Source organism: Microcaecilia unicolor, chromosome 6 (genome assembly GCF_901765095.1).
Source record: "Microcaecilia unicolor chromosome 6, aMicUni1.1, whole genome shotgun sequence".
Lineage (NCBI taxonomy): Eukaryota > Metazoa > Chordata > Amphibia > Gymnophiona > Siphonopidae > Microcaecilia > Microcaecilia unicolor.
Genome location: NC_044036.1, coordinates 178,408,979 through 178,478,533, shown reverse-complemented (window position 1 = coordinate 178,478,533; position 69,555 = coordinate 178,408,979). Strand labels below are relative to the sequence as shown.

Below are 69,555 nucleotides of genomic sequence, written 5' to 3'. Positions count from 1 at the left end.
TGAGATGAGAATTCTTGTAATTATGCCCAACGGGACTGGTTCTGGGATGGAAATATTTTTTAATTATCCTAAGAAATGTATGATTACATTTAAAGGATGAGAATGAGAATATGTACTTTTGGAACCAGCTGATCTCCTGGATCTAATCCAAAGCCAAGAAGAACTACAAGTTACATTCAGGTACACTACGTATTTCTTTGTCCCCAGAGAGCTTACAGTGTAAACTGGTACCTGAAGTAATGGAAGGATACATTTGACTTGCCTAACGTCACAAGTTGTGTCAGTGGGATTTGAAGCACGGCTTTTCTGGTTCTCAGCCCGTTGCTGTAACCACTAGGCTACTTCTCATGCCACTCTATACCTGATGACTTCAAAACAACTGAACAGGAACAGCGAAGTACATCATAGGATCTTAACAAATATGAAGAATGTTCTTTCTGTGAACAGTCACAGGATTTACTTGCCAACATTCACTACATAAGATGAATTTGTTTTCATGGTAATACCTATCATCCATCACATGTGATTTATGTGATTATCTGCGTCATCCTCTTAAGGCACTTTTCATTCTATTAAAAGCTGATTAATAAAGTTGAGTCAATACTCATAAATAGTCAAGCTCCTATGGTTTCAATTGCATGGAAGCGGTTCACTTCTTTCTCAATTAAAATGATGCATTTTGGAACAGTTTTGGCATCCTGGCATGGCGGTGATCAAATTTCTCCTTCAAATTGTAAAGATACATTATCTAATATCAGAATATCCATGTGGGATGAATACTAGTAATTGAATGGTCTTTTTTGTCTATGTGGGGTTATGTTAATGATATCGATACCATTCTTTTGACATCATTTGCAGTTGTGTCCATTGGAAATGATTTCTCCCCTTTAGATATTTTGAGCATCAGAGTGTTCAGACTGTAATGCAGCTTGGTAATGGGTTCTTCTAGAAGCCAGAAGAAATATTGTTTGCCACTTACACTCTTGTTTGCTTCTTTCAGGCTTGAAATTATTCAAGAAAAGTGTATGGATTCCCTGTAGTAGCTGACTGTTGCATGGAAGTTGCTGATAAGCAATAACATTCCCTGAAAAGAACTATTTTTCAAAACACTGCTGCTGTTCCCCTTTTCTTTTTCTCCTATCCTGTTTTATATTGTATTTTCTTTCCTAATTCCCTAGATTGTCAACCGCCAAGAAGGTATTCCATTGGTGTGGTATTTCAAAAACTTTTTAAAACAAAGTTGGAAACATGGAAAATAGAGAAGCAATATAGGAGCATAATAATAATAATAAAACTTTATTTATAACCCACTATATCTTGAAAAGTCTAAGTGGGGAACAAATCACATATAAAATATAAAAAAGCAAAGCAATAAAAATAATTCTCTTACACAACAAACTATACAAAAAAAAAATCTACAATTCAGACATACAGCAGATTAAAATTTACATGTATTAAAATAATGTATACATCAGAGGAACCAAAAGCCTGAAGACATAAATGAGTTTTCAATATTTTTTTAAACTGGTTCATATTTTGTATTGAATGAAGTTCAATGGGCAAAGCATTCCATAATTTTGGACCTTTGATGTAGAAAATATAATTATCTGCATTCTTCTAAATAAACCTGATGAAATGAAGGCACATCAAGTAGCTGTTTCTGAGATGATCTCAGAGAGCGAGTAGGTTGATAACATCTTAGAGTGGCACTAAGAGTTGGTGCAATATTACCATTCAATATTTTGAAAACTAGCAATAAGATTTTAAATTCAATGCAAAATTTTACAGGGAGCCAATGCAGTGATTTCAAAATTGGAGTAACATGATCATAGCGAGAGCCTCCTTTAATCACTTGGGTTATAGCGTTCTGAACTACTTGCAGCACCTTCAGCATGTTACCGGTAATCCCCATTAGCAAATCATTTCAGTAATTTAACAGTGGACAAACTATAGACTGAACAATTTGTAGGACTGTGAACCAACAATTACTTTTTTTTAAGAGGAAGCCATAATGATACAAAATAGTATTGGCTACTCTTGTATAGGAAGGTCCATTTTGTCAATTTATTAATGATTACTATGTTGGAGATTTATTGTTGCTATTTATTTGCAAACACAAGACAGTGGAGATGACCAAAAGAACCAGAGTGCAGCCCAAAGTGCTTTCAAACAAGTTCTTTTATGGTATCAGTTCACGTGGATATGATAAAAAGGGGGGAGGGGGACTCAGGAATAATGTCAGGAAATATTTTTTCACCAAGAGGTTGGTAGATACCAGGAATGCCCTTCTGAGGGAGGTGGTGGAAATGAAAACAGTAATGGAATTCAAAAATTCATGGGATAAACACAGGAATCCAGTTTAGAAGGAATGGATCCAAAGAAGCTTAGCAGAGATTAGATGGCAACACCAGTAATTGGGAAGCAAAGCCAGTACTAGACAGACTTCTGTGGTCTGTGCCCTGATCATGGCTGAATAGATTTGGATGGGCTGGAGTGGAGCTTCTCAGGGGCTTCAACTACAACTCAGAAGTTTTAGAACAAGGACAGTGCCAGGCAGACTTCTACAGTCTATGCCCTGAAATGGCAGGGACGATTCAAGATCGGGTGTGCACCATACGTTATGTAATGGTTTGTCTTGGTGGGATTCATCCCTTTGGAGATTCCTGAAGAATCAAGAACTGTGATCACTTTTAACTTGAACTACGTCTCCTATTGTGGGTTTCTGGATGATGGGGAAAATAAAGGCTAAAATCAAGGAGTCAAAGGTATTGGCAGTTCAAGGACTGGTATCTGTAAGGAAAATGATTGTTCCACTTCAGGTGCTTTAGGAGGAATTGCTCATCTCCTCCTTCACCTGTAATAGCTTGGCTGTCTTTATCTGCTGTCAATCTAGTATATTATGTCATGTTAGTACAAAATCACTTGATGGGCTTGTATAAAAATAACATGGAGGGCTCAACATGGGCCTTGTTCTGGCTACATTAACTGCATCAGGGGTCGTAACACAATCTACATAAGTACATAAGCACTGCCACGCTGGGAAAAGACCAAGTCCATCAAGCCCAGCACTCTGTTCTCGGACAGCGGCCAATCCAGCCCCAAGGAACCTGGCAAAAACCCCAAATTTATTAACGATCAATGGACTTTTCCTTCAGGAATCTGTCCAGACTCCCTTAAACTCAGCAAGGCCAGCTGCCTTCACTACCTTCTCCGGCAATGAGTTCCAGAGTCTATACCACAAGCTGAGTAAAGAAAAACGTTCTCCAAATTGTTTTAAACCTACCACATTCTAATTTCATCTTGTGTCCCCTAGTTCTATTATTGTAGAAAGCGTAAACAAACGCTTCACATCTGTCTGCTCTACCCCACTCATTATTTTGTAGACCTCTATCATATCACCGCTCAGCCGCCTTTTCTCCAGGCTAAAGAGTCCTAGCCGTCTTAGCCTCTCCTCATAAGGTAGTCGTCCCATCCCTTTTATCATTTTCGTCGCCCTTCTCTGCACCTTCTCCAATTCCTTTATATCTTTTTTGAGATGAGGCGACCAGAACTGAACACAATACTTCAGGTGCGGTCGCACCATGGAGCGATATAACGGCATTATAACATCCTCATGCTTGTTTTCCATCCCTTTTCTAATAATACTCAACATTCTGTTCGCCTTCTTAGCTCCCGCAGCATATTGAGCGGAAGATTTCAACGTTCTATCCACGATGACTCCCAGATCCCTTTCTCGGTCCGTAACTCCTAAAGCGGAACCTTGCATGACATAGCCGTAATTCGAGTTCCTCCTTCCCACGTGCATCACTTTGCACTTGTCAACGTTGAACTTCATCTGCCATTTGGACGCCCAATCCCCCAGTCTCACGAGGTCCTCTTATAATCTTTCACACTCCTCCCGCGACGAGACGACCCTGGATAACTTTGTGTAATCTAAACAAATACAATAATAAAAATGCTGAAAGTAAATGTCATGAATATAATCATAAATAAGAGACACACATAAAAGATAAAACTCAATGTATGAAAGACATGTATATGATAAGAGATGACATATACAGGTACCATATATTAAGAATCGGTTTGCAGCCCTGAATGTAGAAGAGCTGAAAACATCCCAAGAACAGGAGGAAACTATGATCAAAAATCCCAAAGCTGCTGGATCAGTGGCCAATAAGAAAAGAAAGGTAGTGGTAGGTGGTGATTCTCTTCTGAGGGGTACTGAAGCACCCATCTGCTGACCAGACGTTGTCTAGGGAGGTGTGTTGTCTGCCTGGTGCCAAGATTCGACATGTAACGGAATGTTTGCTGAGACTCATCAAGCCTAATGACCACTATCCTATGCTGCTCATCCATGTTGGCACAAATGATACTGCTAGGTATTGTACTGAACATATCAAGCAGGAATTTCATGGCTCAGGGTCAGAAGGTAAAGCACCTAGGTGCGGAGGCAGTGTTCTCATCGATCCTGTTGAAGGTAAAGGCCAGATGAGGGAAGCTCACATCCTGGAGCTGAATGTGTGGCTGCCTGGCTGGTGCCAACGTGAACACTTTGGCTTCCTGGACCATGGGATGATTTTCCAAGAGCTACTGAGCGGTGATGGTGGCCATTTATCAAGGAAGGCCCAAAGTGTCTTTAGTAATAGACCGGCTAAAATACCATAGAGGGCTTTAAACTATATTGACTGAGGAAGTGTGAGAGAAGCCCCAAAGTCATTAATAACCCTCAGAAGGGCAAGACATCAAATACCTTTAAAGAACAGGGAAAAAAAAGAGTAAAATCTGGAGAGCCTTATATACCAATGCACGTAGCAGGGGAAACAGATTTCTAGATCTAGAGGCTGGAATGATAGAAGCCAATTTGGATTTAGTGGCAGTCACAGAGATGTGGCTCACAGAGAACCATGACTGGGACATAGTTATACCTGGCTATAATCTACTCAGGAGGGGCAGGGTAGGAAAAAAAGGTGTAGTGGCATTATATGTTAAGAATAACATTAAAGTGACATAATTGCAGGACATATGGAGTAAGGAAGAAGCTCTGTGGGTTAAACTGGTAAGAGGGAAAGGAAAATGTATTTACATTGGTGTAATATAGAAGTCACCCTCACAGATGAAATGGACAGAGATTTAATTGAAGACATTCACAAGATAGCTTTGAAAGGGGAGGTACTATTAATAGGTGACCTTAATATGCCGGACGTCGATTTGGAGTGTCCCTGCTGCGGGGTCATCTAGAAGTGAAGGGATCTTAGATTCTCCACAGGAAGAATTGTTCTAGGAGTGGGTGATGGAACCGACGCGGGATGGAACAATTCTAAACCAGATGCTTACAAATGTGGAGAATGTTTCTGATGTTATTTATTTATTTATTCATGACATTTATACCCCACATTAGCCCAAAATAGACTCAAATTCAATGTGGCTTACAAATAATAAAGTGAAGAAAATATAATAATGTACAGAATATAACACAAATTATAATAAGTTCAAGAAGCAAATTAATACATGTACAGTAAGTAACCAGGGATTTAGACTATCTCAAGGACAAATAAATAATCAAGGATGGGTAGGTGAGAGCATAATTAGGCAGAACTAGATGGGAAATGAGATTAAGAAAAGGGTGTGGGTAAAATTCAAATAGAGTTGTTTGTATTCAGAAAGGCCAGACTGAAGAAATATGTTTTTAAAAGAATTAGCTGGTCACCAAACAAGAGAGGGTCCAAAAGTACATAGAGTAAACCAGCACAAAAGGGCTTCCAGAACTGGAACAATGGTACAATCTTTAATAAAATGGACCTGGCATGGATTTGGTTTCCTTTCTCATTCACTCATTCACAAACACACTCTGTTTATTGGCAGTATGATCATATGCATGATATTTGTTCTCTGTCTTAATTTTAAAAGTATTTGTATGTATTTTATTTGGACATTTCATTCATACATCTTTTATATGTCGAATATATATGTCACCTTTGGATATTATGACTTTGTATAGACTTTGTACTTATTATGTATTTTTATTTTTAAACCTCTGAGGCAAGTGCTGTTGAGTGCCGAAACACGGCCCGTGTCAGGTCCATTTTATTAACAATTGTTCCAGTTCTGGAGACCCTTTTGTGCTTTTTTGTGCTGGTTTAGAAGACTTAGAACATAAGAATATAAGAGTAGCTATACTGGGTCAGACCAATGGTCCATCTAGTCCAATATTCTGTTTTCCAAACAGTGACCAAGCCGGGGCCAAAGTGTCTTTAGTAATAGACGGGCTAAAATACCATAGAGGGCTTTAAACTAAATTGACTGGGGAAGGGTGAGAGAAGCCCCAAAGTCATTAATAACCCTCAGAAGGGCAAGACATCAAATACCTTTAAAGAACAGGGGAAAAAATGCACGTAGCATGGGAAACAGATTTCTAGATCTAGAGGCTGGAATGATAGAAGCCAATTTGGATTTAGTGGCAGTCACAGAGATGTGGATCACAGAGAACCATGACTGGGACATAGTTATACCTGGCTATAATCTACTCAGGAGGGACAGGGTAGGAAAAAAAGGTGTAGTGGCATTATATGTTAAGAATAAAATTGTGGCAACACTCCATATTACAAATCCCAGGGCAAGCAGTTGCTTCCCAAGTCTGCCTCAATAACAGACTATGGACTTTTCCTCCATGATTTTGGCCAAACCTTTTTTTAAACCCAAATACGCTAACCGCTGTTACCACCTCCTCCGGCAAAGAGTTCCAGAGTGTAACTATTCGTTGAGTGAAAAAATATTTTCTCCTATTTTAAAAGTATTTCCATGTAATTTCCTTGAGTATCCCTAGTCTTTGTACTTTTGGAACGAGTAAAAAATCAATTTATTTCTACTCGTTCTACACCACTCAGGATTTTGTAGACCTCAATCATATCTCCCCTCATCCATCTCTTTTCCAAGCTGCAGAGCCCTAACCTCTTTAGCCTTTCCTCATATGAGAGGAGTTCCATCTCCTTTATCATTCTAGTCGCTCTTCTTTGAACCTTTTCTAATTCTACTATCAGGCTTATTTTCGAAAGAGAAGGACGCCCATCTTTCGACACAAATCGGGAGATGGGCGTCCTTCTCCCAGGGTCGCCCAAATCAGCATAATCGAACTGGGCGCCCAAGTTTTGCTGAGGACGTCCTTAGAGATGGTCGTCCCCGGTTTTCAGCGATGAAACCAAGGGCGCACATCTCAGAAACGACCAAATCCAAGCCATTTGGTCTTGGGAGGAGCCAGCATTCGTAGTGCACTGGTCCCCCTCACATGCCAGGACACCAACCGGGCACCCTAGGGGGCACTGCAGTGGACTTCACAAATTGCTCCCAGGTGCATAGCTCCCTAACTTTGGGTGCTGAGCCCCACATAACTCCCCCAAAACCCACTCTCCACAACTGTACAACACTGCCATAGCTCTGAGGGGTGAAGGGGGGCACCTACATGTGGGTACAGTGGGTTTCTGGTGGGTTTTGAAGGGCTCACATTTACCACCACAAGTGTAACAGGTAGGGGGATGGGCCTGCCTGAAGTGCACTGCACCCACTAAAACTGCTCCAGGGACCTGCATACTGCTGTCATGGAGTTGTGTATGACATTTGAGGCTGGCAAAAAATATTTAAAAAGTTTTTTTTAGGGGGGGGGGGGGTTAGTGACCACTGGGGGAGTAAGGGGAGGTGATCCCCGATTCCCTCCGGTGGTGATCTGGTCAGTTCGGGCATCTTTTTGAGGCTTGGTCGCAAGAATAAATGGACCAAGTAAAGTCGGCAAAGTGCTCGTCAGGGATGCCCTTCTTTTTTCCATTATCGGCCGAGGATGCCCATGTGTTAAGCACGCCCCAGTCCCGCCTTCGCTATGCTTCCGACATGCCCCTGTGAACTTTGGTTGTCCCGCGACGGAAAGGGTGAACAAACATGTGGATAAAGGTGAGCCGGTTGATATTGTATATCTGGAATTTCAAAAGGCGTTTCACAAAGTACTTCATGAAAGACTCCAGAGGAAATTGGAGAGTCATGGCATAGGAGGTAGTGTTCTATTGTGGATTAAAAACTGGTTAAAAGATAGAAAACAGAGAGTAGGGTTAAATGGCCAGTATTCTCATTGGAGAAGGGTAGATAGTGGGGTTCCCCAGGGGTCTGTGCTGGGACCACTGCTTTTTAACATATTTATAAATGATCTAGAGATGGGAGTAAGTAGTGAGGTAATCAAATTTGTTGACGACACAAAGTTATTCAAAGTTGTTAAATTGCAAGAGGATTGTGAAAAATTACAAGCGGACCTTACGAGACTGGGAGACTAGGCGTCTAAATGGCAGGTGATGTTTAATGTGAGCAAGTGCAAAGGGATGCATGTGGGAAAGAGGAACCCGAATTATAGCTGTGTAATGCAAGGTTCCACGTTAGGAGTCACCTACTAGGAAAAAGATCTAGGAGTCATCGTTGATGATACTTTGAAACCCTCTGCTCAGTGTGCTGCAACAGCAAAGAAAGCAAATAGAATGTTAGGTATTAGGAATGGAAAGCAAAAATGAGGATGTTATAATGCCTTTGTATCACTCCATGGTGCGACCGCACCTTGAATACTGTGTGCAATTCTGGTCACCGCATCTCAAAAAAGATATAGTGGAATTAGAAAAGGTACAGAGAAGGGCAACGAAAATGATAAAGGGGATGGGACAACTTCCCTATGAGGAAAAGCTGAAACTGCTTTGACTCTTCAGCTTGGAGAAAAGATGGCTGAGGGGAGATATGATAGAGCTATATAAAATACTGAATGGAGTGGAATAGGTACTACTACTACTACTTATCATTTCTATAGCGCTACTAGACGTACGCAGCGCTGTACACTTGAACATGAAGAGACAGTCCCTGCTCGACAGAGCTTGCAATCTAATTAGGACAGACAAACAGGACAAAAAAGAGATAACGGAATATTAAAGTGAGGATGGTAAAATAAGGGTTCTCAACAAGTGAACAAGAGATAGGAGTTAAAAGCAGCATCAAAAAGGTGGGCTTTTAGCTTAGATTTGAAGACGGCCAGAGATGGCGCTTGACGTACCGGCTCAGGAAGTCTATTCCAGGCATAAGGTGCAGCAAGATAAAAGGAACGGAGTCTGGAGTTAGCAGTGGAGGAGAAGGGTGCAGGTAAGACAGATTTACCCAGTGAACGGAGTTCCCGGGGAGGAATGTAGGGAGAGATGAGAGTGGAGAGGTACTGAGGAGCTGCATTGGAATAGGTGGACGTGAATTGCTTGTTTACTCTTTCTGAAAATACTAGGACTAGGGGGCACGCGATCAAGCTACAAAGTAGTACATTTAAAATGAATCAGAGAAAATATTTCTTCACTCAACGTGTAGTTAAACTCTGGAATTTGTTGCCAGAGAATGTAGTAAAAGCAGTTAGCAGAGTTTAAAAAAGGTTTAGATAACGTCCTAAAAGTAAAGTCCATAAGCCATTATAAAAATGGACTGGGAAAATCCCCTGTTACTTCTTGGATAAGCAGCATAAGAAGTATTGTACTTTTTTGGGATCTTGCCAGGTACTTGTGACCTGGATTGGCAACTGTTGGAAACAGGATACTGGACTTGATGGACCTTCAGTCTGTCCCAGTATAGCAACACTTATGTACTTATGAGGTATTCACGTGGGATAGTTGAATAGGAGTCCAATAAAGCCTGTGAAGTAAACAAAATTGAACTTGTCTATAATTAGTAACCAGAGAACAATGATCTACATATCTACAAATCCTTTCCCATGTCTCCCTCTCCAAACCATGCCCTAACCAGTGTTCCCACGCTTGTTGGAGAAGAGTCCCACAATGATGTTCCTGTAAAGAGCCATAAAGGCAAGATAAAATCCCTTTTTTACAAGGGTGTTTAAAAAGTACCATTTCAAGAATAGAGGGAGTTCTATGAAAATTTAACTTAGCATCCCTTCCCAGCAATAAATCCTGAAGCTGAAAAAAAACTGAAAAAAGGGATTTAAAGAGATAAACTCCTGCAGCTGAGCATGAGAGATAATCGACCCCTAATGAAATAGATCAGAACAAAATTACTACCCGATTTGTGCCAAACCCTTCTGTAGTGGACCAAAATATGAAGTTGATGTATTTTTGAAACTCTCAAATGCTCAAAATACTCAAAAATAGTTTAAGAGTGCAAAGCTGTATTTTCATGCCAAACCCAATGTACCTGATAATTTTCCACATAAAATTCTCTAAGGGCTTTTAATACAGCTGCCCTATAATACTGGCATAAATTAGGGAAACCCATACCCTCTTTCAATTTCGGCAGGGCTAAAGCAGGAAGGGACTCTTGTTCGCTTACCCTTCCAAATGACGAATTGAAACATATGCTCCCAGGACTTAAACTAGGAACTAGGAATCCAATTCGTCAAGTGGGGAAAAAGAAATAAGAATCTAGGTAATATCTTCATTTGTATCGCAGCTGCCCAACTCCACCAGGTTGAATATAAAGAATCCCATTTGTTAAGAAGAGATTTAACCCGCACAGTAAGTTTACCATAATTAAGATTAAACAATGTTTCCAACTTATCAGTAACAATACCCAGGTAGTGAATCCCACTATGTGCTATTTTAAAGGAAACAGATTGTTGTTCATGTGGAGCAAGATTAAAACACAATGCCTCTGTTTTATCAAAGTTAACCTTGAAACCAGAAACAACCCGGTGTGGTAAGTTTCTCTAATAAGTAGGGGAGGGAAGCAATTGGGTCTTCCATAAACACCAAAGTGTCATCCGCATACAAAAGGATCTTCTTATTTATGTATTTATTTATTAGGATTTATTTACCGCCTTTTTGAAGGAATTCACTCAAGGCGGTGTATAGTAAGAATAGATCAAACATGAGCAATAGGCAATTACAGCAGTGGACTGACAATTTTAAATTCACTTTTGCACAACGGTGAAGGCCTCGGCAGCAACGAACACTCACCCTACCCCCATCACCAGGAGACCACCCACAGATAAGTGGCCTCATTTACTACTAGATAGTAGTTAAATCTGGAATAGACTATGGTTTTTTTAAAATAGGAGGACGATAGGAACAGTGCAATGATGGTCGGATGCTGCGGGCCGTTTGCACAACATATGGCATAAGGCACTTGAGCAATTTCTGAGCACTGCATATAGAAAAATAATTTTAAAAAAATTTGAATACATGAAATAGTAATAAATACTGGTGAAATTGTCTTATATTATTAGCTTATTACACCAGTTTGAATTAACGGAGATCCCTAAAGTGTAGCAGTTATAATTTAATGCCAAGAACTGCCAAGTGATGCACTTGGGGTGCGGAAACCCAAAAGAGAGATACCGGATAGGAGGGGAGAGATTAGTAAGCTCGACTCAGGAGAGAGACCTTGGGATGTTGGTGTTGGAGGATCTGAAGGTGAAGAAACAATGCGACAAGGCGATGGCCATGGCCAGAAGGATGCTAGGCTGCGTAGAGAGGGGCATAACCAGCAGAAGAAAGGAGGTGTTGATGCCCCTTTACAAGTCGTTGGTGAGGCCCACTTAGAGTATTGTGTTCAGTTTTGGAGGCCGTAACTTGCTAAAGATGTAAAAAGACTGGAAGTGGTGCAAAGAAAAGCTACAAAAATGGTATGGGATTTGCGTTGCAAACCGTACGAGGAGAGACTTGCTGACCTGAACATGTATACCTTGGAGGAAAGGAGAAACAGGGGTGATATGATACAGACGTTCAAATATTTGAAAGGTATTAATCCGCAAATGAACCTTTTCTGGAGACGGGAAGGTGGTAGAACTAGAGGACATGAATTGAGGTTGAAGGGGGGCAGACTCAGGACTAATGTCAGGAAGTATTTTTCATGGAGAGGGTGGTGGATATGTGGAATGCCCTCCCATGGGAGGTGGTGGAGATGAAAACGGTAATGGAATTCAAATATGAGTGGGATAAACACAAAGGAATCCTGTTTAGAAAGAATGGTTCCGTGGAATCTTTGCGGAGATTGGGTGGCGACGCCGGTAATTGGAAACAAAACAGGAGCTGGGCAGACTTCTACGGTCTACGCCCTGATCGTAACTGAATAGATAGGGATGGGCTGGAGTGTAAATTTTAATGGGCTTCGATGTTAGCTTCAGAACTTAGTACAAGAACAGTACTGGGCAGACTTCTACGGTCTGTGCCCTGAGAAAGGCAAGGACAAATCAAACTCGGGTATACATATAAAGTATCACATACCATGTAAAATGAGTTTATCTTGTTGGGCAGACTGGATGGACCGTACAGGTCTTTATATGCCGTCATATACTATGTTACTATGTTTTTGCTCGACTTCGGCAAAACTATCACATTAGCACTATACATTGAGGGCGGCATCTTATCCAAAAGTAAAATATGATTAAAGATCACCTCTAACAGCCCAGTAAGCCCCTGGGACAAAATCTGGTAATATTAACAAAAAAAATCCATCTGGATCTGGGGTCTAACGTTTTGGAAGATTTTGGATGACCCAAGCAAACTCCTGAGGTGAAATTGGCGATTTTGGATAACCTGAGCAACCTACTGAGGTGAAACTATGATAGTCAGGAGTGCTGCTTTTTTGATATATGCTAAAATGGCTGCATCTGAACAAACAACTCTGGAGAATATGGGGGTGGGTGGGAAGTGGGTCAGTGACTGCTGGGGAAGAAAGGGGAGGTCATCCCTGATTTTTTCCAGTGGTCATCTGGTCATTTAGGGTACCTTTCTGTGCCTTATTTGTTTAAAATCAGGTCTAGCTCAAAACATCTTAGTTTTAGCCCTGGATGGTTTTGTTTTGTTCCATTATGGCTGAAAAACGTCAATATCCCACCCTTAACATGCCCCTGACATGCTCCCTTGTGATTTGAACATTTCTGACAGACTTCATAGAAAAGCATCTAAAAATTGGTTTCAAAAATACTAGTTTGGATGTTTTTGTGAGAAAAATGTCCAAATGTAGATTTATGCCACTTTTTGGACTTTTTCCTCTTTTGAAAACGAGCCCCATTGTCTTCTATCCCATGACTTTTTAATTTTCTCAGGAGTCTCTCATGAGCAAGTTTGTCAAAAGCTTTCTGAAAATCTAGATACACTACATCAACTGGCTCACCATTATCCACAAGTTTATTCACGCCTTCAAAGAAATGAAGCAAATTGGTGAGGCAAGACTTAGCTTGGCTGAACCCATGCTGATTCTTGTTCTTCCCTCCCCCTCCAGTTGTGGACTATAATCCTTTAAATTGGTTCTGTGTGAGATAATTTTGGATATTTTTTGTTTAATGTGTTTGTTACCTATTCAAAGATTATTTTCTTTGATGTAATTTAAAATGCAAACAAACAAACAAACAAAAAAAGAACATGGTTGGTACAATTTAAAAATAGTACTACTAAAAGTAGAAGGGTTGACAGTTTATGTGGATTGTTTTTATAAATATAACACAGATGCGTTTTTTGGAAATATGTTACATGCTTTATTTTAAAATTACCCTCATTTTGACCAGTTTCCAATGACCTCATCTACTCAGTATCCATCACCTCCTCCAGTAGGACGTTCCAGGCATCTCCTACTCTTTCTATGAAAATATAGGCAAATATGACTGTTGATGCTTTCCCGCATCTAGACTCTCGCTCATCTGCTTTTCAAAAATAGACCCTCAGCAAGATTTTCATCACACAGTAGGGTGTTTTTCATTTTATTTGATTTAAATTAAATACTAAGGACTTCTTGGTATATCACAGGGATTGGAATTCACATACAGTATCTGCTGGAGCTCTCTTTCCACATCCTCCCCCAGCTAAACCTCCTTTTGATCCTGTTTCTCCTTTCTTATTGTTTTATTTTAAATTTGCATTTCAGTTTTTACATCTCAAGATGCATTCAGCAAACAAGGCACTCCAAAGAACACATCAAAGACACCAATACTATACAGGATACTTCACATGCAAACAGTGGCATCTCTAGACAGAAAAGATTAGGGTGGCAACATCATGCCCACTACCACAATACACACACCCCTCCTCCCACTTTTAAATTAGCAGTATAAGATACAATGGCCTTCTATGCTTAAAGAAACCCCCTCCCTCCAGCTAGTTTCCGCTACCAGGTAAAATCACCATTATAATTGATGGCATCCTTCAAAGTGTTCTTCTATGTGGGAGTGGTCTGGATTGGACAGAATATCAATATAATCCCTGCACCCACAGTTCTTTATCCCACTTACAACTTGCCATATAGAAATATTCAAAATGTGATTATCATCTCAGCAACAGAACACACTTTTTCCACTGCCACTTTGTTTAAAGAAGGTGGGGTTTTCTTACCCAGTGGGGCACTTCTTAACCCAGTCCTGGGGGCACACTTAGCAAGTCAGATTCTCAGGATATCCAAAATACATATGCATGAGAGAGATTTACATACCAAGGAGGCAGTGCAAGCAAATTTATTTCATGCATATTCATTGTGGATATCCGGAAAACCTGACTGGTGGGTGTGACGCTAGGACTGGGCTGAGAACCACTACTCCACAGGATGTGGAAATCACTAGTCTTGAGCATTTTTAATTTTGGGTGCCAAGGGTCTAGCTCCCGATTAAAGAACGAATAAACTTCAAAGCCCACACACTGATCCACAAGATCCTTCACGGAGATTCTCCAAGCTACATGACCAATCTAATCGACCTTCCAGCCAGGAACGGGTCCAAATCCTCTCGAACTCTGGAACGCCATACCAAGATTCATTCGAACAACAAATGAACACCTACGCTTCCGAAAGCTGCTGAAAACATACCTCTTCAAACAAGCGTATCCAAACGACCCAACTTACTTTACGATCAATATCCACACCACTAACATTAAACATGCCTCTACCCCCCCCCCCCCCCACCTATCTTCACCCCATCCTTCTCTATACAATCGTATTATCTTTGTGATTCTTTTTACCCATATATTGTATTACCTCTATGATACTTTGTACCCATACATTGTGTTTTCTCTGCGACATTTTGTACCCATACATTGTAAGCCGCACTGAACCTGCTATCGAGTGGGAAAGAGCGGGGTATAAATGCTATAAATAAATAAATAGTGCCAGACACTTTGCAAAATAACACAAAACCCTGCAAAAAGACATTCAAAATATATATAGGAAACTTGCCACAGCATAGCAGCCCTAACCTACCTATGAAAAGACAGTGCTAGAGCACCAGTATACATACTAGAACAAGCTGTATTCAATATTGGGCAAGTTACCTTGTAAAAATAATATATGAAAGTTACTAGTTACTGCTAGGAAAAAGTAATATATTACAGTTACTAGTTACTTGTATAATGAAAGAAATATGGTGAATTACTGTGAAAGTAATGTGTCACTTTAGTTACTTTTTAATTCTTGGATATAAACAGGTATTTTGACATTGCATAAAGTTAATTCTAGCAATTGGAAATCCATCCATTATGAAAGAAAACATCTAAACAGAAAATGTTCAAGTCCTTAAATTTAGGGATCCAATTCAATTAGAGATATTTAAATCAAATAAGGAAAAAAATGAAACTAGCTATCATATGAGCAGTGCAGAAATCAATCAAACATTATCTATATTCAGCAGTCCTCGGTGTGGCAGAATGGTTGATCATAGGATTCCAGTTTTTGAACTGTCATTTAGAATTAGATCCAATGACAGTTTCCTTGCATCAAGGCACTATTTTTGAAGTATAACACCTGCTAATGCTACCCTTCCAATGTTCCCATCAATCTGTTCCCATATGGCTTATTAAGGAACATTGGGCACTAAAGGGTTAAGGGTCCCTTTTACTAAGCTGCGTAAGCATCTACATGCGCCCAGCATGCGCCAAATTGGAGTTACAATATATCCTGTAATGGAAGGAAACAGGAAAAACATATATGATCACAAATTAGTTTAGGAGAAATCACATGATTTAGGAGAAATGAAACTTACAACAATATATATATATATATATATATATATATATATATATATATATATATATATAATAACTGAGAAAGTTGTGCTGTGCAGATTTTGTTATTCAGGCTTTGCGTCTGGCTTTTCTGTTTGACAACCTGCTCCAGAGAGAACAATTATTTTGGATTGGCTTAGTGAAATACCAATAAAGATTTTTACTGGTTGCGCCTATATCTAATTCTGATTGTCTCTCTTATTAGAGCCCCTAGGGCTGAAGTGTCCTCTTGTAATCCGTTGGGTTGGTCGTGAGCCCTTGGGCCCTGGCCGAGGCCAGCAGAGCGCCGACCCAGGCCAAGGGGAGACCGACCCACCACCGCACACCCCAGCTACACAATACCCCCTAAGCTACCCCTCCCACAGTCCCTCAGGAGAAGGGAAATAGGCTTACAGGCGGGCCTTGCGGTCGAACCGGAACCCACGCACACAGAGCCACTCCTGCGAGCCTCACGGTTGAACTGGAACCCAATCACACACAGGGAGGGGTGAAAGAACCCAGAGGGCCCCAAGATGCCAGACACGCGCTGAACACCAGCAATAGGGCAGAGGGGGAAACAAAGGACCAGAGCGGGCCACGCCCACCCAGGAGACTAGCGCAGGACAGGGGAACTAACACAGCAACCCCCCCCCCCACCAGGGTAGGAGCCCCAGGCAGAAGCCAGAGGAACCAGACACAAAAGGAAGGCAGAAAGCCTTTGCCTCAAACCCACTGTAGACAGAGGCACACAGAACACAAAGGGTTAAGCTTGTAGAGCCAGCAGAGAGAGAGTGCCATAAATCAACAAACAATCAGAGAGAATGCTTCCCCTCCCGAGAGGGAGCGGGGCCCATCCAACAAACACACTGGCAGAGGCAGGAATACAATACACACAGTACACAACGGGTTAAGCAGGCCGGGACACTGGGAAGAGAAATCCTTAAACAAACAAAGGAGAACGCTCTCACTCAGCCCAGAGCCCCGGAGGCTGAGCAATGCCCAGTCCCAACTAAACAAATGAGCAGCTGACCCTGATTACAGAGCTACACACACACACACAGCAGCAGCTAACCCAGAGGGAAGGAAAAGAATACTCTAATACAACACAGATCCCTATCAGAACCTAGAACACGTTCTGAGAGAAAACTATCAGGCTTTCCTGTTACCACCAAGTAAGTAACGCAAAAGCAGAGAAACAAGAGTTTCTCTGCTTTTGCGTTACTTACTTGGTGGTAACAGGCTGCAGGCTAAAGTACTATCCCCTGACGTCAGCACAACCCCTGGCAGCCAATCAGAAGAGACGTCCCCCCTCCCCCTCAGCCAAACCGGCAGAATCATAACACCTCTCCTCCTAGGGGGCAAGGGACCGAGAGTGACTTCACAATACCTTCGGTGTTTACATAGTGCATCAGTTTATGTATGCACGGTCTTTTTAAAGATCCCCTTGCTTTTTTCACCTAACATTACCATTTGACACTATTTACTCATTCTCAGACTCCTAAGCCAGGCCCATCTTGAGTCTAGAGCACTGACTTTACATTTATTGTGTAATGCTGATTTTTAAGCACTGATATTATTGTATTGTGTACTGTTTTACATACATTTAATCTTATGTAGTGATTTTATGTTTATTCCGTATTGTTTTTATACACACCAGAGCAATAAATATTTAACTTTATTGATCCTGAGGTGTGTTTAGCCCTCCTATGTTCCCATTTCCTTTGTTTATTGATGCCACGTCACTTACACCTAACATAAATTTTGTTATCTTTTTCACTTACCAAATCAAAAAAATTTGACATAACCAAAGCACTTATATGTCGAAGACTGAGCCACCTTTATCACCTCATGCTGCAAGCTTGAACAATTTCACTAAAAAGGAAGTTTGCCAGAAACAGGAACCTGCCCAATAATGGGCCCAGTGATGGGAGTGAATAAAATGTAACTAAAGTAACAAGACATTCCTGAAATTCTATAAATGGTGCATATGCTATTTACTTAACGAGCTAATTAGCACTTATAAATTGAGTGCTAATAATCATCAACACTATCCTGCCTTAATTGAAATTTGTGCACACATTTTTAGTCGCACACAAATTTTACACGTGGTTCCAAAAAGGGGGCATGGCCTTTTGAGGGTCATGGGCAGGTCAGGAGCATTCCTAGAATTTATGCATGCTGTTTTAACGCTTAGCATGTTATTTTTTCAGTGACGATTTTTCAGTACTGTTTATAGAATTTGGTCCTATATTACTCATTACTGAAAATGTAATATATTACAGTTATTTCATTACATATTCAGCAGCAGTTAACCAGATAGAGGTCAATAGTCAGCTGACAGTGCTCAGCATTTTGCTGACTGCCACTGGTGTTATGCTTAGAAATTCAATGCAAGGCCAAATCCAGGCTTCGGCATTGAATTTATGGGTTTGTGTAGCCGGCTAATGCATAGCTGGTTAAGTGCAATATTCAGCACTTAACCAGCTATGGGCACTACATAAAGGTAGAATTGACTTTTATGCAGGCCTATTTATGTGGTTACCTTGGCTGGTCAGTTCTGAATATTTAGGGTTACCATATGTCCATATTTACCTGGACATGTCCTCTTTTTGAGGACATTTCCGGGCAACCGGGCGGGTTTTGCCAATCTGCCCGTTTGTCCGGATTTCTGGACAAACAGTCAGGCTGGTGGGCGGGCTGCCCATTTGTCCAGAAATCCGGGCAAACAGGCAGATTGCTAGCCTCCCCTCACCTTACTTACTACTGCCCTGTTGGTCTAGTGACCTCTTCCACCTTCGGGGCAGGAAAAAGCTCCCCTCTTTCCTGCTCGGAGCGCTGCCCTGCATGCATCCTTCCTGTTGCTGATCTCGGCAGCGATTCAAAATGGCCACCGAGAGTTGAAGTGACCTCGCGAGACTTCAACTCTCGGCAGCCATTTTGAATCAGCGCCGAGATCAACAACAGGAAGGATGCATGCAGGGCAGCGCTCCAGGCAGGAAAGAGGGGGCTCTTTCCTGCCCCAAAGAGGTCACTAGACCACCAGGGCAGTAGTAAGGTAAGGGGAGGGGGTGACGGGGAGGGGGAGTGATGGGGTGTGTGACAGGGGGGAGGGAAAAATGTGACAGGGGCGGAGCGAGGGCGTGAAAGGGGGTGGGTGGGGTGTGAAAGGGGGTAGGACATGTGTCCTCCTTTTTGGGGGACAAAATATGGTAAACCTATGAATATTGGCACTTAACCGACCAAGTACTGATTCTGCCCCCAGAATGCCCCCAAAATAGCTGGTTTTGAGATAGGCGCTAATCAGCATCTCTAACCAGTTAAGTGCCACTGAAAATGACTGGTTGGCCCCAAACAAGTGATCTAAGTGGTGAGGAGCCGTTTCTGGTGAGTTAATTTGCTTTAAATGTTGACCCAATAGTGTCCCTGAATATGCTCAATTAGCACCTAAGCCAAAACTGGCTATTTTGTGGGCGGTCTTGGGGCAGAGTTGGCACTTATGCTGTTAAGTGCTGATATTCAGTGCTTGTCTGCATAAAACACAGTCCTGTCTTTATGCGGTTCACCTTATGCTCGGGGTTCTCAATCCAGTCCTTGGGACACCTAGCGAGTCAGGTTTTCAGGATATCCACCATGAATATACATGAGATAGATTTGCATAGAATGGAAGTAGTGCATGCAAATTTAACTCATGCATATGCATTGTGGATATCCTGAAAATCTGAATGACTGGGTGTGTAATGAGGATTGGGTTGAGAACCCCAGCCTTATGCGGTTATATGCTGAATATTGCACTTAAGCTAGCCGCATATGCCTGGACATTCAATGCTCTATTTTTCTTTAAAAGAGTGGGACCTGGAAGAACTGGACCCATAAGGGTTAACCAACAAAAATGGTGTCCTTTGAAATGCTCCATTAGGCAGAAGAGTTCTTTATATCTCTAATGAAGTGGAGGAGTAGCCTAGTGGTTAGTGCAGTGGACTTTGATCCTGGGGAGCTGTGTTCAATTCCCATTACAGCTCCTTGTGACTCTGGGCAAGTCACTTAACTCTCCATTGCCCCAGGTACAAATAAGTACCTGTATGTACTATGTATTCTTTGTCCCTGCTGAACCAATAAAGGCATAAAGTACAGGGTAGGAGCCAAAGTATAATGCTTGCAAGAGATAACATTTTGGTTCTTCATAACTTTGTATGGAATATGATTTATAATCCTTTGACATGACAGGACTGAAGATACAAGGCCAGATCTACCAAGCTTTTTCCCCCATAGACACAGAATGAGAAACAAGCTTTTATAAATCAGGCCCATACAGAAAAGAAATGAAAGTGATTAGTATTTCAGTCACTAATTAGTCAATTCCAGTACTGAGACTTGAATGAAGGCAGGAATGTGAACTTTGTGCTCTAAGGTTGAAATGACCTGCAGCAGAAGGTAAATGGAGTTCAACAGAAGGCCTTCAGAGTTCACACACCCTTCACTATGCACACACATGCAATCAAATGAATGTCATTTGAACTCATTCGGGTTTACATATTCAGCCAGCAGCAGTCAGTGTTTTTTGGCCAGTTTTGGCATTATGCCTGGATATTCAGCTCCGGACAAAGGACAAAGTCACAGCAAAGGAGACAGAAAAGATGATGGCAAAAAACTTCTACTGGACTCTACAAAGTTCATAGCATAAGTTTAATTCTTAAAATGTGGACTCAACAAGAGTCATGTTTCGGCCGCTCAGGCCTGCCTCAGGAGTCCCTGTATGTTGTTGATTAAATAATTTCTAGAAGACGTAACAATCTTCTGAAAAAGTGAACTGGTAGCAAACCAGACTTGGCTGTGGAAAGATGAACTTCCTACCTCTGAGGTACACTGTCGCTACTGGACAAGCTCCTTCTCTAAAACATCTAAAAGACTATGCACACTGGCATTGAATATCCAAGGTTTATGCAGCAGGCTATCTCTTATCCAGTTAAGTGTGATATTCAGTACTTAACTGCCTAAGCAAAACTGGATTAAAATAGGACTGAGTTTATGCTGTCCGATTTGTCCAGTTAACTTAGGTTGTTAGGTGCTGAATATTGTCATTTAACCCCGTAAGTGCCGACTCCACCCCTGGACTGCCCACAAAATGGCTGGTTTTGACATAGGCAATTAGAATGGAAATTCAGTCACACTATGCAGTTAAGTGCCACTGAATATCTCCCACTCCTGACCATTTAAGTCACTTTGAATATTGATCCCGATGTTTTAGCTAAATGTGCCTGCATTAGGAGTTGTTACATTAGTAATAAGACCTATAGTTTATATATTCAGACACCATCATCCTTAGCTTATTTTGTGTTCATAAGGAACTTAAAAACCATGTTCTTTAAGATATTTTTGTGATGTATTTTTTAAAAGCTTCTGTATATTGTAGAATTTTAATCAGTTGATTTCCCAAGAGTCTGTCTTGGCTTCTTTTTATTGATTGTAAACTGCCATGAACCTGACAGGTAGTTGTGGTAAAAAATATGTTATAATGGAATTGTAATGTAATGTAGTGCGATGAAGGAAGGAGAATTCTCAAAAGCTAGGCACAAATTTATTCAGTTCCATTCAAGAGATATGACCTATATTTCCACTTATCCAGACTAAAATGACCACCTGACTAGTTAATTTGACGTTTAATCAGGATGTGGTCTTTCCTTGTGTATCTTTATTTTGGATTATTAAGGTCTTCATTTTAATAGCAACTTCTGGAGCTCATCACAAAAGAGAGAAAAGAGAAGTCTGAGCATCAGAGGATCATTGGAGAGAATAGGATTCTCTAGCCATGTCTTGCTGAATATCCCCAAGTAGTGACCTCCTTGTCAGCAAGAGGACTAACTACTAACTAAACAGAGGCAAAATAATTCAGATCCAAACTGTCTGCATTTGGCCAGGTTATAAAGGCTTCCACCCTTAGCATTAGCTCTAGGGCTAACAATGATACTTGTGATAGTACAGGGTCTTGAACATAGCATCCTTGATACAGTTACCTGTTTGTGGACCCACTGCAGCAAAAAAAACAGAACACCTGCTTGCTATAGAATCCGGTGGTGGGAGGCGGGGATAATGCTGGGCAGACTTATACGGTCTGTGCCAGAGCCGGTGGTGGGAGGCGGGGATAGTGCTGGGCAGACTTATATGGTCTGTGCCAGAGCCGGTGGTGGGAGGCGGGACTGGTGGATGGGAGGCAGGGATAGTGCTGGGCAGACTTATACGGTCTGTGCCCTGAAGAGGACAGGTACAAATCAAGGTAGGGTATACACAAAAAGTAGAACATAAGAGTATATCTTATTTGGCAGACTGGATGGACCGTGCAGGTCTTTTTCTGCCATCATCTACTATGTTAATATGTATATGTTATTATTCACTCTTTCTTCTCCATGCTTATCGATTACCTGCTTTCTGATTCCAATGTATTTCTAGTCTCTGTTCCAGCCTTGTGACCTGCTTGTTGACTTCAGGTTTGTAGCTTTTGGTCCCATTCCATGCCTCTGTCTACTTGAATGCAAGCTCTGGTTCTGGTTCGGCTCCATCTCCACAGTCCACTTCTTGTTTTAGCTTGCAAGTTCAAGATATTTGGTCTCTGCAGCTCCTGACTCTTGGGTGTTTCCCAGTTCATGCATGGCCCAATCTAAGAAGCTGTACCCAAGGGTCAGTCCTGCCATTAGCCCCATAAATACGTTAAGGTTAGTAACATGATACAGAAGGAACCAAAAACAAACAAAAAAACAAAGCAATATGAAGAGGCCAAAAATGAGAAATAGCAACTCTTTAAAAATTCAGTGGCCTATGTACTTTTGGTGCTAAGACTAATCCATGCTTATGTGTGTATCATTTAATGCCCATGCAGAGTAGGTACTCATGTACATTATTTGCATCCATGTTCATGTTATCACTGGTTCCCAATGGTAATGCTAATGTATATGCAAATGATTTTTAAGAAATGCACTGTAGGGTTAATGCTGAAAATCCTATTACATCTGCTTTTTATCTACCCTTCCCTTCCCCTTTCTAATTCTCCTTGTTCCTTTTCCTGCTCTTCTCCTCTACTCTCTCTTCCTTCCAGTCTCCCATTCCCTCTTATTCTGTTCTCCTGCACTTCCTTTTTTCACCCGTTTCTTGCTATTGATTTCTTTCTACTCTTTTCCATTCTTTCTTTTCCTTTCCTTGTGTCTCTGATGTCATCAGTGGTGTGTTTAGGAGCAGTTGTCGGGTCTATGATGACTGGAGCGACCATGGTAGTGGGAGGAAGTGGTTTTGTATGGCTTACTGGATTATTCTTATGGAGAACTAATGAGCTATGGGGGGCAGGAGAAACACTAATGCCCTGAGAAGTGTTTCCTTTGATTCCCATGACCACTCCAGACCTACTACCTGCCTCTTGTGGGCAGTTCTTAAATTCAAAGCTGGCTGAGGAAAGAGAAAGGGGAGACTATGCAAGGGAAGAGGAGAAGGGACACACCTGCTTGCCCTCTGTGGGCATGATTATGTTTCTCTCTCCTCTTCTTCCCTTTTTTTCTCTGCCTCCTCTCTCCTCACCCTCCCACCTTTTTTTCTCTCCTTCTCTCTCTTCCACCCCGTTCTGGCTCATTTTCCAGCTAATGGGTCTGCACATAAGCTGGCTCCTTCATCCACTGCCAGCCCACATTATAGTCCTGGTGCTATGTGACTCCTCCAGTTGCAAGGCCTAGTACAGTCTCACCATTTTGCATCAACCTGAAGATGACCCTGGTAATCTCTTCATACCTTTTCTAGATTTTCATTTATCAATACAATGAAGTAAATCTGCATCATGTATTCATAACCTGTATTCTTCTCCCCTATAGGTACAGCCTTGGATTCACTTATAGTACATTAGCTAAGGAAAAAATCTTCATAGCCCTGAAAACCTGTACATCTTTAGCCACTTGTTAGCTAATAATGGTTTATCTCCATCAAGCTACCGTTCAATAAATTCTAATTTCGACAGCATAACACGGAGCTCGCTATTCTTGAGAAAGTTATCTTAATTAACAATTTGAATATGCTGGAAATAAGTGCTGTATGAATGCTAGGATGCATGTATGAGTCTTGAGAACAAATGTTTGTTACCTTCAGTTTACCCTGAGGAAAAGTAAATTGTTCAGTGGCTTAATATCCTGATTTGGAAGAACGTAAGAGGACTGTTTCCAGTTGGCAGCTTTAAAATGTCACTGGGAAAGAAATAGCCAAATTTCCCTTAAGACAATTTTCTTAGCTGGCTAAGTTTGCCTTTTGTGCACCAAAAAAAGACCCATGCCTATAACTCAATTAGGGATTATTCAGATAACAAGATATACCAAGTTTAACACAAGATTGGAAGGGATCTCATGCACACACATAAAGACCCCTCAACTTATGTATTGGACGATGGAGCTGTGAGGCTGGTAGAGATCCCAGACCCTACTGACAGAAAATGAGAAGAGGAGCCCAACTGGAGCTGTGAATCTGGTGGAGATCCACAGGGCCCACTAGCAGAAGACTGAAGGTGAATCTTGGCAGAAGCTAAAAGGCCAGTGGGGGATCCCAGGGCTCCATTGGCCAAAGAGGAGGAGGAGCCTGGCTGGTACCATCAGACTGGTTGATATTCCCAGGCCCTCCAGCTGAAGAAAGAGAAGCAGGGCTGAAGCAGTGTGCTTGACAAGAGGCAAATGAGGTGAGTGTGTGGCTGAGGAGATACTGAAGTGGGGGGGGGGGGCTTAGAGTGAGAATGAGGAGGTTATGGGGGCCAAAGTGGGATGGAGGGAAAGTATATTGAGGCCAAAGGAAGGAACGACAGATTAAGGTTGAAGGGGTACTACAGGGCATGATAGAAACTTGAAGGAGGGAGGTTGGAGAAGAAGAAAAGTCACTGAAGATTTGGTAGGGAAAGAGAGAAGAGTGGGTATGTGTTTTAACACCCATTTCTTTCTCCCTCCCTCCCTACTCAGTCTTCAGTCATTTCTTCTTTCCTCTGTCTATCCCTCTACCCCCAACTCTCCATGGTCCAATTCCAGTTCTGTTTTTTTACAGCATTAAAGAATTGCAATTAAAACAAACAAAAGCTAAACCTAATTTTGTCATTTTCCTTTCATTTGCAAAGCAATGCAATGCTCCTGGTTCTCCATATTTATAACCATAGACATGCCAGTGGAAAAAATCTTACCTTTGGCATAAGTCACTCTTGTCATATCACAGGGCAGACCTGCTTAGTATCCTTCTGTTATCATACCACACTCTTGCTCTCAGTGCATTTTGGAGCCTATTTCCTAACGTGTAAGATTTTGTAGTTACTCACAGTTAATGGCCAAATTTAAGAGCCCTTTTACTAAGCTGCAACAAAATTTGGGTTTAACGCATCCTAAAGTGTAGCTTTCCCACATGCTAAGCCCATTTTTCTTACATTCCCCCCCCCCCCCCCCCCCCCCCCCCAAATGGCTTGTTTATTTTTTATTTTGCAGACCCCATACTAATTTTTCCATTAGTGTGTAGGACTTACAATGCTATTAATGCAGGAGCACTTACCACTTCCTATACAGGAGGTGCTACATCAGTGCACGGTAATGTAAATCTGCTAGCTGGTTTAGTGCTTCATTGCCCATTCTCTATCCCTTCAAAATAAAACATTAAAAATAGTTTAGGCATGATTACCACATACAGACAGGGAAATTACAGCAAGATGTTTTAGCATGTCCTGCTAAACCTATGTGAGGGCTTAGCACGCCTTGGTAAAAGGGCTTCTTAATATGTGGAAACTGCAAATACTCTGTTAACTGTTGAGATATTCCCCAAATTTTGCAGTTCAGTTAACTCTAGAAATGTTCTTTTGGTGCATTTAATGAACTGCAGATAATATGATGCAATTAGGAAAACCTATTCAGGAGAGAGGAAGAGAGCAGCCAAGATGGTGACATGACTCCTGTGTGGTAAAACCTTAGCAGGCCTTTGTTTCAGCAGGGTCTTTTCTTATCTGCAGTGCTAATATGCCGCATACTGAAAGGAAGGGGCGGTTAAGGCTGGTCCCATGCCATTCCGTACATCTTCTCTTGCCCAGATGAAGATTGACCAGTTTGCCACCGGGTCCATGACTAGTACCAGAGTTGGATGTCCTGCTGAGGGGCAGTATAAAGGAACAGCTGACCCCATGGGGCATGATATAACTTTATCTCCTCTGGAGCCCAATCAGCCACTGTGTCCAGCAGCATCTGTGGCATATCCAGTTGGGATTGGAAGGCTGGGACCTGTGGTGTATCAGACCTCAAGCACGAGCAAAACGCCAACTGATGCTTTCTGTGTAGAGAACAAGGAAGAAATGGTTGCATTGCTGGAGCCTCCCGCAGTGGTGATAATGGAAGCCTAAAGCCACTGTTTCTAAATCAATGCAAGAGGTAACCTTTTTAATTTCTAAAGTTGACTTATTAACTGGAATAGTGGAGGGAATAAAAAAAAATACCATTCAAGTTAGATCCAGCAAATTCAAGGTGATATTAAAGACTTAAGGATTTTCAAATGGATGTGGTTGAAGATAGATTGTTAATGCAAAGAAATATCAAGCAAATACAGTGCACTCCATTTAAGTGCACGTCGGATAAGCGCATGCTCTGTTTAACTGCATGCCGTACTTTGGTCCCATTTTTGGTGCCATCAATTTCTATGGGGACAAACTTCGGTTTAGCGCTCCACTGATAAGTGCAAGATTTGCTTATATGCATGGTTTAAGACCACTCCTCTGCAGGAAAGACTCCGCATAAGGGCATGCACAGAATATGGAAGCCAATGGGCATATGACAAAGGGGGAGGTAAATTTGAAATCTCATTGGTTAACTGCCACAGGCAGAATAAGCGAAAGAATGTTGTTAGAGTGTACACTGGAGTTGTCGTCATCTCGCAACTGTAAGACTTTTACACTGGCTGAACGAATAGAAGTTCTTAAAAAATTAGAAAACAAACAAAGTCAAGCATCTGTTGCTAAAGAATATGGTGTCAATCCCAGTCAAATTTCACATATTTTGAAGCAGAAAGACCAGCTTCTGGAAGACTGGCAAAACAATACAAATCCACACCGGAAATGTAAATGGGCGGGAAAAGCTGAGGATGTAGAAGATGCTCTTCGGTGGTTTTCTCAAGTCAGGAGCAGACAGTTTCCTGTCAGTGGTCCACTGCTTATGGAGAAAGCTAATCAGCTAGCTGAAAGTCTTGGACTAACTGAATTCAATGCCACTGTTGGATGGTTGGAAAGATGTAAGTAGAGGAACAACATAAAATTCAAGAAACAGCATGGTGAAAAACAAGACGCTGATGACTTTGGTGCTGAAAATCTGGTTGTTTCAGTTCTTCCTACCATCTTGAACGAGTTTGCACCTCGTGACATTTTCAATGCTGATGAACGGTCTCTACTGGCGAGCGATTCCTGATGGAACACTTGCATTCAAACAAGCCGAAACTACAGGAAGTAAAACGTCGAAGGACCGACTGACGATCCTCCTTTGCGCAATATGGATGGGAGTGAGAAGTTGGAACCACTCATCATTGGAAGAGCAAACAGCCCCGTTGCTTCAAGAATGTTAAGCGACTTCCCGTGTCATTTGAGGCTAACACAAATTCATGGATGACTGGGGAAATTTGGAAGCAGTGGCTAAGAAGTTAGACACTAGAATGCGGGCACAAAATTGTCAGATTTTGTTGCTTTGTGATAATTGTGCTGCACACAGTGATGATGTCAGGCTGTCTAACGTCAAGGTGGTCTTCCTGCCACCAAACACTATCTCTCTGATCCAACCTCTGGATCAGGGCATAATAGCCAATTTCAAACAACATTATCGGGCTCTTGTGCTACGTCATCTGATGAGCGTTATGGATGACCAGACTGGCAAGGGTAAACGTGCTGTTGAAATGGCTTGTAATCTATCACTGTTGGATTCCCTAATATGCAGAAGAAGCCTGGAATCATGTTACACAGGCAACCATTGTGAACTGCTGCAAGCGGGCAAGCTTTGCTAGGGATGTAGAGAGGGACGAAACAGATGCAGCTGTTGCAAACACTTCAGATGAACAGGCTATTGACATCCCAGCCGGTGTTACTGGAGAGGAGTTTCATCACTACGTAGCTGTTGATTACGATCTACAAACAGCTGACGACAGCACTGATGTCGAGATATGTGCCTACACGTAGGCAATGGCTGATGATGAAACAGATGATGAAATGAGCAGCGAGGCACATGCTGATGAAATTCAACAACCCTCCTGTCACTTTTGCAAGAGTGCTGGAGAGTCCTCAACACCGTGCGGGCCTATCTGGAGGCCACTGGATGTCAGTGCTATGGCAGTTTTTTACCATCTGGCAGACGTAGTCTATGGAACTCACAGACCACAAGAGTGTACAGAGGACTATGAACTGATTATTTCAAGTAAGGCCTAATGTCAGTTAACGGAGACTGTATAATGTCAGTTAACGGAGACTGTATACTGTACATATAATAAACAGTACTGTACATATGTTTATCAGATGTCTAAGCTTCTTTGGGTCACAGCGGTTAAGTGCATGCTCCGGTTAACTGCATGCATTTCTTTGGTCCCAGACCCTTGCACTTAAGCAGATTGCACTGTAGATTGAATTTTTCGCTAGGACCTCTTAATATCTTTAAATATATCTTTTTGACAGTTTTAAAATTCCTCAACAGTCTATGCCTCCTTTGAATAGGATATATTATTTGCCTACTACCCTCAAAAAATTCCCATGGTGGAATGGTGAGGGAAGGCAGACAGAATCCACAATAGTATATGATTAATGTTTCTGCATTTCTGGAAGAGTCCATAACAGAGAATTCTCAGAGGGCTACACTTCTGTTCAGTTTTGTTTTGAACAAGACTTGAATGTGGGTTACGAAGCTTTACTTCTGTAATGCCCAGGCCTTGTTTTTATGGCCAGAAAGTGTGGCTCTATCCAATATTACAAATGTTACCCAGGAGAGAAGGACGGCCTTTTTAGTGCTGAGGCAGAAGCTAAAGACTCGGTTTACAAAGTGGCGCTACCGAAGTAACATGTGCGGAATGCGAAAAAACACATTTCAATTCCCATGGGCTTCTTCGCATTCAAGCCACGCTAATCGGTAGCGTCACTTTGTAAAAGGGGCCCTAAGAATCTTGGGGCAACTTTCTTTTGGCTTATCCCTGTAAATGCTTGGTCAGACTTGATGGGATTCAATATATTTTCTTTATTCCTGACTAGCTCAAGGCTTTCATTGATATGAAGAAGATTGTATGATTGGGGCAGGCATTGGATTAGTTATGTTAATGCTTTTTCTTTAGTAATTTGCTTCATTTTGATCTCCTTATCTTTGTGTTGTCACTCTCTCGCTAATTGTGGTCTAATGAAGATTGAACAATTTTTCCTCTTGAATTGTATTTGCTATTATAAGCCATTTGGCTTTCTATCTGTGTTACTGAGCCAACTGAATACTTGTGATATGATCTGTTAAAATAAGCATAAATTTAAAAAAAAAGGAAAACCTATTCAGACGGTGTTAACTGTGCCATATTATCTGCGATGTTAACATGGAGTACCTACATCCATGTTAAGTTTAAGGCATATTAGCCGCCCATTTCCTACCCTCCTTCCGTATTAGGAAATGTAAATGTGAATTTAGGCCCCAGTATCCATAGGTAAAGCAAGGGTTAAATGAGAAAGCATTAAAAAGGAAAAAAAAGTTAGAAATAGGCTTGTTAATATAGCAGCAAGAGAGTTGGGATTCCCAATCAAGGTCACACACAGAAATGCATGAGAAAGGAAAATGATGTATTGTGCTTTAAAGAGAGAAAATCTGATAAGCCTTTCTGCTTTAATTACGTGTTTACATTTGGTCTTAATGACAGAAGTTAATGCGGAAATTGTCACATGCTAACTTCTGAGGCACTGCATCAACTGCTAGTGTATGCTGACCACCACAATGTAGCATAGTGCATTGGCCCTGTTATGAAAATGCATTTACATTCTCTCTTTGTCACAGACAGAAAGTGGCCGTGGATTGCTGGCAGGCTGAAAAAAAATGAAAACACAAGTTCTGGAGTAGCTGCAGTTTGGGAAGGGTCTTCAAGTATCAGAAACAGAATACTAAGAGCTGGCACTGGTCAGAGCAGCAGGGCTGGCAGGGTTCTCCAGGCCCTGTAAGCAGTAGAAGATGATGAGCTACAAGAGGGGCCTGGGATACCCCAAAGAGAAGAAAACAAGAAGTCAGCCTCTCACCCACATCAGTCAGTCCTCCATAAACAGATACCTCAACCCTACCTGTAGGCCTTCCCAGATTCACTACTTTCCATCACTTACCTCCATTTATACTCCTCACAGTTCTTTACCTGAACCCTCACATACTATACCCTGCCACCCTCAACCATACCCTGACCTTTTACATACCTTTTCACTACTATTTCATAAACCGCACCAGGCGTATGCTCCCGAAACATCTTCCCTCACCACAATTGAGAGCCCCTAATATACGCACCCATCCCTCTTCCACATCCCATCCCCACACACAATTTCCTCAAGCATATACCATCACACGCCTTACCAATCACGCTTCCCCCGTTGCTCTTCCTCTCTCCCTACTTCTGGGCAACTGCAAGACACTCACTAGCTTCACATGCAGATAATAAAGTCATAAACACTTAAAGTTGTTTTACTATTCTATGCATTTACTTATTTTCACTGGTTTTATCTTTAGCAGCCTTATGATTTTGACAAGCAAATGAGTAACTTAAATGGTAGTTAGACAAATGAGAAACACTGACAGGGCATTTCCTATCACCCTTTCTCTACTACATACATACTTTGTGGCCCTTGTACCACAGTGCAGTAAAAAGTAACCTTGGTGCACCCTTAAATGGGTCTTTCCTGCATACCAAGGCCATTTTCTACAGGGGTAAAATGACCAAGAGGCATATTTTCAAACTTTGGAAGGCTAAGTGTTTTGAAAAATATGCCTCCAAATTTCCTATTTTCCTATTAATGGCCATGCGCTAATTTTCCCATTTGCGTATGAGCCCCTAACACCATCTATTTCGTAGGTGGTAGGAACTCACGTGCTAAACCTGTGCTAATTGGATAGCGTGTGGCAATGCTGACTCACTAATCAATTTGCATATGTGTGCCCACTTTCAACCCCGACATGCTCCTTCTGCACCAATTTTTAAAAATATTTTAGCACGTGGTTTTCATGCGCATATTCAAAACTTACCACAGGATGCCTCAGTCCGCCCCATGGTATGACATTTAGGCTGTGGTAAGCACGTGTTAGTGTTAGAATAATATATGTGAAACACCAACAGGTGAATGGTTGTTTATAAAAGTAGATGAAACAATCCGGTCTTGAAAAAGTCCTTTGAAGAGAAAATGATATGTTGTGGCAACAACCATCTACTTTATAAACAACAGTGAGCTGTTGCCACAACATATCATTTTCTCTTCAAAAGACTTTTTCAAGACCAGATTGTTTCACACATATTACATGAAGACTTCTGAAGCAAGCTAACTGCCGAAACATAGGTTTGTGTCGAGTCTTCCCCAATAAATGTTTTTACCATCTTTAGAAGTCTCCGCGTTGTTCCCAGTGGCTTAGCCACAGGTGGGCCGGGGCCCACCCACTTAGGGCTCAGGCCCACCCAACAATAGCACACATTTAGCGGTAGCTAGTGGGGATCTCAAGCTCTGCCAGCTGAAGACTTCCTCCTGATGGCAACGAAAACGCAACTCTCCACGATACTGGCACCTGTGCATGCTCAGTTTTCAGCACATGCCTGCTGCAGACTGCCAAGGTGGAAAGAAGCGTTTTCCCACCAGCTGAGATATTTTTTTTTTGGGGGGGGGGGAGGAGAAAACTTGGTGCCCACCCAATTCTTGCCTATGCCCACCCAAAATCTGTTGCCTGGCCCCTGGTTGTTCCTGGACAGCCTGGTCTACTTCCCATTATCCTCCTTTATCTGTCCGTTTCCATGGGATTTCAGTGTTCCTCTGCTTTGGCAGACTTCCGCTGTAACATTTATCCAGTCAATATTAGGATAATTGAAATCACCCATTATTATAATGTCCAGTTTGCCAGCTTTCCTAATATCTGTTGTAAGGAGTATGAAGGAAGGAAAGGGTGGAGAGGAACCCCCGCTTCCTACAGGGGAAAGAGAGCTGGAGGTTAGGAAGGAAGACCCTAGGGGGGCTCCTGTTTGCCTAAGAGGGACATACCAATAAGAAACTACAACTCCCAGAAAGCCCCAGGAGAACCCCGGGTAAGGAGAAATAGGGTGCAAAACCAAGAAGCTCCAGAAGAGGGCTGCCAGAAAAGGGGAAAAGCTGAGTCACCACCCTGGTGGAGGAGGTGCTGAACCGGGGGTGGGGGAAGGAAAAGCAGCCTAGCCCTGTTAATGAGGAAAGAGAGATCAGCTGGAAAAGGGGTGGGGAGAGGAGAAATGGACTGGGCGTCCAGAGATAGAGGGGGGAGGAACAGGAGGCCATGGAGCAAGAGGAGCCAGAGAATGTCTCAGAGAACCGATGGAACTCTTGGCTCTGAGGCAGCCCGAGCAGGAGGTATAGTGGGAATGCCCGGGTCAAGCGGGAGGAGGTCAGGAGAGTAAGGCTGACCAAGAGGGTGGGACCCCGAGGCTTTGAGCCCGCACAAAGCCTGACTGTAATTGGGACGGTGTTTGAGCTGCCTGGCTATATTGAACTGAGTTGAGAAAAGCCTGGCTGTATTTTGGACTGTGTTTAGCACAGCCTGGCTATATTGAACTGAGTTGAGAAAAGCCTGGCTGTAATTGGGACTGTGTTTTGAACAGCCTGGCTATATTGAACTGAGTTGAGAAAAGCCTGGCTGTATTTTGGACTGTGTTTAGCACAGCCCGACTATATGGAACTGAATTGAGAAAAGCCTGGCTGTAATTGGGACTGTGTTTTGAACAGCCTGGCTATATTGAACTGAGTTGAGAAAGCCTGGCTGTATTTTGGACTGTGTTTAGCCCAGCCTGGCTATATTGAACTGAGTTGAGAAAAGCCTGGCTGTAATTGGGACTGTGTTTTGAACAGCCTGGCTATATTGAACTGAGGGGAGAAAAGCCAGACTGTAATTGGACGGGGTTTATTACCAGCCTGGCTATATGGCACGGTGCTGAGTCAAACTGGGCAGTAATTATACTGTGTCTGGAACAGCCTGAATCTTGAAGGGTGTTTTGTTTGAAAACCCAAAAAGACCTGCTGAATAAAAGAAAAGTAAAGGAGGAAACGAAAGCTCTGGGGCCGGTGGTGTGGTAAGGCCTTCCCGGACTGGCCAGACCGCAGAGACCTTTTACACTGTAAACATTTTTTCATCTGTGTGTTCGTTTTGTCCCGGTGTATGGTAGTGCAGCCTACCAGTATATTCCTTCCCTTCACACCTGGAATTTCTATCCATACAGATTCCACACTGATATCCATTTCATGTAGAATGTTTATTTTGTTGACTCAATTCCATCTTTACATATATCACAACCCCCCCCCCCCCCCCCCTCCAATTTGAACAATTACATCATTGTGATATAGTTTGCACCCTACTAACACAGTGTCCCATTGATGTCCTCCTTCCACCAGGTCTCTGAAATGCCTATTATATCTATCTCTTCATTTACTGCTATGCATTCCAATTCTCCTATCTTATTTTAAGTCTCTCTTGCTGTCACGATTGTGACTATGTACATGCCTGTGCCTCACCTTGCCCCCCAGTGGCCAGGCCCGGTGGCTGCTATGGACTGCCTTCCTTCTGTTCCAGAAGTCATTCTAGTCCAGTCCGGATCTTCCATGTCTGCCAGACTGCTTGGGTGGTTTGTAACTAAGCAGCACCGTACCTTTGACTTCATCAGTAATTGCCTTTATTAGGCACCTGGAAGCCCTTCAGCTTGGCCTTTGCAACAAAGTCTTCAGATGAGTTTTTGTCTGTGTGTGTTTGTTGCTTATTCCAGTGCCTCTGCTTGTGGCTGCTTGAGTACAGCCTCTGCCTTGTTTGTGGCTGCTTTGAGTGCAGCCTTCTGCCTGTTTGTGGCTGCCTTTCCTTAGTTTTCCCCCCTTACCTTTGCTTGTTCCAGTGTCTCTGCTTGTGGCTGCCTTGTGTGCAGCCTTCTGTCTTGCTCTGTTATTTGCCTGTACAGTCTAGCTTATTCAGTATCCTGTATCCTGTGGTGTGTATCCTGAGTCTTTACCCTGTTTCAGTCCAGCTTGTTTAGAATCCTGTATCCTGTGTGTAAATTCTCAGTCTACCATGTCTCAGTCAAGCTTGCTTGTATCCTGTGTGAGAATCCTGAATCCTAACCCTGTTTCAGGACAAACTTGTTTAGAACCCTTTTCCCCTGTGTGTGTGAATCCTGAATCCTCTTGTTCTAGTCTGTCTGTTCCAGGATTACTTGTGTCTCTGCTCTATCCTATAAGTCCTGCCCGGCTGCCCGCACCTAAGGGCTCAACCCTAGGGAATGGAAGTCAAGCGCAGGTGAAGTCCTGTGTATTCCAGCTTGTTCACCTACCGCTTCAGTTCCAGTCCGGCTACTCCAGTCCTGCTTATACCAGTCTGTCGGTGTTCAGTCTTGCTTCCTGCTTGGGGGTGGTTCGCCTGCTGCTGCCGGTTATCGACAGCGGCCCAAGGGCTCACTATTCCTGAGGGTTGTGACACTTGCATTTGTATATAGACACTTCAAATTATTTTTTTCCTTGTATCTACAGGCTGCTTTGAAGTTAATGGGGATAATTTGCATCCTTTACTCTGTTTCTCCCATTGAACAATCCTGGTTTTCTTTCACCATTATTGAAATCTTCTCTGTCAGGATTCCCTAAAATCCTGTTTCAATAGTAATCCATCAGGATACTCCACACTGAACTATGCAGTCCTGGGCCACTTTCGGTGTTCCACCCCCTCCCCCCCCCCCCCCCCCCCCCCATTTTAGTTTAAAAGCTGCTCTATTTCCTTTTTAAATATTAGTGCCAGCAGCCTTTTCCATTGTAGTTAAGGTGGAGCCTATCCTTTTGGAACAGGCTCTCCCTCCCATGAATGTTGCCCAGTTCCTAACAAATCTAAATCACTCATCCCTGCACCATTGTCTCAACCACACATTGAGACTTCGGAGATCTGCCTGTCTCTTGGGTCCTGCGCATGGAACAAGAAGCATTTCTGAAAATGCTACCCTGAAGGATCTGGATTTTAGCTTTCTAGCTAGGAACCTAAATTTGGCTTCCAGATCATCCCTCCCACATTTTCCTATGTCATTGGTACTCACATGTACCAAGACAGCCGGCTCCACCCCAGCACTATATAAAATCCTATCTACGTGATGCGTTAGGTCAACCACCTTCACACCAGGTAGACAAGTGATCAGGCGATCCTCACGTCCACCAGCAACCCAGATATCTACATGCCAAATAATCGAATCACCAGCTACAACAGCTGTCCTAACCCTGCCCTCATGGGCAGAAGCTACTGGAGACACAGTAGCCTAGTGGTTAATGCATTAGTCTAGTGGTTAGTTCAGTGGACTCTAATCCTGGTGGAGATTGTAAGCTCTTTTGAGCAGGGACTGTCTGTTTGTGTAGGTGTTCAGCGCTGCGTGCGTCTGGTAGCGCTATAACAAATGCTAATAATAATAACTGGGTTTGATTCCCAATGCAGCTCCTTGGACTCTGGGCAAGTCCACTTAACCCTCTGTTGCCCCCCAGATACTATAAGTACATGTATATACTGTATAAAACAGATTTGAATGTAGTTGTAAAAACCACAGAAAGGCAGTATATTAAGTCCATCCCCTTTCATTTTTCTGTATGAGAGGATATTGCATCCCTTGGTGGGCTGGTCCTGGCTACAAACATTACCTCCAACTTCACCAGGGTGATGCTTTCCTTTTAGGAGTCCTCCCTCCCAAAGGCAGCACAGGGGCTGCCAGACTGAAGGTGGGACTTCTCTACAATGTCCCTGTAGGCCTCCTCTATGTATCTCTCTGTCTCCCTCAGCTCTCCAAGTCTGCTACTGTAGGCTCAGGAGAATGGACTCGTTCTCTGAGAGCTGGGAGCTCTTTGCATCGAGCGCACACTATAAAGTCTCATGTGACACATGTGACACTTAATGCAAAAGACTAGCTAGCTGCCCTCACGCTGCTGGACTGCTGTCTGCATCTTAGTATTAGAGAGTTGTTTAATTAAAACTTCTTAAGGCACTAGGGATATTAGATGAATATAAAGACCCTTAAGATTATATGGTATTATGTGTAATTTAGTGTTCGCGTCTCAGAAACTAATTAAATGTAATTAAAGCTCTAATAAAAAAAACGCTCCTCTTCTTATCCTAATTAGAATAATTGACTAATTGACTTTTAATTAGATTACAATACATCTGTATGAATACTGTAGGTGTATCCTATTTTTATTTGGTGTTTTTTTCTTGTTGCTATATATTTATTTAGTTGTAAATTGCTGTGATCTTTGAAAGGCCACGCAGTATAGCAAATTTTAATAACAATATTCACTTTCTGATGGTCCACCATAAAAATGATAATTTGAGATCAGAGTAGTATTTAAATTGTTATTTTGTGCTGGGAACTTCTGTAAGCAATATGTGTTGATCCCGCCTATTCAAAGTCTGTTTCGACCTATACAATAGCTATTTCTGCATTCAAGCATATTACAATAATAATATGAATATTTATATCATATATAATCCTCCTACATATGTATCTGGTACTCATTTGCCCGTTTCACTGCAGCAGCACAGGGGATGAAAGCGATGTGGCTGGTGGGCAGATCAGACACCAGTAGACAGCAGTACAGGGCTATGTCAATGAGACAGCCTGGGAAAGAGTGGCACAGAGAAAGTCAATGGGGTGATGAACTGCCCAGATCTGGCGGGCACCGGAGGTGGAATGGTGCTTCAGGGAGGTGGATAGCCTAGCCCTGCTAGGCAAGCAATAGCACACCTCAGCAGTTCAGTGTACACTTATGGAGGAAATATCTGATATACATTTATGAAGGTGCTTTTCTGCTACAGAGAATAGCATTTATTCTTGTGATAGGTTAATAGTGCTCTTCTTTCAAAAGAACAGTTACATGATCATACATTTTGATCCATAAATTTGTTTCACAGCTGTATTTTGTAGTAATTCCAGTTGTCTAATATATATGAGAGGATTAAGCTGACATATAAAAGATTTGCAGTAATAAGTTGGTTGATTAACTAAAGCCTGGATGAGAGCACATAGGTTTTGGATCGAAAAAAAGATTTCAACGACTAATCGAGTCCCCACTACCACCCACGTCCCACCCCATGGGCTTTCTGGGCCTCCCTTTTTTAAGACCTTGTGGTTTAGAGGGTTTAGAGCATTGCCCACTCACTCCTGCCCATCACAGTTCCCTTTTCAAAACGGCTGCTGCAACCTCTAACCAGTACCGCCCTGATTTGCTAATTGCGTGCCCTAAGAAAAGCAAAGACTACAAGTTCCTGCACAGAATGGGCCAAAATAAGTCATGAATCAACTCTGTAGGTGAATCTGGAGCCAGTTTAGAGGGAACACTGGAGGATAGGCACACAAGAGTTCTTTGCTTTTGTCCGCTGAGCTACCTGGCATCGCCGACGTTCCTGCTTTACTTTTATTTAAAGACAAAACCTGGACTGGACTTGACCTAATGTGGGTGAATGAGGAGAGAGTATGGAGATAGAAGGATATTGCTCTCATAAGGTGGGGGGGGGAGTAGTTTTATAACAGGGCGCCTATGTGAGTAGTCCAAAAGGTGCCTACCGTGTTTCCCCGAAAATAAGACAGTGTCTTATATTAATTTTGCTCCCAAAGATGCGCTAGGTCTTATTTTCAGGGGATGTCTTCTTCGGGAGTAGTAGGGGGACTGTGGCGGTTGGGAACAGTATTGAAGTGGGGGTGGGTATCCTGCAGGAGTAGGCTGTGGCTCGCCTATCTGCCCACAGTGACCGCAGGACTCGAGCGGAGCAGAGCTGCCCTGGCCGGGCTGGGAATGGAGGAGGGGTATGCACTAGGGAAGGTAATGGAATGTGGGGCCGGGCTGCTCTGGCTGGGGTCTCGGGAGGTTGTTAGAGGGCTTAGGGGCAGGATCATCCCTACCGTATTACAAACGTTAAAAAAAAATTCTACGGTAGCTCTGTTCGTTGGTGGCGCTTTATGCGCTCCTCCTGTACATTCGCAACACTTTCCATCCTTCTAGTCTGACTTAGCTCTTGGGCGATGGAGCAGTGCCAAAAGGGCTCAGTTACTCATTTTCTTTTCTTTCATTATTTCTGCAAGGGGGATGTTTCTTTTCTTTCCGGGCTCACTTACTGGTAGTTCATCTTCACAAAAGCGTGAAGGAGGATGGTAGGAGTCTGCTGGACGATAGATTTTCCACCTCAGTCTTGTTTTCTTGCATTTCTTTAATGTTATTTCATCTTTGGGTTGCAGCGAAAAAAATTAAGGTTTCTGTGTCCATGTCCCATCGGGGCCAAACAAAAACTTTGCTAGGTCTTACTTTCGGGGGGGGGGGGGGGGCCTTATATTTAGCAATTCAGCAAACCTCTACTAGGTCTTATTTTCAGGGGATGTCTTATTTTCGGGGAAACAGGGTAGTATAAGCCTAAAATATAAAGACAGTATAAACACCTATGTGCCTTCATAAAAGAGGCTCCCAGTGGCACCAGCCATTCACATATTAGTTCCACAGTCCAACTGGCTGAACATGCAACCACCTGTCTAATAATTCAATTTAGACAAACAATTGCGAAACCTGAAAAGAGTTCTCTGATAGAAATAAGGACTAGCACAGAAAAGTTCTTTTTCCTTTATTTACAACTAGAGTTTAACTATGAAGGCACTTGTCAAAAGGATTCCCATGGGTAGACAGAGGTTTACTCTCAGAACCCCCCGCCCCCTTTCAAAATTGCCACTGGCCATCGGTAGTATATGTATGCATGCAACCAACAGAATGCATATGTTTTCCCATGGAGGAAAAGGGTGGTGCCAAGGAGGCAGCCCAGAGCAGGCTACCAAGGTACACATGAGGATTTTATTGTGAAATATGTATATTTGCTTCCTCTTGCTTTTCCCCTCATAATTTGCAGGTGCATTTGCAAAGTACATAGAGAAAATCTTCCTGGTGGCATTGACTCACTGCTCATTTCTGAAAAGGAAAAGGGCTGAGTATACCAGAATCACTGTAATTTGCTCTCTAAAAGATGAAGGCAACCAGTTCTATAGGTTAGGTATCCAGGAAATCCTCCCTCCTGAATCCATGCACAGTGCTACTGGTCAGTTGTGACTAATCCCTGAGATTAAAAAAATAGAATAAAATTTTTAAAAAGATGATACCTTTTCTTTGGACTAACTCTTAATAATGTTTTTGGCTAATTTTCAAAGGTCAGATCCTTCTTCCTGAGGTCAGGGCAGTATGATCAAAAGATGACAATATCGGAATATATACAGTAAGTGAAACCTAAAAGCATTCCAATGACAATCTCAAGGGGACAAGTCAGAGGGAGAGATAGATGGGTGATCAGATTGTGAGAAAGCAGCATGAGGTCAATATTCAGCTGGTGGTGGTGAACGTTTTTGTAGCTGCAGCTGGCATCATTCCCGGATATCAATGCCGGGGCATGCCCGGATACTGGTATTGAATATCCGAGTTTATATGGCCAGCTTATCTCTTATGTGTGTAAGTGCTATATTCAGCACTTAGCTGCTTAAGAAACACCACATAAAGATAGGACTGTCCTTTATGCAGTCTGATATAGCTGTTTAACTTAGGTGGCTACGTGCTAAATATCGTCACTTACCTGTATAAGTACCGACTCCACCCCTGGACTGGCCACAAAATACCCAGCTTTGACTTTAGTGGTCTGGGGTGATATTCAACGGCACTAAGCAGTTATGTTTGTGCTGAATATCAGCGGATAGCCCCAAACAAGTGAATTAACTGTCTAGGAGATGCTTCTGACCAGTTAAATCACTTTGAATATCGACCCCTATAACTGTATGGTTTACAGTATGATAGGAAACCCAGATCTTTGTTAAGTCCTTTCTTGGTTGGAGTTGAAGATTCTTATCATTTTAACTTCAAAAGTCTTAGTTCCTGGGTTGTTTTATCATTTCTTCTTAGTATTCTGTCCATAAGGCCATTGATGCAGTGCTCTGGTCCTGAAAAATGTTCTCCCACCAAGCTGTCACCTTGGTTTGCTTTGTGGTGTCTGATGTGAGTTGATTCTTATCTTTAGCATCTGGCCTTCCTCCACATCATAACACCCTTCTTCACATTTTCTGAATTTAATGTTTTCCCCCTGTGGGTGCTAATAATTTACATGGGAAGCTATGGGGTGCTGTGATATGTGGTATCATAATTTTCATCTTGAAATATTACAGTGACGTGTGTCATTCTCTAACTTTTGCTTCAGATTTGGTGGTGTTAGAAGACCATCATTGATATAGCTCTTTCCGTAATCATCCTTTCAGAGTAGTGGCTATAGGTCTTATATAGTTTTTCTAGCTCTGGTTTGTATGTCAGTATAAAGGGGGACACTCTCTCTTGAGATTTTCTTTCCTTTGGACAGCTCTAGGTTTTCTCTGGGTGTTTTAAATAAGAGACAATTTTCCTGGAAACCATTTTGGGGTTGTAGCCTTTCTGCTTGAAATATTCAGTCAAGTTTGTGAGGTTTTTCTCTCTCGGGTCAGAGCCCATAGAGTCAAAGGGTTCTGGACTTGATATACTGCCATTTTCTGGTACAACCAAAGCAGTTTATTTATTTATTTATTACATTTGTACCCCGCTCTTTCCCACATACAGCAGGTCCAGTGCAGCTTACATACTAAAAGAAAGCATCTTACATGGTAAAGCATAGAGTAAAAACAAGGAAATGTAGAAACAGAATTATAAATTGTGATCATCATAACTACTTACATTATGAAAGGCATTACAAAGGACATGTTCCATGCAGGTATTTTCTCTGTTCCTACCGGGCTCACAATCTATTTTTGTATCTGAGATAAAGAAGGGTTAAGGGAGTCTTTTACTAAAGCTTAGCTCGAGTTATCTGCAGCAGGGCTCATTTTATTCCTATGGGCCCTGCTGCAGATAACTCGAGCTACGCTTTAGTAAAAGACCCCTAAATGATTTGCCCAGAGTCACAAGAAGCTTTAGTGGGAATTGAATCCAGTTCCCCAGGTTCTTCACCCACTGCAGTAACCATTAGGCTACTCTTCTACTCTCATAGGGCTATGTGGGTTGGACTTTTTTAGTGTAAGGGTGAAGCTTGAATTGTGGAGGTAGCTACATTGTCAGTTGGTTTCCTGCTCGTAGATGTTTGTACAACATATAGCCATTGTTGATAGAAACTGTGGTGTCCTAGAACTTTTTCTATGGAATAGTTAATTCTGAATCTGATGCAGGATGAGATGAATTTAATTAATTGTTGGAGACTGAAACTAGAGAAAAAGGTACATAAACAAACTAAAATCCATACTAACTAAAATCTGCAAAAATTTCTCTCTAAATCTTATCCTGGGAATGCTTGGATAAAAATCAAATCTTGGTCTGTTTACAAAAGTGACAAGGAATGCCAGAAGGAAAGGATAGGGGACACAATTGAGTGGCAGTGGTGCCAGCTTATATATTAATACATCTATTCAGCACTACTGTATTTATCTTTAGCAGCAGTGAATATAGGGAAAGGGGATGAGATTTGATATACACTTCAGGCACAGGCAGCTCCTTGTGACTCTGGGCAAGTCACTTAACCCTCCATTGCCCCAGGTACAAATATATAATATGTAAGCCGCATTGAACTTGCCATGAGTGGGAAAGCGCGGGGTACAAATGTAACAAAAACAAAACAAAATAAATATACTGCCTTTCTGTGGCTACAATCAAAGCAGTTACTTATTAAATACAGGTACTTATTTTGTACCTGGGGTAATGGCGAGTTAAGTGCCATGTCTAGAGTTACAAGTAGCTGCATTGGGAATCGAACCCAACTCCCCAGGTTCTCAGGCCACTGCACTAACCATCAGGCTACTGTTCAGTAAATGGTATCCAAATGTGGGCACTGGAAAAGATCGGTGCCCAGCGCTATTCTTTAAAGGGTGATATGCGATGACACTCTTTATAGAATAGCAATGGGCACCAAATTCCATGCCCAACTTTGAGTGCGAGGACTTACACCAGCTGAAACCTGGTGTAAATCCCAGCACGCTTGTTGGCATGCATCTGCAGTATTCTGTAAAACTGCGTGCAATTTCCAGAATGCCCCAACCCACCCATGCCCCTGCTGTGGCCATGCCCTCTTTGCAGTTATGCATGAAAACACTTAGAGGGGCATAATCAAACGGGGGGCGACCATCTCTAAGGACACCCATCTCTGAGGATGTCCCAGCGAATGGGTGGGGCATCCCGTATTATCGAAACAAGATGGGCGTCCATCTTTTGTTTCAATAATACGGTCAGGGATGCCCAAATCTCAACATTTAGGTCGACCTTAGAGATGGTCGACCTAAATGTTGAGATGGTCGACCTTAGAGATGGGCAACCGAGGACGCTCATCTCAAAAATGACCAAATCCAAGGCATTTGGTCGTGCACTGCAGTGGGACTTCACAATTGCTCCCAGGTGTATAGCTCCCTTACCTTCAATGCTGAGCCCCCCAAAATCCCCCCAAACCCACTCCCCACAACTGTACACCACTACCATAGCCCTTAGAGATGGAGTGGGGCACCTACATGTGGGAAAAGTGGGTTTCGGGTGGGTTTTGGAGGGCTCACATTTACCACCACAAGTGTAACAGCTGGGGAGGGGATGGGCCTAGGTCCACCTGCCTGAAGTGCACTGCACCCACTAAAAACTGCTCCAGGGACATGCATTCTGCTGTGATGGAGCTGGGTATGACATTTGAGGCTGGCAAAAAATGTATTTTAATTTATTTTTTTTTTTGAGGGGGGGGGTTGGTGACCACTGTGGGAGTAAGGGGAGGCCATCCCCAATTCCCTCTGGTGGTCATCTGGTCAGTTCGGGCACCTTTTCCGAGGCTTGGTCATGAAAAAAAAGGGACCAAGTAAAGTCGGCTAAATGCTCATCAGGGACACCCTTCTTTTTTCCATTATCGGCCCGAGGACGCCCATCTCTTAACCACGCCCCCATCCCACCTTCGCCACGCCTCTGAACGCCCCCGTGAACTTTGGTTGTCCCCGCGACGGAAACCAATTGAGGATGCCAAAATCGGCGGCTTTCGATTATGCCGATTTGGGCGACCCTGAGAGAAGGACGCCCCTCCCCGCTTTGTGTTGAAAGATGGGCGCCCTTCTCTTTCGATTATGCCCTGCCAGGCACTCTCCTATAACTGGGCATGTACTTGCATTTCAGCACCAATCTGCCAATGCAGTTAGAATGTGTTTTTGCACTGAACGTTGGGTGTGTGAGTAGCGCCTAACTTTAGAAACCATTCATAGAATTTTCTAGATTATGCAGTCACTGTGCTGTCACCATGGAGACAATTCTATAACAGGCACTTGAATTTAGACACCATATTACCCCAGTTAGGGGCCCTTTTACTAAGCTGCCGTATGGGTAACGAGCGGGTAGTGTGCGTCATATCGACCCTACCACTGTAGTTCCAATGTTGTCGTGCACTGTTTCCTGTGCATGTCAACTTTGGTTAGTGGTTAGCTTAGCGGAGTTTAAAAAAGGTTTGGACGGCTTCCTAAAGGAAAAGTCCATAGACCGTTATTAAATGGACTTGGGGAAATCCACTATTTCTGGGATAAGCAGTATAAAATGTTTTGTACATTTTTGGGATCTTGCCGGGTATCTGTGACCTGGATTGGCCACTGTTGGAAACAGGATGCTGGGCTCGATGGACCTTTGGTCTTTCCCAGTATGGCAATACTTATGTACTGCGGGAGGCAGTCCTGGCAGTAATCGGCAGCGTGGCCACATTGATGCTCGCTGCCTGATTACCGCATTAGTAGCGCATGAGCCCTTATCGCAAAGTAGATAACACAGTTTCTAATTCTTTGTTTGGATTTTTCTCACGATAGGTCAATCAGTTGATTCTGCGTTCTGCACGTTTTCATAAGATGAGATTTTGAAAATAATTGAATACAATTTTTGGGTTGTGGAACTTTCTCCCACAGTGTATTAGGACTGAGAGATATTACCATAAATTTCATGACAAGTTAAAGACTTACTTTTTTGAATGCTATTATTAAAATATTTCTGCTTTGGTTACTTAGGTCATGATGTATCTTGAATGTCTTTCTAATTTAACTGTACATCGCACTGAACCCTCAGTGTAGGGAAATTGTGATAAATAAGCCTATATTGACCTTGACATTAACAAAGTAAACATTGCTCGCCACACAAGGCTTTCAGGATAGCTCGTTTGACCACTAGATGCTGAACACGAAAAACAGTCACCCTAGGATGTGTCTGACCACCAGTCCCATAGCCTATCCGACGGGGCTGTTTAATTTTAAAAGGGTCTTCAAAAGATGTCAAGTTCAAACATTGTGGAAGCCACGTCTCTAAAGTAGAACTGTAATAATTTAAAATGGATGGACTTGGTCCTAGGTTGGATTCCAGTCAAGACAGGCAATTTTTGGCATTTAGACTGCATAACTGCTTCCAGATGAGGGAGAGAGCATTCACATTATTACCCAATTACCTGTGATATAGGGAGATAATGTGGTTTGTTTGAGGTCATCCAGATAATGATGAAATCAAGGTTTGAACTTCTATGACTCCTGACCATTGATTCTTTCTCTTGCTAGTAAAGAACATTTCAATCCCACAGAAATGTGCCAGAGATTCAAGATCATTTAAGTGCAGTTGTTTATATCCATGTACTTATTACATCCTGGCTCTGTTTTATAATGTAATAGAATCAAACATAAAGGTGGGTATATCATACCAAACAATAGCCCCCAAAAAACATAGTAACATAGTAACATAGTAGATGACGGCAGAAAAAGACCTGCACGGTCCATCCAGTCTGCCCAACAAGATAACTCATATTTGCTGCTTTTTGTGTATACCCTACTTTGATTTGTACCTGTGCTCTTCAGGGCACAGACCGTATAAGTCTGCCCCGCACTATCCCCACCTCCCAATCACCAGCCCCACCTCCCAACCACCGGCCTCTGGCACAGGCACAGACCGTATAAGTCTGCCCAGCACTATCCTCACCTCCCCACCACCAGCCCTGCCTCCCAACCACCGGCTCTGGCACAGACCGTACAAGTCTGTCCAGCAATATCCCCCGCCTCCCAACCACCAGCCCCCGCCTCCCGATCTTGACTAAGCTCCTGAGGATCCATTCCTTCGGCACAGGATTCCTTTATGCTTTTCCCACGCATGTTTGAATTCCGTTACCGTTTTCATTTCAAAAATGATCAAAAACATAGAGAAGTTTGAAATAAAACATTTTTATGGACTTTTTAAAAAAAAATTTTGATCATTTGAGTATGCACATTCTTCTTTTTGTTATCATCTAGTAGCCCTGCTTTTCTTTTTTTCTGTTATAGTATATTTGATTTCTTGTATTTTTACATGGTAAATACTTGTTGTTCTGGTCATTCCCTGCTTCTTCAGAATCTCCCACCCCAGAGTTTCCTGCTCAGTAGGTTGGTGAGCTGTCATCCTTTCCATGTTTCCTTGTGATGATTGCATTAGATTCTTGTATGGGTTAGCAGAGCTATGTCCTCAGTTTATTTAGAGCCATATAATGGAGGAGGATAATTATAAAAAAACTTTCAAAATCTTTAACATATTCTCAGGAATGAAATAGATCTCAGAACACAACCTTCGCCAAGGCTTCTTTCTCCTGTGATCCCAGAGGCACATAGTTCTTTCTTTTGCTGCTGAGCCAACCAGAAGTACTATAGGACACTAGATTCATGGGTGAAAGAAGCCGGGATTCAGAATGAAACTCCCTCTAGTGAAAAGGTTCATCTGGAGATGATAAAACTGTAGTGAAGTGTTGCGAATAGGCAAGCCATAATTAACCCTTCATTATACCATTCCCTAGGCAAAAAATGCACATTAGTCACCCACTATAATAAAAATATATTTTTAAAAGTTCACATGCATGAATGTTTGCCTTTAACCGCTGTTCTGACATATCACATCACAGGCCTGGGAATAGGAGGTGTACATAGAGCACTGAACTAGCAAGTGCATGCACTGAAGCACTGGTAAATTGAAAGGCATTTAAAATACTGGCTAGAAACAGGAAGAGCCAGGGGGACTGGTTAAGCAACAATGGAAGGATTGGTGCAATTCACAGGAAGGAACATACAGGAAACAAGGAAGGAACACAGGCAAAATAGAACATGGAAAGTTATGTGTACAAATGCTCATATTTTTATCCATAATGTTGGAAGAAATCTAAAAAATAAGATTGGAAACCTAGGGATCCTTTACTAAGGTGAGCTGAAAAAATGGGCTGCGCTAGCAAAGGCGCGTGTTTTGGGTGTGTGCAGATCCATTAGATAAGCATGCTGCCATCTGTGTAGAGAAGGTCCTGCAGCTTGTAACCTATTTGTAATTCTGTTACCCGGAAATGGCAACCGCCATTACGGCAAATGTAAGCCACATTGAGCCTGCAAATTGGTGGGAAAATGTGGGATACAAATGCTACAAATAAATAAATTAACTAAAATCGCTTGAATGCCAAACAAGATAACGTATTGTAAAAATCTCTTAAATCCCTCAGGTATTGGATCCTGCAAAGTGTAACTAAAAAGCATCCAGTGAGAGAGTAACATTCCAAAGCTTCCAGACTGCTTGGAAGAAGTGTTGTCAAAAATGTGCCACTTTGCCGCACCTCTAAAACATACGATCAAAGTTCACTTCTTGCAGATCATACCTAGGACACTTAGCTTGAGAGAGCAAACCTGCTCGATGTGCCCGCAAGGAGAGCAATAGAGCCTCACCACAAATCTGTACAGGGTCCTCTTGGTGAACTACATTAGACAGAGTTTTATGGAAACACTGTATAAAGTTTGCAAAGTCTCCAGTGAGGTTACATTTCAAGTCCTGGGTCCACGTAGTATCTTTAAGGAATCTGTGGTGAAAGGCAAGAGGTAGTGGAGCTGTGATCCCAAGGTATAAGCTTCAGCTATTGTTTCAGTATCCTCCTCAGTAAGGGCTGTACATTGTACAGATGACACGTAGTGTCGTAGCTGCACATAGGCAAAGAAATCGGTAGATAATAAGGAAAATTCTTTCTGCAGCTCTGGGAAAGGCCGTAGCCTACCCTCCTCAGTCAATGCTTGGAACAAATATTTCAGACCTTCAGAAGCCCAGCATGCAAAAACACTGTAACCTTTACCTGGGGGAAAAGCAGGGTTATTACAAAGAGGACAAGTAAGGGGTCATCCATGCTGAAAAAGAGTGCCTATGGCAGAGCCACCTCCTGACTAGTCTTTAGAAAAGGGTACTTTGTGAAAGTTGCTGGAGGCAGCCTTCCAGATGTGCGAAGGAAAATTTTTTGGAAAAAAAAATAAACAGGGATGACGCTTGCCAGAGTCTGAGGTTTGAGACAGAATGGCCCCTGCCCCCAGCGAAGAGGCATCCACCTCTAAATGAATGTTTTTTTAATATCCGGCTTCGAAGCACAGGAGCAGAGACAAAGGCTTGCTTTAAGGTGGCGAAATCCTCCTGGGCCTCCGGTCTCCAGTTCCTCACATCAGCACCCTTCCTGGTCAGTGCGGTAAGAGGGGCAGTGATAAAGGAGTATTGATGGATGAACTGCCGGGTAGTAGTTAGCAACCCCAAAAAAATGTTGCAAGGCCCGGAGACCCTGGGGCATGGGCCAATCCCGGATGGCTCGGAGTTTGGTGGGTTCCATTTGGAGCCCTCTGAAGAGATTATATATCCCAGAATGAAATAGACCGTGATGAAACAAACACTTCTCTAGTTTGGCGAAGAGACGGTAGTCCCGAGAGCGTTGGAGAAGGCTGTGTGACATGATGAGGTGGTCTTGAACAGAAGCAAGAAAAACAAATATCATCCAGGTAAACTATGACTCAGGAGTACAGAAGATCTTGAAAAATGAAGTTAATGAATTCCTGAAAGACCGCAGGTGCATTACAGAGGCCAAATGGCATGGACTAGATATTCGAAATGTCCTTCATGGTTATTAAAGACAGTCTTCCATTCGTCCCCATGTTGGATTCAGACCAGATTGTAGGCGCCTCGGAGATCCAGCTTGGTAAAGATAGATGCTCTCTGCAGTCGGATGAAAAGTCTGGAATCAGAAGGGAGCGGATACTGGTTCTTAATGGTTATTTCAGTAAGACCCCGGTAGTCTATCTGTCCCGTCCCGGTCCCTTACCGTGGCTCCCAACGCGGGGGGCGAAGATCGGCGGAGGCCGCAGGATCCAGGGCGGCAGGGACGAGTCGCCGACGGGGCCGGCGCTGCCGCAGGCGCTCAGAGGCTGGCGAACGCTGGAAGTGAACGCCGGTCTCGGAGAAGGGAGCACGCCGGCCAAGATGGCGGCGCCGTCGTCTCCCTGGCTCAGCGCGGACCAGCGAGCCCGCTCCGCCTACTCGCACCGGATTGGCGCATTGCAGCGAGAGACTCCGCCTGCAAGGTGGCCTGGCCTATCCAGGCGCGCCTTGCCTGCCAGAGCTGAGGGGATTGGTTCCTCTTCTAGGAAGGAGGGAACTGGCGGGAGATTTAAACCACGAAACAGGAAGAGTCAGTGCTTCCGTTTCGTTCGTCAGGAGCCCACACAGTGGATCGGAATTGTTGCCTCCCGAGACTGTGTCCTCTGCGCTAGCCGTCCTTGCTAGCCACCTCCAAGGACTGTGTCCTCTTCGCTAGCCGTCCTTGCTAGCCACCTCCAGGGACTGTGTCCTCTTCGCTAGCTGCCCTTGCTAGCCGCCTCCAGAGACTGTGTCCTCTTCGCTAGCCGTCCTTGCTAGCCGCCTCCAGAGACTGTGTCCTCTTCGCTAGCCGTCCTTGCTAGCCACCTCCAGAGACTGTGTCCTCTTCGCTAGCCGTCCTTGCTAGCCGCCTCCAGAGACTGTGTCCTCTTCGCTAGCCGTCCTTGCTAGCCACCTCCAGAGACTGTGTCCTCTTCGCTAGCCGTCCTTGCTAGCCACCTCCAGGGACTGGGTCCTCTTCGCTAGCATCCTTGCTAGCCACCTCCAGAGATTGTGTCCTCTTCGCTAGCCGTCCTTGCTAGCCACCTCCAGGGACTGTGTCATCTTCAGCTAGACGTCCTTGCTAGCCACCTCCAGAGACTGTGTCCTCTTCAGCTAGCCGCCCTTGCTAGCTACCCCAGAGACTGTGTCCTCTTCAGCTAGCCGCCCTTGCTAGCCACCTCCAGAGACTGTGTCCTCTTCAGCTAGCCGCCCTTGCTAGCCACTCCAGAGACTGTGTCCTCTTCAGCTCGTCGTCCTTGCTAGCCACCTCCAGAGATTGGGTCCTCTTCAGCTAGCTGTCCTTGCTAGCCATCTCCAGAGACTGTCCTCTTCAGCTAGCCGTCCTTGCTAGCCACCTCCAGAGATTGTGTCCTCTTCAGCTAGCCGTCCTTGCTAGCCACCTCCAGAGATTGTGGCCTCTTCAGCTAGCCGTCCTCGCTAGCCACCTTCAGAGGCTGTGTTCCTTTTTTCGCTAGCCGTCTTTGCTAGCGGCCCTCTAGAGACTGAGTTGCTGACTACTTGCCAGGCCGACCGTCACCCCGCGGTTCCAGCAGTCCTGCTGGCCGCCTGCAGCTGGGGCTCAACCCTCGGTGAACGGCGGTCGCCGCGGGTGAAGATTCGGGGTGCGCGGCGGTCCTCGGAGGTCTTTCCGGGCCTCAGGGAACCTAAGGGCTCACCAATAACCGAAACTGGACAGGAAACGGAAGCCATGAGCTCGCCTACGCAGCCCGATCTACGGGACCTGGCCAAGGTACTTCAGCAGCAGCAGGAGCAGCTGAACGCCCTCTCGGGGGCGCTCCAGAATGTTTGCTCTCAACTTTCTACGCTCCAGGTACAGAACCAGGCCGCTGCGGTCCAGGGGGCCGCAGCGGCTCCCCGTTCGGGAGGGTTCCACACGGGACCTCGGTTCCCGGAGCCGGCACGATATAATGGGGCCCCCGGAGGTTGCCGGGGGTTCCTCAATCAGTGCAACTTGGCCTTCCGGATGAAACCGGAGACATTTGCCTCAGACCAAAGTAAAGTGGGATATATCATGGGCCTATGCGAAGGGAAGGCCCTGGCCTGGGTGGCTCCACTCCACGAGCAACAGGATCCCATTTTGGATGACTATAATGAATTTCAGCGCCGGTTCCGTATGGTGTTCGACCTTCCTGGGAGACCATCTTCCGTGGCCTCGGAACTGCTGCGAATTCATCAAGGTGAGGGAACGGTGGCTGATTATGCCATTCGTTTCCGGACTTTAGCCACGGAGCTCCGTTGGAACCCAGAATCCTTGATGGCTATCTTTACGGAGGGGTTACAAGAACGAATCAAGGACAAATTGGCTGGGCGAGAGGTCCCAGGCCAATTGGATGCCCTGATTTTGCTCTGTATCCGAGTAGATACCCGGTTCCAGGAGCGGGCGAGAGCCTGGGCGGAACGGCAGAAGTGGGTACGGGGAACGTCCCGGACTACTAAGGGGCCGTCTCCTCGCCGTGGGAACCGAGATTCCAAGGAGGCTGGGGAGGAGCCGATGGTGATGGGCCGTCAACGGCTGGCCCCTTCCGACAGGAAGAAACATTTGTGGGACGGACTGTGCCTCTACTGTGGTGAGGCCGGACATTTTATTCGAGCCTGTCCCTCCCGGGCGGGAAACGTCTCCCCCAAGGCACCTTGAGGGGAGGGGTCTTGGGGCATTCCGCTCCCCTACCGGATTCCCTGATCACACTGCCAGTTACACTACGGTGGCACGAGACCGCGATCCAGACCCAGGCCCTAGTGGACTCTGGATCAGGGGGCAACTTCATCGGGCGCGAACTGCTACAACAGATGGGCTGGCCTACGCTCCCGCGGCGGCCGGCGCTGCAAATAACCTCCATCCAGGGAACTACATTACCGCAGCCGGTGACGGAGAGCTCCTCCTTTTTGGAATTGCAGGTGGGGGAGGATCACAGGGAAGAAGTCCAGTTCTTGGTACTATCCCGGACCATCCATCCAGTGGTCCTAGGATTGCCCTGGCTACGGAGTCATAGCCCTGTTATTGACTGGACCGAGGGAAGTATTCAAGCTTGGGGTAGTTCCTGTCAGGAGAACTGTTGTAAGGGCCGGACCAGCAGCTGCCCGGCATTTAATAGTATGCCTGGGAGGCCGCGGATAGAGCTGGGCTCCTTGCCCATGGACTATAGGGACTTTGCAGATGTGTTTTGTCCAATGGAGGCGGAAGTTCTGCCGCCTCATCGATCCTTCGACTGTACGCTCTGTCCCGCGGGGAGTCCAAGGCTATGCAGGAGTACATCCGGGAGAATCTGCGTAAAGGCTTCATCCGGCCCTCTACGTCTCCGGCCGGGGCCGGATTCTTTTTTGTTACTAAGAAGGACGGCTCCTTGAGGCCCTGTATTGATTATCGGGGGTTAAATGCCATCACGGTAAAGGATCGCTTTCCTCTACCGCTCATTCCCGAACTCTTTGATAGGCTGCAAGGAGCCCAGCTGTTTACCAAGTTGGACTTACGAGGGGCCTACAACTTAGTGCGCATCCGGAGAGGGGACGAATGGAAGACGGCTTTTAACACCCACGAGGGACATTTCGAGTATCGGGTGATGCCATTCGGCCTATGTAATGCCCCGGCGGTGTTTCAGCGACTTATTAATTTTGTGCTCGAGGATTTGCTGAACTCCCACGGTGATTGTGTATCTGGACGACATCTTGGTGTTTTCCCAAAACCCCGCGGAACATGTGGGTCATGTTCGCGCAGTACTGCAGCGATTACGACAATACCGCCTGTTTGCTAAGCTCAGCAAGTGCGCTTTTCATCAGAGGTCATTACCATTTTTGGGACACATCCTGTTACCCGGAGGGCTACAGAAGGAGCCAGACAACTCCGGGCGATTCGAGAATGGCCACAACCGCTGGGATTGAAAGCACTGCAACGTTTTTTAGGATTCGCGAACTACTATCGCCAGTTTATTCCTCAGTATTCACAACTGACGGCGCCATTGACGGCGCTCACTCGCAAAGATGCGAGGGTCCGGGATTGGCCGCCCGAGGCGCAGGCGGCCTTTTGCCAGGTAAAGGAGGCATTCAACTCAGCGTCCATTTGTTAGCCCCGGATCCAGAAAGACCCTTTATTGTGGAAGTGGACGCGTCCGCGTTGGGAGCCGGGGCGGTCCTCTCGCAAGTGAATTCCAAGGGCCGGCGTCAGCCTTGCTCTTTCTTCTCTCGTAGATTCTCCCCGGCGGAATGTAATTATACAGTCGGGGACAGAGAGCTCTTAGCATTGAAATTAGCTCTGCAGGAATGGAGACATCTGCTGGAGGGAGCGGAACATCGATTCACGGTGATCACGGACCACAAGAATCTACTATATCTACAAGAGACTCAACGGCTCAACCCCCGACAAGCCCGGTGGTCATTGTTTTTCGCCAGATTTCATTTTCAGTTGGTTTTTCGGGCGGCTGCTCAAAATACCCCTGCGGACTCCCTCTCCAGAGCATTTGAAATTCCCGAGGAGACTAAGGAGACCCATTCCATGCTGGATCCGGCATGCCTCAGCGCGCCGCAGGGGAGGTTGCTCCTACGAAAGAACTGGTGCCGCCCGCCGAACGAGCAAAGGTAATGCAATGGGGGCATTCGTCCAGATGGGCGGGACATTTTGGGTATCAAAAGACTCTGCGTCTCATTACCCGACAGTATCAATGGCCTCAGATGAGGCGGGACATTCTTCAGTTTGTCACCACCTGTCCGGTGTGCGCCCGGACCAAACCGGTGATCGGGACCCCCATGGGGAAGCTACAACCACTGTCCGTACCGACAGGTCCCTGGACGGAGCTTTCCATGGACTTTATCACCGACCTCCCCAGTTCTCGGGGACATACGGTGATTTCGGTGGTCATTGACCGTTTTTTCCCGAATGGCCCATTTCGTTCCCTTGCCCGGACTTCCTTCGGCGGTCGTATTAGCCCAACTGTTCATTCAACACATTTTTCGACTTCATGGGCTACCTCTTCGGATTATTAGTGACCGAGGCCCGCAATTCACCTCGCGGTTTTGGAGGGCTTTGTGTACAGCATTGGGGGTGAAGACCGACTTCTCATCAGCATACCATCCCCAAACCAATGGCAATGGTCGAGAGGACGAACCAAACATTAAAAGGGTTCCTACGAGCATTCGTCAACAAACGCCAAGATAACTGGGTCTCTCTACTTCCTTGGGCCGAGTTTGCATATAATCACAGTGTCCACTCGGCGTCAGGAGACTCTCCATTCTTCTTGGTGTATGGACGACATCCTCGACTTCCAGCACCTTTCCCGTCTGGATCTCCGACCCCCATGGTTAAAGTAACTCTGACAGATCTGCAAAGAGTCTGGGAAATGGCCCGCGAACAACTGCAGAAGGCAGCCGCCAAATACAAAGTCTTCGCAGATCGACATCGGAAAACCGCTCCCGTCTTGCAACCCGGGCAGAAGGTATGGTTAAGCACAAAATACCTTCGGCTTCGGGTGCCCTCCCGAAGGTTGGGACCTCGATACATTGGGCCTTTTGCTATCCAGTCTCGACTTGGAGCTGTGACATATCGATTGCGGCTACCTAGGACTCTGCGGGTACATAACGCCTTCCATATTTCCTTATTGAAGCGTTTTCGAGGGTCTCAATGGCATCCGCAACGGCAAGAGACTGAAGATCTAGAAGCGGATCCCGATCCAGAGTTTGAAGTGGACGAAGTCCTGGATGCAAAAAGACAGCGAGGAAAGCTATATTACTTATTGTCCTGGAAGAACTTTGGCCCCGAAGACAACTCCTGGGAGCCCGCGGCGAACGTCCATGCTCCAGAGTTGGTCAAAGCCTTCCACGCCCGGTATCCTTCCAAACCCAGGCCCAGGAAGAAGGGGGCATCTGGGGAGGATACTGTCCCGTCCCGGTCCCTTACCGTGGCTCCCAATGCGGGGGGCGAAGATCGGCGGAGGCCGCAGGATCCAGGGCGGCAGGGACGAGTCGCCGACGGGGCCGGCGCTGCCGCGGGCCGCTCCGAGGCTGGCGAACCGCTGGAGCGAACGCCGGTCTCGGAGAAGGGAGCACGCCGGCCAAGATGGCGGCGCCGGCGTCGTCGTCTCCATGGCTCAGCGCGGACCAGCGAGCCCGCTCCGCCTACTCGCGCCGGATTGGTGCATTACAGTGAGAGACTCCGCCTGCAAGGTGGCCTGGCCTATCCAGGCGCGCCTTGCCTGCCAGAGCTGAGGGGATTGGTTCCTCTTCTAGGAAGGAGGGAACTGGCGGGAGATTTAAACCACGAAACAGGAAGAGTCAGTGCTTCCGTTTCGTTCGTCAGGAGCCCACACAGTGGATCGGAATTGTTGCCTCCCGAGACTGTGTCCTCTTCGCTAGCCGTCCTTGCTAGCCGCCTCCAGAGACTGTGTCCCTCTTCGCTAGCCGTCCTTGCTAGCCACCTCCAGGGACTGGGTCCTCTTCGCTAGCCATCCTTGCTAGCCACCTCCAGAGATTGTGTCCTCTTCGCTAGCCGTCCTTGCTAGCCACCTCCAGGGACTGTGTCATCTTCAGCTAGACGTCCTTGCTAGCCACCTCCAGGGACTGTGTCATCTTCAGCTAGACGTCCTTGCTAGCCACCTCCAGGGACTGTGTCATCTTCAGCTAGCCGCCCTTGCTAGCCGCCCTTGCTAGCTACCCCAGAGACTGTGTCCTCTTCAGCTCGTTGTCCTTGCTAGCCACCTCCAGAGATTGGGTCCTCTTCAGCTAGCCGTCCTTGCTAGCCACCTCCAGAGATTGTGTCCTCTTCAGCTAGCTGTCCTTGCTAGCCACCTCCAGAGATTGTGGCCTCTTCAGCTAGCCGTCCTCGCTAGCCACCTTCAGAGGCTGTGTTCCTTTTTTCGCTAGCCGTCTTTGCTAGCGGCCCTCTAGAGACTGAGTTGCTGACTACTTGCCAGGCCGACCGTCACCCCGCGGTTCCAGCAGTCCTGCTGGCCGCCTGCAGCTGGGGGCTCAACCCTCGGTGAACGGCGGTCGCCGCGGGTGAAGATTCGGGGTGCGCGGCGGTCCTCGGAGGTCTTTCCGGGCCTCAGGGAACCTAAGGGCTCACCAAAAACCGAAACTGGACATATACAAGGTCGCAGAGAGCTGTTCTTCTTGGTTACAAAGAAGAAACCTGCCCCCGCTGGAGAGGAGGAGGAGGGTCTGATGAAGCCCTTCTGGAGGTTTTCTTGAATGTATTCCCGCATGACTTTAGATTCCTCCCGGGAGAGGGTATACAACCGAGCCCGAGGTGGTGTCTTGCCCGGAAGTAATTCGATAGGGCAGTCAAAAAGACGATGCGGAGGAAGGGAATCAGCCTCCTGGGCATTGAAAACATCTTGGAAATCTCGATATTCCACAGGAAGGGAAGCATCGCAGGGAAGCAGGCCCCCGGGGAAGGCAGAAATAGTCCTCGGAGGAGGAAACCACTGGCGTGAGACAGGAAGCAAAACATTGGGAACCCCAACACAAATAAGCATAAAGCAGATATTTTTATCTGCGAGCACTGAACATATAGGACCAAACTTATGACTCTATATGGTCATAGGGTTGGAGGGCCTGTGCCCACTTTCAAATTAGTTGTGTCATCCTCCACAGTGGACACACAGGCTTCTAGATCCGAGTTGTGACTAGCAACAATCCTTCAAGAAGAGCTTACTATGGGAATACCTGCTTGGTTTTCCACAAAACATTTTGCTACCAGGAAAGCAAAAAGGTGAGATGGTTCAAAGAAAATACATGGATACATGACAGTCCTTATTGACCTGCCAACCAGAAACACCACAAAATCTGCATGATCATACCTAAACCTCCACTACCCAAGCAGCAAAGGACTCAAATATAAATCGACCTATGCAACCAGCTTTTCCTACCTAAGCGCACAACTATGGAACGCACTGCCAAAATAGTAAAAACTATACCAGACCACCTTAAATTCCAGAAAGCACTAAAAATAGACCTGTTCAAAAGCGCATACCCCACAGACCCAACATAAAAATACATGGACACCTGCGACACGATGTAACCAAAGAATGTAATGGACATTACCTGACTCCTCCTCCTCCCTCCCTAAATTCCCCCAAATTGAACCTACCATACATGTACTTTATCTACCACAATATCACCTTGTATTATTCATACCATGTATTTGTTCAGACCGGAATCGGCTAACGCCGTTAACGGTAATATGTAAGCCACATTGAGCCTGCAAAAAGGTGGGAAATTGTGAGATACAAACGCAAGAAATAATAATATTTAATGGACTGGTATCTGATGACACATTTACAAGGGTATCTCAGGAAAAAAGTAGTACCAATCTGAAATACTCCTGGCTTCAACAATAGAAACTACTTATGTTGTTTCTGAGTATTCCTAGAAATATCTGGGAAATTTTGAACTTTTAAGACCCACAAAGGTCTTATTTCATTATAAAGAACATTCTCATTATCCAATTTTTATCCAGCGATAATGTCACAGTGGCAACAAAAGTTGCTGCCATCGCTAACTCCATATCTGAGGATTCCAAAATGTCAGGGACATCAAGAGAAGCCACCTTTTAAGGATAGGACCTCAGATAGCCTGAGCCAACTTAAAACCATTAGTTCCACCCAGGAAGGAAGTGAGATGGGAGGGGTGGAGCCAAAGGTGCACAAACCAGGAAGTATAAAAGGTAAAGACAGACAGGGGTTAAGGAGGCTCAGGGAATAAAGAACCGAAGCCCCAGCATATGCCTCTACAACCTATGTCTAGTGACTGTGACGTGGCTGGGGTAAACCAACTTTTGATTTGAGACTTATAAGCCTTGCTCTGGGGTCTAGATGGAGCCAGACCTGGAACTCAGAGAGAGAAAGAGAAGAACTTATAGCCTGTGTTTGGGGTATGGCAGCCAACAGCCTCAGACTGTGTTTGAGCCCTGTCAGCCACAGGCCCTGGTTAAGACTGTGTTCGCTAAACCAAACAGACTTTTCAACTTGTGTTCCTGGCCCTGTGATGCAACAGGCCTCAGGTTTTCTGTTAATAAAACACTGGTTTCAGTTTTACACCTTTGTCCTGCTATATTATTGTGCAGGCCCCCCTTTAACCCTTGCTTTGGTATCACACCACACTTTGTCCTAAATTTTGCTGACCCTCCAGAGATTTTTATGGTAAATAATAAATCTGAGAGAAAGGTGGAATATTGTGTTCAGCGATTCCCAAGATCTCCTTGAGATATTGCTTAAGCATGTCTCTGGGTGTAACTGTAACAGCAAAAACATGAGGAAAGTTCAAGAATCACAAATTATTATTCAAATATAATTTTCAAACACTACAGATTTACTTCTTAAAGATGAAACATCTTTTATAATTGAGGTTTGGAGTCTCTGAGATTCTGCCAAGTCTTTCTCCTCCTTTTCAACCAGAGTTATCAGAGATTTTCTCTCTAGGACATTCTTAATTAAATTAGCTTCTACTGCTAGTACTCTTTGTTCTAACAGCTGGACCTGGGGACATAATGTTTTCCCCAAGCCTGCTATTAAATTCCGCAAATTGTCCAGGGTAATGGTTTATTTATTTATTGCATTTGTATCCCACATTTTCCCACCTCTTTGCAGGCTCAATGTGGCTTACAATACATCATGGATAATGGAAATATAACAGAAAAATAGGCATTTAGTGTTACAGAAAATTTTTGGTAACATGATAATGATAAGACATGATAATAGTATGACAAGCAGATATTATAAGACATTTCTAACTATGTGTGGAGATTTATGTATATTCACATTGGTTGATCTTTGTGGTAAGCCTTGCTGAAGAGATGGGTCTTCAGTAGTTTGCGGAAGTTCGTTAGTTCGTAGGTCATTTTTAAGTTGCGCAGCAGTGCGTTCCATAACTGTGTGCTTAAGTAAGTGAAGTTTGATGTGTGCATTACTTTGTATTTTAGACCTTTGCAGTTAGGGAAGTGCAGATCAAGGAATGTGCGGGATGATCTTTTGGCATTCCTGGGTGGTAAGTCTATCAGGTCTGACATGTAGGCTGGTGCATCTCCATGAATGATTTTGTGAACTAGGGAGCAAATTTTGAATGTGATGCGTTCTTTGAGTGGGAGCCAGTGTAGTTTTTCTCGTAGGGGCTTGGCACTTTCATATTTTGTTTTGCCGAATATGAGTCTAGCTGCAGTGTTCTGGGCAGAGAAGAAGCATGGAACGAACGGAGGACAGGCGCGTGCGGCACCCCCCTAGCGGCGTGCACCGGGCGGACACCACCACACCGCCCCTCCTAGGAACACCCACTGTGTCACAGTTACCTTAGGGTAATCATCAACAAGACCTGCCTGCCTCTTCCTGGAGGTTTCACAACTCCCCTGTGTTGGAGATTTTTATAAGCCGTCTCTGCTGAATCATTCAGGGAAAGGCAGGCACCTAGGTCATAATCCTTCCTGTTGGCTGTACATGAGCCTCTCACAAATCAGTGTCTCTTTGCAGCACTTCCTGGCCACAGTGCTGATGGCAATAGTGGCAAACTACTGCCTATATGGCTGGCAGGGGAGGAGCTTCTTCAGTCAGTGACATAGCTAGGTGGCCCCCGGGGGACTAGACCCCCCCCCCAGTTTGCTTCTGGGCCCTGTGTTGGCTGGTGGGGGTCCCCAACTTTTGCCAGCTGAAGACTTTCGTCCAGCGACTGGTTCTGCATCGGGCACCGCTGCGTTGGCTGCCCTGCTGTCTCTTCCCCTCACGTTGGGCACGCTCCTTTTAATGAAACTAAGGTATTTGCGGTGGCGGTGCTTCAGCTGGCGGGGGTTGGGGACCCCCACCAGCCACGATTTACAGCAATGGCGGTGGGCGGCAGAGGAGGGAGGGATGAGGCGGCAGAGGGGACAGCGGTGGGGCAGCGATGAAATGTCGCCCCCCCACCTTGGGATCTGGCCCCCTCCCATCTTGAGGTCTGGCTACACCCCTGTCCTCAGTCAGGGTTAAACGTGACCTCTAGCCCAGGAGACACTCTAGCATCTCCTCTTATCTTTTGTGTCTCAAGCGCTGCCCTCTGACCTCACTATACACCAGTAAAAATTTTTAAAGGTGTAAACAAATGTGTGAATAAAGGTGAACTGATTGATGTATTGTTTTTGATTTTCACAAGGTGCTTAACAAAGTACCAAATGAAGATATTTCAAGAAATTAAGAAGTTGTGGATTGGAAAACTAAGTAATAGACAAGAACCTGAGAGCAGGACTAAACAATGAAAATAAGCCAGTGGTGGAGTGCCTTATGGCTCTGCTGTTTAATATATTCATAAATGATCTGAAGAAAGGAGCAATTGATTTACAGAAGATACAAAATTATTCAAAGTCATTAAAACAGCAGAGGATTGTGAAGAATTACAAAAGATCTTGTCAGACTAGGAGACTGGCATCTAAATAGATGATGAAATTTAATATGGACAAGTGCAAAGTGATGCACATAGAAAAAATAATTCCAGTCATAAAATGCTTGGATCTGAGGAGTCACCACACAAGAAAAAGATCTTGGAATCATACTGGATATGTTGAAATTTTCAGCACAATGTGCTGTGGTTGTCAAAAAAATAAACAAATAAAAGCAAACAACGTTAGGGATTATTGGGAAAGGAATAGAGAACAAAACTTAGATTATCATTATGCCTTTGAAAAGGTCCATGATGCCAATTGAACCTAAGTATTGTGTGCAGTTCTGGTTGCCCCATCTTACAAAAAAGATATAGTGGACCTAGAAAAGGTTCAGAGATGAGTAACCAAAATTAATCAAGGCGGTGGAAACCTCCCTTATGAAGAAGGCTAAAGGTTAGGGCTTTTCCGCTTGGAGAAAAGGTGACATGAAAGAAGTTTTGAAATCACCAGTGGGTGGAATGGTTGAATGGCGGCATGGTCATTTAACCTGTCAAACAAAATAAAAGGATGAATAACCAGCAAATTGAAACAACAGAGGCTCTTTTACTAAGCTGCGATAAGAGCTAGTGTGCGCTTACTGCAGTTTAAAGAGCTTATTGTGGGATGCGTTCAGACGTCCTACTGTAAGTTCCAAATCGGTGGGTGCTACCCATGTGATAAAAATTACTTTTTATCTTTTTGTTGCTGAGGGCGTGTCTGGGGGGGGGGGGTAAAGAGTAGACATTTCCTGTGCTAATCAGTGCATCTACATTACCATGTGCTAACTGGTTAGCCCAGGATTACCATGTGAGCCCTTACCACCTACAAAATGGGTGTTGCTAAATGCTCCCCATGAAAGTTTTTTTAAAGAGAGCACCCTAATGGCAACGTTAGCGGATGGCCTTTAATAGAAAAAAATAGCCTTAGTGCGCAGGGAAAAAAAACATGCAAGGGCCGCTAAGGCCACATTTAATGCATAAGAGTAGCCATATTGGGTCAGACCAGTGGTCCATCTAGCCCAGCATCCTGTTTTCCAACCAGTGGCCAAACCAAAGTCACAATTACCTGGCAGAAAACCCAAATCGTGGCAACATTCCATACTACAAATCTGAGGGCAAGCAGTTGCTTCCCCATGTCTGTCTCAATAGCAGACTATGGACTTTCCTCCAGGATTTGTCCAAACTTTTTTTAAAACCCAGATATGCCAACCGCTGTTACTTACCATCCCCAGGTGCATAGCCAGATCTGACATTTGGGGGGAGGCCCAGAGTTAACCATGGTGTGGTACTAGGCATATAGGTTTGAGAATTGTTTAGTAAAAAAAGGACCCCAAATTGTAGAAAGTTTTTTTCACACAGCACATAATTGAGCTTTGGAATTGTTGTTAGAGGATGTGGTGAAAGTGACTAACATAGTAGGATTTTAAGAGGTTTGGACAAGTTCCTGGAGGAAAAATCTGTAAAAACAAATAAATAGCCAGGAAGATTTGGGAGAACCATCACCCATTTCTGTAAACAGCTATGAAAAAAATAGATCTATTTTTGGAATCTGTTGGGTAATTTTGATCCACACTGGGTGATACACCTTGTACTAGGTCAGCATGGCTTATCTTATATTCTTAAAATGACACTGATGTGGTTTGCAATAACCCAAATCATGGTTCAGTGCTAAAACTGGTTGCTGAATATACCAGGACATTGCTTTTTTCAGAAAGGACAGTTGGTTAGAAAGGGATGTGAGCAGGGAGGAATAGCTTTGTATCTTAGGGACAAAATTATTTATTTATTTATTGCATTTGTATCCCACATTTCCCACCGTATGGCAGGTTCAATGTGGCTTACATATTGCTAAAAGGGTAGTTACAAAATTTAGATTTGTAGAAGTCTAGTACATAATACAGAAGTACAATAAACGCTTAGGTTGATATACTAGAATATTGTGAGAGAGGTTAATATTGTTTTCCATTTCTGAACTTTTCATAATGTATGGTGGTGCGGGATTAGGCAGATCCAGAGGAGAAAGGCTTCTTGAAACTATGTGTTTTCAGGTTTATTTTCTGAATTGTAGGTAGTTTTCTGTGAATTTCATGTCTTGGGTAGTGAGTTCCAAAGTTGTGTGCCTATAAACGAGAGGCTGGCGGCATGTGAAGATTGCATTTTATACCTTTGCAATTGGGGTAGTGAAGGGTTGGGTAGGTATATCTCACAATAAATTACCACTAGATAAATAAATAAATAAATAAATATATCCATCAAATGGTTGAATATATCCATGTCTCTAAATGGACTAGAACAAAAGGTGCAGAGAAGGGCGACGAAAATGATAAAGGGGATGGGATGACTTCCCTATGAGGAAAGGCTAAAGCGGGTAGGGCTCTTCAGCTTGAAGAAAAGGCTGAGGGGAGATATGATAGAGGTCTATAAAATAATGAGTGGAATTGAATGGGTAGATGTGAAGCGTCTGTTTACGCTTTCCAAAAATACTAGGACTAGGGGGGCATGCGATGAAGCTACAATGTAGTAAATTTAAAACGAATTGGAGAAAATATTTCTTCACTCAACGTGTAATTCAACTCTGGAATTCGTTGCTAGAGAATGTGGTAAAGGCGGTTAGCTTAGTGGAGTTTAAAAAAGGTTTGGATGGCTTTCTAAAGAAGAAGTCCATAGACCATTATTAAATGGAATTGGGGAGAATCCACTATTTCTGGGATTATCAGTATAGAATGTTTTGTGCGTTTTTGGGATCTTGCCAGGTATTTGTGTCCTGGATTGGCCACTGTTGGAAACAGGATGCTGGTCTTAATGGACCTTTGGTCTTTCCCAGTATGGCAATACTTATGTACTTAAAAGACTTGTAAAATCAAAGAATGAAAAATTCAAGGACTGTATAATGAAATACATAAACAACTAATCATTCCATACATATGGAAATAATTAACCACTAAATATATAAATTAATGAATATATCAAACAGATAGCAAGTGAGCAGGGAGCAGCTGCTGAGTTCCTGTGAGTTATCTTAAAGAGACCTAAGGAATCTAATATTTATTTGGGTGTAATCTATAGGCTGCCATCACAATGACAAGAGGTTGATATAGACATGGTATAGAATATCTGGATAGCATGCAAATGGGAAGAGTTGTTAATGGGAGGACTAAATCTAGATTGGAACATACCACCTGCTGGCTCAGCTAGAAGCAGGGGGTACTTGTTAGGGTTGGACTGAGCTGTAGATGGTCTTGGGATGATGTTTAAATGTATCTTGTATCCACATGTCCTTGTATCCAGCAGAATTGGGTACCCGGGAGGGTGGTATAATGAATGCAACCAGGAACAAGCTACAAGTACTGACAGCAGAGTCAAGGATTTGGCACAGCAGTCAGGAACCAGGCCAGGACTCTGAAAAGGCCTAGCTTATTTACTGGAGATTACACAGGAACTCAATTATACCACTCACCTTGGGTGTAAGGCTTTACGGTATGTAACTTAGCCGAGGGAAAAGGGGTAATATCTCCTTGGAGTTTTATCACTTTTTCAGGCAAAATTTGGATCAGATTGCAGATTCTTTTGGGAGAGTGAAAGTGAGTGTTGTGAAAGGAGAAACTATCCACTGAATGTAAGGTCTTGTTCAAGAGAATCTTTTCCCACCTCCCATGCCACACTACCCCAGGAAATAAAAAGATTCTTCTGTTTCATCACCTCATTCACCTGTCTCGCAGATTAGAAGGAGATATCAAAGAGGAATTATATTTATGCAGGTGTAAAAACATGTTTGCATATAGGTACAGTTATATTTTAGCAAAAAAAGTCTCTTGCAGTCAGCTTTTTTCTGATTTTATATAGAAGAGATGGAAATATTAATCAAATATCTGTTCTGGTTGCTGTTTTTGCATTCTGCATGTTTGTGTCTGCCAGTAGCTCTTGCTGGTGTAAATGGACACAGTATAATCCAGGGTCGGTGCTGTCTTGGGTAGCCATGGCGATGAGGAACAGCTTTTCACTGCCCTAGTTTGTATAGAAAGGTGTAGAGCCATCAATGTCTTTAGAAGTATTATACAAACAGCTATTCATGTCCCTTCCAGCTGCAGGTTGAATCTTACAGCACACATCAGTGGGAGGCTTTTGCATAGGAAGGACTGACCTTGGGTTATGTAACAGTCCTCTGAGGAATGAAAAACAAGCTTGAATTAGAGCAGCTTCACTTCATCCCATTGTATTTACTGCAAGGTCACACATTTTTGTGAGTACAGAATTTTGTTAGCTATTTAGGTCCTTGAGAAAACCCTTGTTTTGTTGCATTAAACCTGCAAAGAATCCAACTATTATATAATTAGTGCAACAAAGCCCGTTTCGTCAAAAATGAAACGGGCGCTAGCAAGGTTGTCATTTCTAAATTTGCTTCTGCCCTGGCCTCCCATCCCATCCATGTGCAGAGATTCTCCTGTGCCCTGCCCTGCCATCCATATCCTGCGATTTGCTTCTGCCCTGGCCTTCCATTCCATCCATGTGCAGAGATTCTCCTCTGCCCTGCCCTCCCATCCCATCCATGTTCAGCGATTCTCCCCTCCCCTCCATGGCCACTGACTCTGTCCTTCCTGCTGCCCTGCCTGTAAGCCATCCATCTTACCTCAGATCGCAGCGGCGGCAGGCAGGTTAGTCTCGCATCATCTCCAGCGTTCCATGCAGGCAGGTTGGGCTCGTGTCACATCCAGCGTTTCCTGCAGGCAGGTTGGGCTCGTGGCCCCTCCTCTCCAGCGTTCCGTTGCCTTCACTTGCTTGCGTTCGTAACATCCTGACATCGCTTGCCTCCAGCATTCCCTTCCCTCTCACTGTTCCGCCTTCTGATGTCATTTCGTCTTTACGCGATGGGCGGGACAGTGAGAGGGAGGGGAACGCTGAAGGCTTGCTGACATCAGGATGTTACGAACCCAGCCAGCCAGCCAGCCATAGAACGTGACGGTACAAATTATATATTAGATATGTTGGGGAAGGTCTGGAAGTCTCCTTCTTTTTGGGTTCATTTGGAAGCAGGGACGGGATCGATGACATTAGGCTACATTTACAGTGCTACCTAGGGATTTTTCCCTGAATATATATCCCATGCAAACTCACCTAGCCCATTGTAGCAACATTGTTAAGCTAGGGGACCATGATCAGGGCTCTTTTTGGAAACCTGTAATCCTGGCCCTAATTCCAGCCACCAGGAGTTGATTTTGTGATGACTGGGGGCTTTTCTTACTCCAAGACTGTCAAGTTGCCTCTGTAGCATTTCTAGCCCAAGCAGGCTCAATGAATGGAGGACTTGATCCAAGATTTGTTTGTCAACTTTGGTGATATTGTTGTGATAAAAATTTGGGGTGGAATCTAAGGCTACGAAAACCAAGACAACTAGTATCATAATATTCTAGTTTTCAGGAATGTCCCTAATGAATATCTGTGAGAGTATGCATACATACTATCTCATGCATATTCATTATGTGTATCCTGAAAACTTGACTCATAAGAACATAGGAATAGCCATACTGGGTCAGACCAATGGTCCATCTAGCCCAGTATCCTGCTTCCTGCAGTGACCAATGCAGGTCACAAGTACCTGGCAGAAACCCAATAATAGCAACAATCCATGCTACCACACCCAGGGCAAGCAGTGCCCCCCCCCCCCCCCCCATGTCTATCAATAGCAGACTATGGACATTTCCTCCAGGAACTTATCAAAACCTTTTTTAAACCCAGATACATTAACAGCCGTTACCACATCCTCCAACAGCAAGTTCAGAGCTTAACTCTTCTTTGCGTGAAAAATATTTCCTCCTATTTGTTTTAAAAGTATTTCCATCTCATTTCATTGAGTGTCCCCCTAGTCTTTTTACTTTATGGAAGAGTGAAAAATTGATTCACTTTTACCCGTTCTACACCACTCAGGATTTTATAGACCTCAATCATATCCCCCCCCTCAGCCGTCTCTTTTCATTTGCTGTTCTAATGAATAGCCTTGAACCAATGGTATTCCTTTCCAGTCCTTGAGATCAGCACTGCATTTTGTTTGGAGTAAGTTAATGCTGAGGTTCTACTAAGTGTTAAGAGAATCCTCAACAGAAAGGGTTACAAATAACACTGCTGTCATGGTATTTTGGTTTTGTACAAGTCAAGAATTCATTAGAAGAAAATATGCAATAAAAATATGCAGATGATTTGGGCACAGTAGCTTGGTAACAATTGAATAACCGTAGAAAGCGTGGATCTGACAGCCAGAGGGCCATTTAGTTACTTCTCCTGTATTGTTCTTGTAATGTAGAATAACAGGTTCTTAAAGTGCAAGTTAGGTCAAGTAAAACCAGAACTTTAACTAACTTGTGATGATTTACAAAGGGCTTTGAGCAGTGCATTGTGTTTAAGAATGAGTCTTATAAAGCCTGTTTTGCAACTTATCCTGATACAGTTCTCAGGTTCACTGAGATACAAAAGGGGAAAAGGGAAAGGTACTTTCCTGTACATAAGTATGAAGTTGCAAACAACATACCAGGGGGGGGGGGGGAGGGGCTTTCCCCAGTCATCTATACCCATTAGCTAAGGCCAGGTACTCATTTACTGAGTGGATGGATGGCTGAGTTGGCCAGATGTCATCTAGCTGACAGAAATCCCAGTGAGGGGTTCAAACTCAGATTGAGGGTGCAGTAGGCCAGTGACTCAGTGAGGCACAAAAGATTGAATAAACAGAATTTGACTATTATATTCACTCTATACCAGGACTCCCTAAATCTATCCTATTGATCCCACATGAGAGTCTGCCTATAACTTTGCACCTATATAGAGGCACCCAGGGGGCGTCTGGTAGGAGCCTATTCTATAACGGAGATTGATCTTTGACAAAGCAAAATTTGAATCTGCCAAACCCCTTCGCGAAAAATTACACTGGTTTCCCATTAAAGAACGTATTGCTTTTAAGGCCTGTACCTTGATTCATAAAATTATTTATGGAGAAGTCCCTGGATATATGTTAAATCTAATAGATCTACCTCCCAGAAATAGCTCCATTTTTCCCATTCCTATCTTAACCTACATTATCCAAATTGCAACGGCCTCAAATACAAATCTATCTACGTATCCCAGCTTCTCCTTCATAGCCACACAGCTTTGGAATGCACTGCCCAAAATTTTAAAGTCAACTCAGAACTATCTAAACTTTAGAAAACTTCTGAAGACCTCCCTGTTCAAGAAAGCTTACTCCCTAGACGTAACCTAATTGTTATGACCCGGTAGTAGTGAGCTCCTGTGCCCCGACTGAGCACGGCAGAGATAGAGTGACACCGCACTCGGTCAGGCAGCCAGACAACCCCAAGCTTCACCTGAAAAGCAACCACCGTTCACCAGGAGTTGAGCTCCCAGCTGCAGGTGGCCAGGCACCAGGACTTCTGGAACCGGCAGGGTTGCACAGCCGCTGACCAGGCTGGCAGCAAACAGACGCAGTCCAGAACTAGTACTCCAACAGCATAGGCGTAGACTGGGGGGGGCGAGGGGGGGCAATGCCCCCCCAAACGACGAGGACGTGGACTGGCGCTAGAAGTGAAAAAAAAAAAAAACAAGCAGGCACGCGCTCGTCTCCGTCCGCTTCGCTGCTTCCCTGCCCTCTCTGTCTGCGTCCCGCCCGAAAGGAAATGACATCAGAGGAAGGCGGGACGCAGACAGAGAGGGCAGGGAAGCAGCGAAGCAGACGGAGACGAGCGTGTCTATAATCTACCCCCTCTCTTCCTACCCTCCGGCGCAGGCAGCACCAATCTTCTCTAAGCCTTTTTTGTTCCTGGCAGCGGTAGCGACGTACACGCTGCTTTCAGCTCTGCCCCGAAGCCTTCTCTTCAAGTTCCTGTTCCCGCATAGGTGGGAACAGGAACTTGAAGAGAAGGCTTCCGGGGCAGACCGAAGGCAGCGGTATACGTCGCTCCCGCTGCCAGGAGCACAGAAAGGTTTGAAGAAGACTGCTGCCTGCACGGACGGAGGGAGGAAGAGAGGGGGTAAACGGAGTCACGATCCTGGACCTCGGGGGGGGGGGGGGCAGCAGAGGGAAGATGAATGGGACTGGGAGGGTGGAGAGCAGAGGGAAGGAGTAAGAGATGGATGGGACCTGGGAGGGGTGGGTGGGGAGCAGAGGGAAGGACCAGGAATTGGATTGGACTGGGAAAGGAGGTGAGGAGCAGGAGATGGATGGGACTGGGAGGGTGTGGGTGGGGAGCAGAGGGAAGGAGCAGGAGATGGATGGGACTGGGAGGGGTGGGAAGCAGAGGGAAGGAGCAAGAGATGGATGGGACTGGGAGGGGTGGGTGGGGAGCAGAGGAAGGACCAGGAATTGGATTGGACTGGGAAAGGAGGTGAGCAGAGGGAAGGAACAGAAGATGGATGGGACTGCGAGGGGTGGGGAAGCAGAGGGATGGACCAGGAGATGGATGGGATTTGGAGAGGTCAGGCACAGCAGAGGGAAGGAGCAAGAGATGGATGGGACGGAGGGATGGTGAGCAGAGGGAAGGAACAGAAGATGGATGGGACTGGGAGGGGTGGGGAGCAGAGGGAAGGAGCAAGAGATGGATGGGACTGGGAGTGGTGGGTGGGGAGCAGAGGGAAGGACCAGGAATTGGATTGGACTGGGAAAGGAGGTGAGCAGAGGGAAGGAGCAGGAGATGGATGGGACTGGGAGGGGTGGGGAGCAGCGGGAAGGAGCAAGAGATGGATGGGACTGGGAGGGGTGGGTGGGGAGCAGAGGGAAGGACCATGAATTGGATTGGACTGGGAAAGGAGGTGAGCAGAGGGAAGGAGCAGGAGATGGATGGGACTGGGAGGGGTGGGGAGCAGCGGGAAGGAGCAAGAGATGGTTGGGACTGGGAGGGGTGGGGAGCAGAGGGATGGACCAGGAGATGGATGGGATTGGGAGAGGTCAGGCACAGCAGAGGGAAGGAGCAGAAGATGGATGGGACGGAGGGATGGTGAGCAGAGGGAAGGAACAGAAGATGGAGGGGTGGGGAGCAGAGGGAAGGAGCAAAAGATGGATGGGACTGGGAGGGTGGGGAGCAGAGGGAAGCCTACTGGAAAGAAGACACTGCATAAAACAGAAGACACTGGGATCAAAGCGAATAGAAAAACTAAATGATCAGACAACAAAGGTAAATAAAAGTTTATTTTATTCATAATTTATTAATTGAAATGTGTCAGCTTTTTGAAATGTGCATCTGTGATATTTTGCCTGTAAATTTCATTTCCTTCCTCCATATTAGCATATTCATTTGCATATGTATATATGCAAATGATATGCTAATATGCTCCGCCCATTCTTTGCCCCCCCAAATGAAACAGTCAAACTACGCCTATGTCCAACAGGCAAAGAATAGTCAAAATCAGTCCAGGGTCAAGGCAGGCAGCAAACAAGCAATATCCAAGAAACAAGCCTGGGGAAACCAGGAACAGAAGTTAAGTTGGCAAACAGCACTCCAACAGCAACTCCTCAGAACAATTAAGGCCGTAGCAATGAAGGACTAAAGGCAGGGCTTTAAATAGTGTTGGAATCAATCTCAAACATGTGCAGCTGATTCAAGATGGCTGCCCCCATCAGCAGAGATGCCTACGTCCAAATATGGGCTTCCTTTCTGAAGCTAATCAACACCAAGATGGCTCCCTAGGATAAGATCTATCCAAGATGGCTGACTCTTGAGCTATCCAAGATGGCTGCGGACATGATCCAACCAAGATGAAGGCTGCCAGAAATAGGAAACCAAAACCGACCTATCCTGGAGAAACCACATCCAAAATAGCTGGCTATCTATGCCGGACCGCACCTCTCCGGCAAATCGGCCACGCATGCCTGGAACCAGATGAGGAACGTAACACTAATCCACTTCTCCTGGTCACACCAGAACTCATGGACATTATTGACCTTCTATTATCCTTTATTACCTTGTTGTTTAATACGTTATCTATATGATCCTATCCTATTATTACATTGTTTAATTGTATTTTAATGAA

The 69,555-nt window shown here is 44.5% G+C and overlaps 1 long non-coding RNA gene across 1 annotated transcript; it reads left to right on the top strand.

Annotated features, from left to right (window-relative positions):
• The first annotated feature begins 28,359 nt into the window (after nt 1-28,359).
• On the top strand, nt 28,360-30,659 carry LOC115472981. The gene is made up of 2 exons (XR_003942585.1): nt 28,360-28,396; nt 29,996-30,659. It is a non-coding gene; the product is annotated as an uncharacterized LOC115472981 (long non-coding RNA).
• Nucleotides 30,660-69,555: the final 38,896 nt, after the last annotated feature.